Below are 71,051 nucleotides of genomic sequence, written 5' to 3' on the forward strand. Positions count from 1 at the left end.
GTGGAAAGAAAGATGTATAAAGTGGTTGGGAAAATTCTTCAACGGTTCCTAAATGCAATGAAGAGGAGAAAAATAATCTTAAATGAATAACGCGAACAAATTAATATTCGTAATTAGAAAATAAGAAATCAGACAATTATCAAAGTTTTATTGTTTCTCTTTTACTTATTTAATATTTTCTTAAAACTTTCCTCCTAAATCGTTGTTATCCTACTGCAAATTACCTAACATTGGGGTTAATTTTGTTTTTTAATCTTCTTTTCAATGATTTAACCATTTTGAGAAAATTTTAGATTGCAAATAAACTGATTTTTCCAGATCATTAAATCCTTTGTTTTTTTATCAGTTGTTAATTTTGTTTTGAAAATTTTTTATATGTTAATTTAGCTCAAGAATTTCTCTAAAACCTTTTGTTTTCCCTTCAAAAAAAAGGTCATAGAGTGGTTGGTAAATGGTTGTCACATCGTGTCCCTTTTCAACCTCTTGGAAAGCAACTCTTTGAAGTTACGTATACAGAATAAATGTATAATAATCATTAACTTAACTAATCTAATTAACTGATCTAAAATTGTTTATGTAGAACGACATTTCCGTAACAATACAACCACTTCAAGATCTCGAGTGAACTTCACATTTAAAACGATTAAAACTAATCACATTATTAACTTACGATTACCGGTTCAAGGTAATTAATTAACTTAAAATTGTATATTTAAATACCACCATAATAAACCACTCGCAAGGATAACTTTTTTTTTTTTTTTTTAAAGGTCTTTTATTGTACTGGAGGTCAAAGAAAAAAAAAGTGAGTTAGTAGCCTGGATGGTTACACAAATTGGCCACCATAAACAACCAACCTTGTTTTGTCTTTAAAAAATCGTTCAATTTTGCCTAGTTAGTTTTCATGATTATTTTAGCTGGAAATATAATTTTCGGTACTTATGTAATGATGTGGCAACTGTAAATTTTAGAAAAAAATATATTTCTCGATTAACCCAAAAAACGAATTGTTTAAAAAAAAAAAAGAGTCAAGTTTCAATCCCTTTGTCACGACCCGACTAGGGGCCATGACAGGTACCCGGGGCTAACCGCCGAGCACCGCTCATACTATTACCCATCGTACTCATCCTGCTTTCATTCATTATTCTTATACTCAAAATCATAGGAAAACCATTTCTATTTTGAAACATATTTACCTTTATATACACAAGCCTTCCGGCTATCAAAATAATATATACATATATAATGAGAAAATCGTGAGACCGTACTATCCACACATAGATATCTACGAGCCTCTACTAGAGTGCTAGATATAGGGACGGGACAGGACCCCGTCGTGCCCAAAATACATGTATATACACAAAAGAATAAGTCAATGACACATCCGGAACAATAGAGTGCTCTCAAGTCAGCTAATAGCTCCTACGAGTTTGGATCACCTCTCTGCCTACCTGTGGGCATGAACACAACGTCCAAAGAAAAAGGACGTCAGTACGAACATTATACTGAGTATGTAAGACATGAATGAAATGAACACAATAGAGAAATCATAAGACATAAGATGAAGATATAACCTGCGTAACTTTTAAGGGTGGATACATTTCATACATATATCATATGTAATCATAGTACATGTATCATCATAGCGCATACATCATCGTATTATATAAAGCATCGTCGTTAACCCGCGTCCGGGTAACCATCATATGCCGCCCACTAGTGGTGTCATGCCCGGCCCTCTAGGCTCGGTGTAAACATAGTAGCCCGCCTTAGCGGTGACATGCCCGGCTATTTAGGCACGGTGGAATCGTATGCAGCCCGCCTTCGCGGTGACATGCCCGGCCAACTAGGCACAGTGGAATCGTATCATCATATAGTCAACATAAACTTATCATTATTAGACATCTCATAGGCATATCATAAACTTAGCGTCATTATACATTTATCATCAAACATACATTAGAACTAGAAGGCATTTGTGGCTATGTCGAGGTGACATAAGGTCATGAACCCCCGATTATATTATGAAGTAATCATAATCATCATATCTCACCTTGAAGGGACTAACATTTTAATGTGAGTGCACACAAAGAAAAGCATCAATGGAACCATACTTAGGATCATTAGCTTCATGGACATCTTATTTTGCTCTAGGATTCTTTATACTTAAACTCATCATCGTCATTATCATGCTCGTATCGTATCTCTTTTCTTCATCATATGCGTATGTAGCTCTTTATAGTCATGGACTCATAATTTACGATATTTAGGAAGATCATGGGAAAAATAGGAAGATTCATGTCATAGGAGTCATGCCTTAGAAGGAAAGGATTAGCCTTACATACCTCTTTTGTTTAACAATTCTATCGCTTGATTGTTCTTCTTCAACGCTCACATTTCTACCTTCAAGAGAATTCGCATCAACATTAGCCAATCGATTATATGAATGTGCTTACTAAAGCTAGAGAAGATTGGGCAGCATTTCCTTTGTTTGTACAACTTTCCTCATTTTACATATCAACTTCCAAACGTCCATAACAACATTCACAATATTATAAACAACCATCATCATTCATCTACATTATCCACATTTCACAATTTCACTTCAATTCCTTCATAATTGTGGTCATAGTTCACTATTGCGTTTTCTCACATATAATGCTTATCCCTTGTTCTAAATGTCATTCATAACATAATTACAATTACAACATATCAATATACATGATTCACTCCAAACTACTACTCAAAATCTCATTATTCCTATCTTTGTGACCCATTTTCTATATCCTTTTACAATCCAAGTGTTTCAACTTCTCAATACCTTAAACAACATGAAAAGATCATAAAACTTACCTTAGATAGTGTAGGAATAAGCCTTAAGTGAAAATACTTCTCTTGCACCAAACCCTAGTTCACTTCCATTGGAATTCCTTGGCTTGGATGAACTTTAATGTGTCTCATACACTTGATTTTATTGGTTTGATGAAGTTGATTCTTGAAGTGTGTGGAATATTCTAAAGGGTTAGAGAGAAGTGGAGAAGTGAGGGAAATGAAAATAATAACATGGGGTCTTATATTTATATTTGGAAAATCTGACCCGTCGGGAAATTATACGGACACTTATACGGTCCGTATAAGTGACCGTGAAATCACCCCATCAACTTCTCGCTTCTGTGACCATTATACGACACATTATACGGTCCGTATAATTTTATATTGTCCCTATAAGTGACCGTATAATCCCATCAGTGAGGGACCTTCACTGTGACAATTCTGCGGACCATTATACGGACCGTATAACATTATACGGACCGTATAATTGGTCGTATAATCTATCTTTTCTCCGATTTGTTCTCGTCACTTCGTTTGATCTCAAATCCTTATGGAACCTTCTTAGCACTTGTTTAACACTTCATTAACAATCTAAGGGGCATTATAACTCTTCTCCAAAACATCCTTAAGCCATCATTAATTCGATACTTATAAATCTTGCTCGACACACAACATATACCTTGCTTTCCTTAACAACTTTCATCTCCTACCTCAAACGTCTTTGAAATCTCATTTAGAATCATCAAATGTTATTTCTTACTTACCAAAACATCGTATACGTCGTGCCCTTCATTAGTCTATTTACTGTATGTTAACGGAAAATTTTTCCGGGGTGTAACACCCTTCTGAGCTCCTTAGCTAATTAGCTTAGCATAAGCCCTTAGCCATAAACTAATAGCCTGTTTGATCAAACTTATTTTTTTCAAAAGTACTTATTTTTATTAATAAGTACTTTTTTAAAAAAGTGATGTGTTTGTCTAAACTTTTGGGAGAAAATAAGTGTTTTTTGAGAGTAACATAAATAGTTTCTGCCCAAAAACATTTTTTCTTTAAAAAGCATTTTTGAGAAAAATACACTTAAGAGCACTTTTTACAAACTTGGTCAAACATTAATTACTGTTCAAAAGTGTTTTATTAAATTAATTGACCAAACGAAATTGTCAAACAATGATATAATTCTTATTCTGAAGATACCCAAGTCCAGTACTTTCCAAAATCCCTTCCATTTCTACACTAGTTCCATACTAAGATCCACTTTTGCAAACCAGTACTTCTCGTTTTTATGTTGGTCTCTTTTTTTTTAAACTTACGTCTGCTTATTATTAGATCTCTATTGCTATCCGATTATTTCTTTCACTCTGATATTTTATTATCTTGCTGCTATTACTATTTATAATTATTGATGCTTTTTCATCTCTTCTTTCATCTCTCCTTGAGCCGGGAGTCGGTCGGAAACAACTTCTCTATCCGTCAGGTAGGGGTACGGTCTGCGTACACTCTATTCTCCCCAAGCCCTGCCTGGTGAAATTATACTGGATATGTTTTTGTTATCTATTTTTTAAACTTATCCTTCATGTTTAATTTCTGGGTTTGACCTCATTTTATTAGTTCACCTATCCCATGATAAATTGTCCCATTTTTCTTGAATCCAAACCTTGTAGCGAGTAAGTGTAAATATCATAAGACGTGGGCATCATTAAAATTGTACACATCAGTCGGGTCTCTCTCTCTCTCACTCTCTCGGAAATTATTAATGTTTAATTTCTTGATTTGGTCTCACTTTCTTGGTCAACATCTCTAGTATAAGACAGATTGTACTATCAAAACCTTGTGGTGTATAATCGAAAATAGGATGAACTTAAGATGTGTACATAATGGTGTTATATACTGACGCATGGCATAATGTTGCTGCATGTACATAAATTATGATACATTTGGGTCGGATTTAGAATAGGTTCGGTCCTAAATAAGTATAAGAATTAATTTTTTAAAATATTTTTCCGAAAAATTTATAGCCGTCATGTCATTAGATAGGTATCGAAAATTATATTTTCGTGAAAAATAACCAAGGAAGAATCCCTCACTTCATCCATATGTGTAAAAGACACCAGCCGCAGTTGGATTCTCGAGAAGAGAGGAGCCGTGGTGGTCCCCCCCCCCCCCCCCCCGGATCGCCCGGATCCCACGAGTGAATCGAAAGTTGGATCTACATTGGATCTCACCCGAATCACCCCATCTATCCTCCTGAGGAGGAGTTTGGTTTCAAACCCCGCAAGTTGAGTGACAATGATGATCAATTATCATAAGTTGAATGACCATTCTGGTCACTAACTCAAAAAAGAATATAAATAGTGAGAATTGAATTAACACAATTATGCGAGAAACTTTTATCAATTTACACCAAGTTTGTGATAAGATGGATAAGATCCTCCATTTTCATTAGAAATCTCGAGTTTGAATCTTGGGTATGAAAAAAATCCTAATAGGGAGTACTTTTTTCTTTACAGGGACTTATAATGTGCAGTTCAAATTAATCGAGATTTCAATAAAAAAACTGAATATGATATAAGGAACAAAAAAACATTCATGGATTTACTAGCTCGTATGATTTTCAAGTTTAGAATGAGAAGTGACAAAAATGGATCCTCATCCATCAATCATTTGTGACGTGGAAATATTTGAATGTCAAAAATATTCAGATTAAATTGGACATTGGTTCCTTGAAGGAGATCCACAGCTATCTCCGCCGGCATGTAAATACATCACCGACAAAAATAGCTTTTCGAAAATTATTAAATAGTAAATAGAAGATTTAAAAAGGAACTTTAGGGAATAAATATTCTATATTTTCTATTTGTGATTGTAAATAAGGAGAAGAAATTTTTAACCAGAAAACGTGAAAGAAACGAAATTCAAAATTACATAAATGAGCAACCAATCGATTTATAAATATCATGTTTGTTACTCACTTTAAAAATCATCTTATGCCGTCATCTTTTTTGTTCCATCTGGTGTCCTATAATCATATTACGACCGTATTATGTTCGAATTCATGCCGAAATTTTTTACATTATACGATAAACCGCTCCATTACAATGACTATTCCATACCCAAAGACTGAAGAAGTATTTACTATTCATTGGTGGTAAGTAATAGACTATTTATACATACATAACCAATATCTATATTTGAGGAATTAAAAATACCAAGGGGTCATTTGATCGGAAATAAGTTATTCCGGGATTAATTATTCCATCCTCTCACAAAAATAAAATAACATTACACTCTCTGGATAACTAATTCCGACATTAATTATACCGCAATTTTATCTCAACTAAACGTGAGATAAAATTATCTCAAATTTAATCTCAAAATTATTTATCCCTTATTCTCGTACCAAAACAAGCCTAGGTTCCCCGAGATCTAAAACCCTCACTGTGTTTACTTTCTCAAAATTTAACGGTTCGATCTACCGACACCCGAAAAAGTGTCGCTAAACTATCCTATCTAACTTTTTATTCTTGCTTTCATCGTACATGATGACATTTGACTAAATAGGAAATTTGGAATTTATTTAACTTAAATACTTAATAGGAAAAATATCACATCAAAATAGTACAAAAGTTATTCTCTCCTATTCAAAGTAATTGCCAATTTTATATGATAATCCAATCTAAGTATTAATTTTAAAAATGACATCAAGTAATAATATTTAAAATCATATACAATATTTAGAATCATTTCAAATAAAATTGTAGTACTGAAATGAAAATTTAGTCGATTGTTGAGTTAATGTATAAATACTCATTTAAAAGGGGAATGGTAAAATATTTTCCTCTATTATTCGAAATTGAGCAACTTTCTCTTAGACTCTTTTCTTAATATTATCCGTGATAAAAAAAAAAAATTCTCATTTCTTCCCTTAACCAAACAAAGCTCCAATCTAATAATAATCTTAAACTATAATCAAAAGTTAAATATTAAATCTGGATAACTTTTCTACTGACTTGGACACGAGGAGTTCACACATTTTGTGCTCTAGGCAGATGCAAAACAATTTTCTAATTACGTAGGAAATTTTTTAATCAATTATTGAATCATGGGGCCAAAGTTTTGTGATCCATTCATTTGGACAAATTTAAAATAAAGAGTCAATATGGAGGTTGGAGTACCTTGGGTTGTTGAGTAGGTCCCGAATTAATAAATAGAAAAAGGTAAAAGGAAAAATATTGCATAGAAATATCTCCTCAGCCATGCCTTTGAAAAATAATACTTATTGCTACGGTGTTTCAATTCTTATAGATGAAACTTCATGATAATATTTTCTTCTTTTTATTTTTTAGTAAAAATTTAAAATGCTATAATGATAACTATTATTTTGATTTTAATTTACGTGATACTCTTTCATTCTTAGTCGATCTTATCTGTTTTTATATTTAACAATTTTTTTTGACCCATATGATCATCAAAAAGAAAAGCTTGTCTATGCATTTTTCTAGTGGATGCCCAGACTTTTCAATTGGAGCTCGTCTTGTGTCCTCCGATTCTAGGGAATTCACTGGATCGTGAAGTTGCTTCCCAGCTGGCTATAACAAAAATAAACTTGTCCCCAGAAAATGATTTAATTTTAAATTTTTCATATTAACCTTAATGAAATAATATATAGCCTTCGATTTTTTTTCTTTTCTTAATGAAAATAGTACTCTTTCCGTCTAATTTATGCGATATAGTTTGACTAGGAATGAAGTTTAAGAAAGAAAGAATTTTTTTTAAAACTTATGGTCTAAAATAAGACATAGATATTTGTATGGCGGTAAATCATTCCATTGAGGTAAAAGGAGAAATTTTAAGTTAAATTATTTCTAAATGTAAAAATATATCATTCTCTTGAAATATACTAAAAATAAAAGTGTATTACATAAATTGAAGCATAAAGAATACAATCTACTCCCTCCGTTTTATAATAAATAATTTTTTAACTTATACAAACCCCCTAAGAAATAACTTCTCCCTAAAAATTAGAAGCATTTTTATTAACTTACCTCTAATTAAATGTCTAAAAAATAAAAGCTACTTAATAACTTTTAATTATATAAAAATAAAAATAATTTTAAAAATATAAGATTAATTTTTACTTGAAATCTTAAAAAACGATTTCTTGATTATAGTTTTTACATTGTGGGGGTTGTTGGATCTTGGATCAGGATAGCTGCTTCTTCTGGTCTACTTGTTATTGGTATAGTGGTACCCCACCACCCCTCACATACCAACTTTCTCAATCTTTCTATTTATATCCTCCTAACCTCACTTCTTCACTTGCCCTTCTGTACCAAAGCTTCAATCTTTTTCAAGATTCTTACCCAATCTTGAACCCCATTTTCTCAAAAATAAAAATAAAAATGAAGGTAATTGAGAAAATTCAAGAAGCAGCAAAAGATGACAGGGTAGTATTTTCTTTTGAATTCTTTCCACCAAAAACTGAAGATGGTGTTGAGAATCTGTTTGAAAGAATGGAAAGAATGGTTGCACATAACCCATCATTTTGTGATATAACATGGGGTGCTGGTGGTTCTACAGCAGATCTAACACTTGAGATTGCTAAAAGGATGCAAAATATGGTGTGTGTTGAAACTATGATGCATTTGACATGTACTAATATGCCTGTTGAGAAGATTGATCATGCTCTTGATACTGTTAAGACTAATGGTATTCAAAATGTTCTTGCTCTTCGTGGTGATCCACCACATGGTCAAGATAAGTTTGTTCAGGTTGAAGGTGGTTTTGCTTGTGCCCTGGATCTGGTAATTACTCTAGTTGTCTAATATGATATTCTAATTGTTTGAATTGTGTGACCCATCTCATTTGTCGTTTAGTTATGCAGATATTAGTAATCCAAGGATTAGTTATGCAGGATTTAGTTATTCATGTATTAGTTATTCCATCTTCTCACGGATTCCCTCATAACTTAAACATGTATTAGTTATGCGGGATTGTAATTTGGCACTCAAACACGTACTTGGTGTGCTGAATCTTACACATAGCGAAATGCAATCAAACATGGTGCTAGTTATGCTGACCCATCTCTTTTAAACCTTAATTATATTATGTCTCTGACATATCCCAGCTTATCTAAAAGTTTAAGCTGTTAGAGAGGGCATTCTTTTAATTGCTTGTTTATATTATGTGCCTGATTGGATTAGCTGATTGTAAATAACTGATGTGTTGTAAAACACTTTTTAAGTGCTGAAATTGATTTTATAAATAAGTAGTTACGTGTTTTGATAGAAGTGCTCAAACTGTTAAGAAGCAGTTGTTGCGGTTGATAATAAAAATATTGGTAAGATGTTTTTTTTGTTAGAACGACTAAAATACATTTAATGTTTTGCAAAGAATTATAAATTTAAAAGTATCGGCGTAAAGAAGGGGAGCCTTGGAGCAGCAGTAAAGTTGTTCATTAAGATATTGTAATTGTTTGATTTATGTGACCCATCTCATTTAAACCTTAAGGGGTGGTTTGGTTGCTCGTTATAGTTATGCAGGTATTAGTAATGCAAGTGGTAGTTATGCATGATTTAGTTATTCATGTATTAGTTATTTCATCTTCTATTCTACATAAAATATAATACATAGATTCCTTCATAACTTATACATTTATTAGTTATGTGGGATTGTAAACTGGTAACCAAACATCGTTTTCGGTGTGCTGAATTTTATACATAACAACTAAAATGCTACCGAACATGGTACTAGTTTAATACATGAATAATTCACTTCTTAACCTACAGCCAAACGACCCCTAATTATATTATGCCTCGACATGTCCCAACTTTCAAGCTGTTAGAGAAAACACACATTTTAATTACTCAATTATGTTATGTTTAAGCATGTTCTTTCACATTTTGTCCTGATTCTTGACCCAATTTATTGGAATATTTTTGCTTTTTGGGTGGTGATGAGATTCGAACACAGGACCAGTCTGATACCATCTTAACTTGTGTGACCGCTCGAAAAGTTTAAGCTTTTAGAGATTATGTTATGGTTGGTGTAATATTGGTGTTGGTATTAATTGATTTTCTTTCTGATTTTAGGTGAAGCATATGCGTGCCAAGTATGGGGATTACTTTGGAATAACTGTTGCAGGTTATCCAGGTTGGTGGCTACTACTATCTCGGGCTTTGAGTTATTTATTTGGACAAATATGGACCATGATTTACTTATTCCACTACAGTTTTGAAGCAGAAATGAGTTCTTTTTTCTGCTGTTTGTGTGCTGTTACTGAATACTAATTTGATTCTTTCTCAGAGGCACATCCTGATGTTATTCCTGCTAATGGAATAGCTACAAAAGAGATATATGAGAATGACCTTGCTTATCTCAAAAGAAAGGTAGTCTATTCCGAGCATTATGTTTGTTCAAGGGGAATATTTTAGATTGCTTTTGATTCATTTATGAGTTGAAGGTACTTATATTAACTTGTGTTCTACAGGTTGATGCTGGAGCTGATCTTATTGTAACTCAACTCTTTTATGATACTGATATTTTCCTCAAATTTGTCAATGATTGCCGCCAAATTGGAATTAATTGTCCCATCGTTCCGGGTATCATGCCCATTAACAATTATAAGGGCTTCTTGCGCATGACTGGATTTTGCAAGACTAAGGTATTATCCCCATTTTTTGGAGTACAAACTTTAACTCTGTGTTTATTTGTATGTTAGTCACTCAGTTTTTCTTAATTATGTTGTAGATTCCAGAAGAGATAATGGCTGCCTTGGAACCTATTAAGGACAACGAAGAGGCTGTCAAAGCCTATGGAATTCACCTTGGAACTGAAATGTGCAAAAAGATTTTAGCCACTGGCATTAAGACCTTGCATCTTTATACATTGAACATGGAGAAATCAGCATTGGCTATTATGATGGTTTATTCTCTTACTTTTTGAACTTTCTACTTTGAAATTAATGAAATAGTCGTGATTTCTAATTGTGAGATGTCTTGAATATGCAGAATCTTGGATTAATAGAAGAGTCCAAAATTTCTAGGCCATTGCCTTGGAGACGTCCTACAAATATTTTCCGTGTTAAGGAAGATGTTCGTCCTATTTTCTGGTACGTAGAGACATAAATTAATGTCAGAATTACAACTATTATATTGTGATGATAATCTGATCTGTTGTTGTCAATGATGGTAGGGCAAATCGTCCAAAGAGCTACATCTCAAGGACCTTAGGTTGGGATGAATACCCACATGGTAGATGGGGCAATGCTCATAATCCATCATATGGAGCACTTACCGACTATCAGGTAATTGCAACTTGTTTTGTTTGTATGTAATATAGCTTGTTTGGCCAAACTTCTTAGAAGCCAAAAGTGCTTATTTTCTTACAAAAAAACCCATTTTAAGGAGTTAAGGTGTTTGACCAAACTTTTAAGGGAAAAAAATAAGTGCTTTTGAGAAGTAGTATAAGCTAAAAATGGTAGCTTCTCCCAGAAGCTCTTTTGGATCTTTGGCCAAGCACAAATTGTTACTTCTGAGTAGTAGTAAAAGTGTTTTTTCAAATTGATTAGCCAAACACAAACTGCTTTTCTCCAAAAGTACTCTTTCGAAAAGCAATTTTGACAAGAAGTACTTTTTAAAATAAGCAGTTCTTGAAGCTTGGCCAAACACACTACTCTGGGGAATAATTAGATAAATCATTTATGAATAAATTCATTTGAACTTCTAATATTCTTTTTGAAATACTGTGGGAACTGTCTAGGTCTGGACACTTGATTTATATTTTCCAAGCGTGTGAATAAGCTTTCTTGTCCTCCTAAATTATGCTTCCATTTTAATGCTAGGGTAGTTCCTTTCTTCATCATTCGGCTGGTAAATGGCATTATTTAGATATGTCTAGTTATGCCTTGAAAAAAAATACATAAAACATAACGAAGATACCATCAGCCTTTTTTGTCATTTATCTGAGGAGTTGTTTTAGTAATTTGTTATATGCAACAATTTTTTTGGACCTCAACAGTTCATGCGCGCACGCTCAAGAGACAAGAAGCTTCAAGAGGAATGGGCTGTGGCTTTGAATAGCGTGGAAGATATCTACGAGGTATATATGATTTTCAAATACAATTCATTTATTATCAAAACCAAAGGCTGATTCCGAAGGCTTGGTACTTACAAATGTTTCACATCAGAGATTTAAGGACTACTGTCTTGGGAAGCTGAAGAGCTGCCCGTGGTCTGAACTAGATGGTCTTCAGCCAGAGACGAAGATCATAAACGAAAAGTTAGGTCATGTCAATACGAAAGGTTTCCTGACTGTTAACAGCCAACCAGCAGTTAATGCTGAGAAGTCCGACTCTCCTTCTGTTGGTAAGTTTGGTTCCTAAGCCTTCCAGCTGCACACAATCGCAATCATTTGTCTTCTTTTACTTTCAAATGAAGGAACCTAGAAGTGTAATAGCCTGTTTGGCGCTTTTTTTTTTCTTTCCAAAGTTGAGGTGTTTGGCCAAGCTTTTAGGAGAAGAAAAAGTTTTTGAGTAGAAGCAGAAACTGTTTTTGAGGAGCTGAAAAAAGTAGCTACTCCTCAAAAGTAATTTTTTGAAAAGCAACAACATACCCAGTGTAATCCCACAATTGAGAAAATACACTTTTAGAAGCACTTTTAAAAAGCTTGATCGAACACTAATTGCTGCTAAAACATGCTTTTCCAATTGATTAGCCAAACACAAACTGAACACTTTTCAAAATAAGCTGATTTTTGAAGCTTGGCCAAACAGGCTATTATTTGGGGATAATAGATGTCTAAAGTGTGTTAATGTGTTTTTCTTAATTGTTATTTAGAGTATTTCCGAAACCTCCCTCCCTTCTTTATTTTTCCTTTTGTTTCTAAGTTTTAGTGCAAGAAATGTGATGATCTCTGATATCAATCTATGTGATTAAACTTTTCCTATCAATACAAATACAATTGTCCTTCATTACAAGGCTCGAATAGTGCCTTAGCAACAGATGACATACAGAAGAAAATAGAGTTGTAGACAAAAATATGTTTCTCGAAAAAGAGCATCTACTCACTAATACTAACTGAAATATTGTAGGTCCTCCAAAAGTGTGAAAAAAATAAAGAATCAGTCTCTAATACTCTCCTATTACCCCTAATAAAGCACCAGTTAATGTGGATTTCCCTTATTTTTCTCAAAATCTCAGCAGTCAAGAATGAACCGCATGTTGCTAGTTAAATGAATAAACATAAATATATGAATAGAACTTTCCTCGATGCCCTATGCCATATTGAGTAATGGGGAAAAATTCTTATTGTCCGAGTCCTGTAGATATCTCTTGGTACTCAAGTTTCATAAATATCTCCGTGCACTCTGCATATTTTGACAACTACTGCAGTTCCATAAGCATTATGCTTGTACAAACGGACGCATGTAGTTCCATTTCCTGCTTTAAATGTAATGTTTCTGTGGAATTCTCACTGCCACTCTACTCTTTTCCACTTAAATCCTAGGCTTCTGTCTTTTGAAATTTATTTTTGTTGAGAAAATCTCCAATTTAATAAACTAGTCCATAACTGTCCAGAAAAAAAAATAGTTTCTAAATGAGATTCAACTATTGCTAAAAAAAAACAAGTATTGCACATGTATGGCTGACTTTGAAGGGGTTCTGGATGAATAACATATTTTTTTTTCTGTTACCGGTTATAGCAACCTTTTCATTGACCGGCTTATTGACCTTTTTCTGCAGGATGGGGTGGCCCTGGTGGATATGTTTATCAAAAGGCTTACTTGGAGTTCTTCTGCTCTAAGGACAAGTTGAACACCCTTGTTGAAAAATGCAAGTCTTTCCCTTACCTAACCTACATGGCTGTAAACAAGGAAGGAAACTGGATCTCCAACGTCAACCAAACCGACGTGAACGCGGTGACATGGGGAGTTTTCCCAGCTAAGGAAATTATACAACCGACAGTCGTGGACCCCACCAGCTTCATGGTATGGAAGGATGAGGCATTTGAAATCTGGTCAAGAGGATGGGCTCAATTGTACCCAGAGACTGATCCATCAAGAAAATTGCTTGAACAAGTATGTATTTCTTTTCATACACTTAACTTTCTTTTTGTCTTAAGTCTTCGATTTAACAATTTTTTTTTTCCCGTAAGGCGTTTGGCCATGTTTTATTCAAGTATTTGATTTTTTCTTCCCTTTCAAATGCTCGCTTTTTCAAGTTTCAACCATATTCATGGCCAGACGGCTGGACATGACTTCACTTGTAAATATTGAAGTCATCGTTTATAAGTTGATGTTTGGCCATTTGCAAATACTGAACTTTAGTATCTGAAGCGCTCGTAAAATATTGAAAAACTAGCTTGAGGAGTACTTCCAGTGATAACATGGTTCTCACCTCACAACGCTTTTAACTTTTTTTTTTTTCAAGTGAAATTTATATCACATATTCTTTTTTCAACTTTAGCTTAAAATATTATCAAAATGCCTGTGTGTGATGCATTTGCTATTTCTTTACAGGTTCAAAGCAGTTACTTCTTGGTCAGCCTCGTCGATAACGACTACATCAATGGCGATTTGTTTTCCATATTCAAAGATATCTGAATTAAGCAACAAAACTCAGCTTCTCATCCTTTATAGTCCCATTTGATCCCAAGAATTTTTCATGTTATTATTATAATTGTTGTTCTATGGTCTTGTAATCGGAATAATTTAAAGGGAAAACCCCTTCATTTTTTTCCTCTGCAAATCTGATATACGTTGCCTTCTGGCTTCAATATTTGCAAATTTGTAAGCAAATAGTGCTTCCATGCATCTTGTTCTAAGTGCAACTTACTTTCTGTTTTTCACAATTTTTGTTACTTTATTGTCAAATTGCAACCGCCCCTTTTCTTTTATATCGTGATTTATTTATTATTTTGTCTAGTATGTACGTTCGCACGAATGCATGTTTCTTATGTTTCATCCGATTTTGTGATACTACTATTCTTTTTCTTGGTATTAGTGTATACCTATTGTACTCGGAACCAATTCCATTGGTTCGACTAATTTGGATTCTAGACGTGTTGGCAGTGGTAGAACTAATGTATGGTGTAATTGAATCCCCTTCGCCAGAACAGTACGGCATATATAAGTGAAATATTTCTTTTATGTTGTTAAATTCCTTCTATATAAAGAACACTTTTAGTGTAGTGCTTTTTGAATCCGTTGGTTAGGGTTAGTGGTTTCTCCAATGTGCCTAGGACCCAAGAAAACCCTCCTGACCAGGTGGTTTACAAGAATGACCTTGAAATTGGACAGTCTTGAACTTTGGACCTTGTTTGCTCAATGAGCAAAACTTCAAGTGAAGGGTGTAAGGGTCTCATCTATCCAACTATTTTCCTCGGTGATCGTCTTTGTGATACTTAAAATGCCTACAGACTAGATGATAAAATTAATATAATGTAGAAATAACCAGGGGCAATGTATCTATAAATAAATATAATTTTAAAAACTTAAACTCCTTCCCATGACAAATTTAAAAAGGATAAAATTGTATCCAGAAGGAACTCTTGAGACTCTAAATCAATCCATCTTCCATGTGGTAATTGGAAAATGAAAAATCTGAAAAGATATAGGAATTAAGGTATATAGCAAAGTAATTGATTCAATTATGGAATATAACTACCTCCTTAAAATTAAATTAGCAACCGAAGCAAAAAAATTACTAAAGTAAAGTGTTTCCAATATATGTATGTAATAGTTTGAAATAATGGAAAAAGCTCTTTTACATTATGACAATTTTGCGGTCAAAATTATTAAGCACAAGAAAGTTTTGTGCAAAGTAGAAGAATAAGCATTTAAAAGTGACCATTGGAAAGTTAGAATAGTGTGTATAATGCCAATATTCAGACAAAATCATCCATCAAAGTATCAAATGAAATATTGTAATGATATGAAAATTGGAAAGATACAGTGTAAGATTAAATAAATAAAATGCTAAAGAAAAATTAATTCCTCGACCTTGGAAGGAAGATTAAATTCTATTTTCTCTTGATTTTTTTTATATATAACTAAATTATACTTGTGACTTTACTCATACAACAAGTGAAGTTCAGTAATGTAGGAAATCAATTCCTTGATTCATCATAATGTACAGTAATCAATATATACAAAAGCTAAGCCGTAATTACCTAGGCTATCAATGATATAATTACCTTATTCTAGGAGATATTCTAGATTCTAGGAGATATTCTGGCTGTACATAATATTCTAGGAGATAATCTAGCTGTATATAATAATGGCTAATTACAACAGTTATCACACCCCCACAGTCGAAGCGGGAGATTGACGAACGCTTAGACTGTCCTGAAAGTCATCATAAAGTACGCGCGGAAGCCCTTTTGTAAAAATGTCTGCAATCTGATATCGGGACGAAACATGAAGGACACGAACCTCGCCACGGGCAACTTTTTCGCGAACAAAGTGTATGTCCATCTCAATGTGTTTAGTGCGCTGATGTTGTACCGGGTTACCTGATAAGTATATCGCACTGACATTGTCACAATAAACAAGTGTCGCCTGTTGAATCGGGCTATGTAGCTCAAGAAGTAAATTTCTGATCCAGCAGGATTCGGAGACAACATTAGCAACTCCCCTGTATTCGGCCTAGGCACTAGAACGAGAGAGTGTGGGCTGACGTTTTGAAGACCAAGAAATCAAATTGTCACCGAAAAAGACACAATAACTAGAGGTGGAGCGCCTAGTGTCCGGGCAACCACCCCAATCTGCATCTGTATAGGAGACTAAGCTGTTGACAGTAGACTTGTAGAGATGCAGACCAAAGTCAATAGACCCCTGAATGTAGCGTAGAATACGCTTAAGAGCAGCCATATGTTCAATACGAGGGTCGTGCATGTGGAGACACACCTGTTGGACGGCATATGAGATATCTGGTCTGGTGAATGTAAGGTACTGCACGGCCCCAGCAAGCTAACGATACTTAGTCGGATCATCAAATGGTGCATCTTTCGAAGCACTTAGCTTTGGCTTCGTATCAACAGGTGTAGGAGACGGGCTACAATGTGACATACCTGCTCGTTCCAGGATTTCTTCGGCATACTGTTTTTGTGACAAAAATAAGCCAGCTGCATTACGAGTAGCAGCAATACGTAAGAAATAACTCAGTGGACCAAGATCTTTCATAGCAAACTCGGCACTCAAAATTGCCATAATAGACCTACGGAGATTGTCTAAAGAGGCCGTAAGAATGATGTCGTCAACATAAAGCAGTATATATGCAATATCAGAACCCCTGCGATAAATGAATAATGAGTGATCAGACTTGCTGTGTGAGAAGCCAATGGTGGCGACAAAGTCGGCAAACCGTTGGTACCAAGCCCGAGGGGCTTGTTTCAGGCCATAGAGAGACTTCTTCAATAGGCAGACATGATCAGGAAAATTGGGGTCCCGAAAACCCAATGGTTGATGCATATACACAGTGTCAGAGAGATTGCCATGAAGAAAAGCATTCTTGACATCAAGCTGGTGTATGGGCCAAGAATAAGACAATGCAATACTTAGCACAGTGCGAATAGATGCCGGCTTGACCACCGGACTGAAAGTCTCCTCACAGTCAACACCCTTCTGTTGAGACCTGCCATCACCTACAAGACGGGCTTTATGCCTCTCAAAAGAACCATCAGATTTCTTTTTATGACGAAAAATCCACATTGACCGAATCACATTAACATTAGCAGGCCAGGGAACTAACTCCCATGTCTTATTTTCAATTAGAGCATTAAATTCATCCATCATGGCATTCTTCCAATTTAAGTCACGAAGAGCACTTACGGGATTTTTGGGTAATGGAGAGATGGAGGTAGTGGTTTCCGTGTTAAGGTTGGAGGAATATTTCAAATTGGGTTTGAAAATGCCATTACGGGATCGAGTTGTCATGCGGTGGAGCTGTTGGGGGGATTGGGCCAGAGGTGACGGAGCTGGGCCCGAACTCATCGATCCAAGAGTAGTAGGAGGACTGACCCGCTGCGGGCCAGTCTGCTGCTGGGAATGGGGATTGGCCGCGGTTGGAGGTGGTCCTCCTGAAGACGTGGCCTGTCTTGTGTCATTTAGGGAATTTAGAATGTTGGGAGATGTATTGCCAGAATTTCGTAGCATATGATAAGTGATGTATGGATTAACATTATGGTCCAGAAATTCATACATGTGAGAGTTAGGAGTACGAATTTTTGAGAATGGGAATATGTGCTCATCAAATACCACATGACGGGCAACGAAAATTTTCCGGCTTGACATGTCATAACATTTATATCCCCATGATCGGAAGGGTACCCAAGAAAGACACAAGGGGTGGACCGTGCTTGTAACTTATGAATGGTGGTAGATGGAAACAAAGGAAAACATAGACACCCAAAAACCCGAAGATGAGAATAGGTAGAATCTTTTTGGTAGAAGAGTTGAGTAGGGGAAGAGGATCCGAGAACTTTAGTTGGGAGAATGTTAAAAAGATATGTGGCCATAGAAAGTGCATGATGCCAAAATGAAGGGGGCATCGAGGCATGAGTAAGCAGGGTCCGAATTATATTATTTATGGATCAGATGTGACGTTCGACTTTTCTATTTTGAGGAGATGTGTGAGGGCAAGTGAGTCGGAATTGCATCCCATGTTTTTGAGCAAATAAGTGAAGTGGCCCGTTATCAAATTCTTTCCCATTGTCACATTTTAAATTTTTAATCGGCCTTTCAAATTGAGTTTTGACAAGAGCATGGAATGTGGTGAAAAGAGAGTAAACTTGAGACTTTTAGAGATGGGAAAAGTCCACAAAAATTTACTAAATCATCAAGAAATGGCACATAGTAACGATGCCCATTAGAGCTAGCTACGGGCGACGTCCAAATATCACTACGAACTATATCAAACGGAAAAGCAGTGAATGACATCGATTCATAAAAAGGTAATCTAATTTGTTTTCCCAAAGGACAAGATGAACAAAATAACTGTTTGTTCTTATTACATTCAATAAAATGCTTGTTATGAAGAGAGCGTAAAGTATTGGCTCCCGGATGCCCTAAACGACGATGCCAATTATCAGGAGACAAAGCAGTGAAGACGGAATGAGATTTTGAAGGTGAGGCCTGGATGGCGGTGGAGAGTGGATAGAGTTCCCCGCTACTGTTACATCCCATTAGTCTGTTTCCCGTCTGGAAATCCTTCACACAAAAACCAAACGGGTCAAATTCAACAGAAACCCAGTTGTCAATGGTAAATTTTCGGACAAAGATAAGGTTTTTAATGAGCTTGGGTGCATGCAACACATTATTTAATGTGAGAGGGGCGTTTGGAGGTGAGAGAGTAGTGTTCCAGTAACCATGAATTGGAATTACATGCCCATTACCAACAACAATGCGATGATTACTATTGCTCGAATTAAAATAAGATGAGAGTGTACCTTGGTCCGAGGTCATATGTGATGTTGCACCGGTATCCATATACCAATTTCCATCCGGGGGAGCGATAGAAAGTGTATGCATTGCCGCCTCTGTTACGCCCCGTATTTTTATACATTGGAACAACCCGGATGAACTATGATAATTTAAGGCCAAGATTATTCCGGAATTTGAAGTCGGGACTTTTGATCATTTGATTTTATTTTGAGATATAAGTTATATATGAAATTGATGGCATTGAACACTTAGGAAAAATTGGGACCAAAATCTATAATATTGGAATTTAAAATGTTGTACAAGAATGCCATGGTGGCCATGTAAATGGGATTGGACCCACACATTGTGTGGCCAAATTTAATTGGTCCAACACATTAAGTGGGCAAAAGTTAATATAGACATTTTGTGGGACTAAATAGATGACTAAGTAGTCATCTTCTCTCATTTTTCAACACTTACAAAATATCAAATATTGAGAGCTCCACCCCCCCCCCCCCCCCCCCCCACTATTTTCGGCCAAGGCAAGAGCAAATCAACCCCCATTTTTAGCTTCTCTAAAATTGATTCCTTGGTGTAGATCAACTATATTGAAGTCCCTAAGTAGCGTGGAAGAGTTGTTTGAGTCATCCAACCACTAGTTGTGCCCAATTTCAAACCCTAACTATTGAAGGAAGTGAATAACAAAGGTAAGATTTCATCTTGTTTATGTACTGTGAATCTTGTATGCCTATAGTAGTAGGTTAAAAAGGATGAATATCATGAAATATAGTGCGTTGGAAGTGAGTTGGGTGTGTGGTGCTTGAGCCGTGTAAATGGGTGTTTGTTGTGTTGTGTTGAAATTATGAATTAATGCCTAGTTAGTTTATTATGATCATTGTAGGGTGAAGAACAATTGAGAATCATCCATATATGTACGTTTGTAGTGTTGGACGAAACGGGTCACATTATATGACAATGGACGAATTAATATCGCTTAATGTTTTAGTCGTCGTCGTTGTGAATTCTATGTTGGAAATAAACGTTTATTAACTCAAATTGATATTGTGATTGTTGCGGACTGATTTGGGTGCTATTGTACATTTAATGTGAATTATTTATTGATGAGAATAGCTTTGTTAGAATGTGAATTTTTGGGTACAACTCATGGTTTGGAAATGAGGAGCATGATATAGGGGTGTCTCGGGTTGGGGGCTGAATTCGGCTGAATTGGAGAAAAAAATTGGATTGTTGGGAATGTTGTATGAATTGCTTAGAATGTCTTTAAATATTGTTAGTATGTGGGCGTATAAGCGTCGATTTTGGCTTGAAGGTAAGCCGTCGAAACAAATAATTGGAAAGTTGTGGGAAGATGTAAAAGAAAGCTATAAATGTTGTTTTGCCCTTCGAATTGGTTATCGATGTTACTAGGATGGTTATTGTGGTTGTTGTTGTTGATTTTGAGCGAGTTAAATTCTCGGGGTAGCCTATTTACAGGGAAAATGCTGCCCGGATTTCTATAGAATTAAGGGCGAAATTGGAATTTAATGCCCAAAAAGTCTTTAGCTAATGTTTGGCATTTTATGGCTTGTTTGTAGACCTTGGGCAGCCCGAATCATAGGTTGGGCTTAGCTTGAGTTGGATCATATTGGAGAGCGTTTGAGGTATGTAAAGCAACCTTCCTTCTTTTGGCATGCCTTAGTTTCACATAGGCTAGATTAGAGCTTTAAGGGAATTCCAAATTCGAGATCCGAGCATGTTATGATCCATATATATATATTCTTTGGCACTCTTATGTATGTTTTTATGAAATATGAACCATGATGTATTTGAAATAATCGCTTTCCGAAATTCGCATAGAAAATGTTCACTTTAAGGAATTTTGTAATCTCTGAATGCCATATTTTTCGCATAGAGGCTCGGATCGCTCCAATAATTTTATAGGAGTTTGCTTGATGTATAATGGGTATGTTTTTCATAGGCGGGCTCAGTTCGGGTCTATACTCGTCCGTGGGTCCCGCGACGCCCTTTTTGTAAATTCGACAACTTTGAATCAAAAAGTGATAATTATTATTCCGATTTCGAATATGACTATTTTACTTATCCTCCGGATTTATAATAATGATTTTATGCATATGATTCCTCACTACTCCGCTCGTGCCTACTATGATATCGTTCGCCGGTTCTGTTGTCGTGCGCTTTTTGATACATTCCGGTGTTATGCTGTGTTTATGGTTCACCGTGCTCCTCGCTCGAGGGTTGGGTTCCACTTATGTTTGGCGTTATGCTGTGTTTGGCGTTATGCTGTGTTGTGATGTGTGCCGGGGATTCGGAGATTTGAAACTTTCTGGTGTTATGCTGTGTTGTGGCGCCATCGACAGGCGGGCGACCACATTTTCCAGTGCCCTATGCATAATTTATACTTTGAAAATAAACATTTTGATATGTATTATTTTCTATATATCTGATTCGATTATTATTCAGATTTATTTCTGTACCTTCTGCTTTGCATACTCAGTACATATTTCGTACTGACCCCCTTCTCCGGGGGTTGCGTTTCATGCCCGCAGGTACAGACGCACAGCCTGGTGATCCACCTGTTTAGGACACCCTTTCTGCTATTCGGAGTGCTCCTCTCTTTCCGGAGCTTATACTTTTGGTATATATATTTATTAGTGCATTTGTATATATTCGTTCATGGGTACGGCGGGGCCCTGTCCCGTCATACGATTCTGTCGGTCTGTTTAGAGGTCTGTGGACATGTTTGTGGGTTAGGGTCTTTCTGTATGGATGTATGTACATGTCCTTTGGGTGATCCCATACGCCGAGGCGGCCGGTCCGCATATGTTGTTTGGGCGATCCTATACGCCGAGGCGGCCGGTCCGCATATGTTTATATATTGCTTGGTTAGCCCTGTGTGGCTTTTGTTGGTATTTTCTGCTTGCAGGGTATATTGGATAGTCCGTAAAATAAAGGAAACTCTGCCGAAATTTTCTGGAAATTACCTAAATTTGAAATAAAGTCTTGTCGGCTTCCGCCATATACTAGAATGAGTTGATAGAATTTGAGATAATATTTGATAGATGGGTTCGGGTGCCCAGATCGGGCACTAGTCACGGCCTACGGGGTTGGATCGTGACAGCCTCAATATCCGTTGGAGTGTAGCCAATGATCCATGATCCATGTAGGAAATCAATTCCTTGATTCATCATAATGTACAGTAATCAATATATACAAAAGCTAGGCCGTAATTACCTAGGCTATCAATGATATAATTACCTTATTCTAGGAGATATTCTAGATTCTAGGAGATATTCTAGCTGTACATAATATTCTAGGAGATATTCTAGCTGTATATAATAATGGCTAATTACAACAGTTATCAAGTAACTTTAATGATACAAAAAATAGTTTCATGGCTTCACTGGCACAACACAACTAATAAAGTTCAATAATTTTAATGATAAAAATTGTTTAATAAGAAACCAAATAAAAACATAACTATAAAAACTGAAGGAAGGCCAGAGCTTCATGCGTATCACTAAAGTATGTGTTGATTTCTTTAAAAATAGAATTCACGAAAAAGTAAAATTTTCTCCGAAAAATTATAGAGGTGACTTTAATGATACAATGGATGAAGTTCACTATCTTTAATGATACAAAAAATAGTTTCTTGACTTTACTAACCGGCAAAGTTCAAAGACTTTAATGATACAATTTTTTCTTTTTCTTTTGTGATTTCACTAGTACATCGGGTGAACTTAGGTAACTTTCACCTTTGAATAATCTTTTATATTAGTATTTAGAACGAGAAACATAAATAATAGAGAGAACAAAGAAGAGAGAGTGAAAAATGCACCCAAGAATACCGAGACAAAACTCTCTGTATTTCTTATTAATACATGAACGCATTAAGAAAATCATTAATACATTCATTTCAAGACTAACTTTATATTTTCAAAAATAAATAAATACAAACACACACACACAAACAAAAAAAAAAAACTTCTGTTCCACTTGGTGAAAAGCTTGGCCCTTTTTGCCGCAGAGAATTTTTCCCAAAACTTGTCCTCCTCCTGCTTATACTCTCACTCATGCTTTTTCTTTGCTCAAAATGTAAAAAAAATTACACTTCAAAGAATAAATTTTCTTTTTATACAAAAATCACAAGAATGAATTAAAATTTAATTAGCTTTGTATGGAGTAGGTTTAGGCATATCCTTGATGATACCACACATAAGGTCATTATCAGGCATGTTGTACTCATCTTTAAGTGAGTAATTTGGAGAAAGGACACTGAAATATAATTGGTGTCCCAAATAACTTCTCTCCAATGCATTAGACCTCAAATTCCATAATCCAGCATTGTCAAGTGTAGTCATTACGGCTGCCCATGATTTTGGGTAAATTTGGATTGTGTTCCTGCTCACTGCATCAAGCAAGTTGTAGTTCCTCCTCTTTTCTGGTGTCCACTTCCCTGGTTCAATCCTGCATATGCAACCACAAAATGTTATGCACTGACAGTGCAAAAAATATTTATAAAGATCAGATCGCATGTTATTACGATAATTAGATAATTGGTATCACGATAGGGATGGAGCTAGGTTGAAGGGAAGGGGGTTCAATTGGATTCCTTTCGTTGGACATTATACTACTGTCAGGGACGGAGCTAGCATGGAAAGTACGGGTTTGGTAGAGCTCATTTTGGTCCAACTCCTGCATTTTTGTTGAAAAATCCACTATACATGTACATGTAGTAAAGTTCAGAACATATAAACTTTAAATCTTGGATGTATGAAAATAGAGAAAAAAGAATATTTGTGGTTATATAAAAGCTCTTGAATCCCCTTAATGGAAGGGAGACAAGGGAGTTCAAAACGTTTTAGGTCATAGGTTCGAATCCAGTGAGACATTCTCTTTGTACAAATTTCTAGTTCCACCACTGGCTATAAGAAATTAGATTATATAACAATGTAAAAAAATTTCATGCTAAAAGCATGAAGTTGATCAAGATTAGGAGTTTAATAATGTTAATTAGAGATACTTACGCAACAGCAAAGAAGGAGTGTCCAGCCAAATGCCAAGATTGAACACTCTTTCCAGGGTTCTCAAAGATGATCTCCACAAAGTTGCGGTAAGTGGCATTGACCACATTAGGTGCAAGAGTGATTTTGTCTTGTCCTTCTTTCCCAGTACTGGGTTCATATTCATCCTTGATCAAGTCATACTTGAACACCTTGTCCGCAACTTTATAGTACTCAGCCAACTTAATTGGAGTTGTGGGGTCCACGTGGGAGACACCGTTAACGGCGTAACGGAGCTTACCGTCAACTTTGCCAGCTGAAGTGACTAGCTTGATGGTTCGGGTGATGTTGATTTGTCCATAGTGGTAAGATCCCTGAGGGTTAGGTCTAGCTGCACTTGCTGTTAGATTCCAACGGAACGAACGGAACTGGTTAAGGGACCATGCCCACCCTTCAGGTGCCTTAGGCAACTCGGGTGAGGCGGGGCCTTTTCCATTGGCATAACGGAGAGTGGCAGTGGCAACATGTGGTTCCTTAGTGAACCTCGTGGAAGCCACAAGGAAATAGTCCTTGGGCTCCTGATCAGCAGTGACCAAGACAGAGAAGCACTGTCCCAAATGCACGTCTAGGGATTCGTACACATTTTGCACGGTGTGAGAACCCTCAATCTCGACGAGCTTCAAAGTGTGGCCTTGGATCCTAACATTGATGGAATCCTTCATTCCGACGTTGCAAAACCTGAACCTGTAGGTCTTTCCAGGGGTCATAGTGAACATTGGCTCATCCTTACCATCGCCTTTTCCACTTTTACCATTGATAATCACACCTTGTGGCCTTCCTAGAGCGCGTCCGCTATCCAACAAGCTTTTCAATTCAGTGTGGCTCTTGGTGTACCAATCGCCGACAAGGACCATGTGATCAGCCTCAGGGGTGTCAAATGGGACAGGGATCAACGCACGGCTCAGGACACTAATGCCACCGTAACCACCAGCAGCGCGGTGCAAGCTAGTGGTGGGGTAGTAGTAGTAGCTACCGATTTGATCCTTGACCTGGAAACGATAGGTGAAATTGCTACCTGGAGGGATCGGGCAATTGGTACCAAGGGTTCCTTCTTGCCACGAGTTCTTCCTTTGTTGGATGCCGCTCCATGTGAAAAGGAGTGGCTCGTCCAATTGGTTGAACACATTGACAACAACGTTGTTGTTGGATGTGCCATTAATTCTAGGTCCGGGGAATTGGCCATTGATTAAAATGACTTTTTGGGGCACGCCAAGAGGAGAAACGGTGCCATAAGTGACTTTCCACTCGTGAAACAGATAAGGATCCTCTCCATTCACGAAGACGTTGCAGGTAATTGCTAGCAAAATTGCTAGCATGCACCTCGACCTGTTATTCATTTTTTTTTTCTTTTTTCTTCTTCTCTTGTGTTTCTTATGGTTTTTCGATCCTTTAAAACTTTGTTTTGATCGAATCGAAAAAACCAAAAAGAGAACCAGAGAAAAAAAGGAAACAAGCTTATTTGAAGGACATAGAAAGGATATTGATGTTTTGAGAGTAATTTTGGTCTATTTAAATTGTAAGTACAAAGGGTGATAGCCATTCAAATTTTCCTTCGTTGCCCGCAAAAACCGTTCTCCTCTTGTTTGTTTGGTTCTCCTTTAATCTCTCTCTGCTTCAATATTTGTGTAGAAACAGAATTCTGTTATACCGAACAAAGCTCGTAATAAAAAGTACCTTATTTTATGAAAACATAGAATATGTTACATAGCGAAGTTCACGGGAAATAGAAAAATTGAACCAAATCGAAATCAAATGCCAAAAAAATCATCATTTTTTAGTTTGATTTAATTTTGGTTTTAAATTTTGGGAACCGACATAATTTAGTTTGGTTTTGGTTTTAAGCAAAAACTAATTGGAAAAACTGAACCGAATCGACTATATCATATCAATTTCGAAATTTATAACTACACATACGTACGTATGTTTTTGTATAACTTTTTAAATTTTTTACGGTACATATTAATTCTTTACACTCTTGATTCGTAATCTAGTCTTTGACCTTACCTTCTAATTTGATTTGTAGTCTTTATTTGACAAATCGAAGAAATTATGTTAAAAATAATTTGTCTTTTAATTACTCATCATTTTTTAATTCAATTATAATCAAAATATCTAGTAAATTATAGCTCTTCAATTTTTTTACACAAAAAAAGCATTGTAAGAAGTATATTAAGTTCCTTGAAAATAGCTCAATTTTTGGACAATCCATGCAGTTTTCCGGTTGAAGCTACATATATAACTCTTTTACATATGTAGTGTCTTCTTTTCTTAAAAAATAATTAGCTTGATGATATTATGCTAGAGAATAGTCGATAGAATGTGTTGGCAGTGTATATCACATATAAAAGAAAAATCAACAAATCCCAAGCGGAAATCCCGATTTAATTGGTTTAATTTGATTATATTTTAAAAGATCAACCTAATTGATTTGATTTTTTTAAAAGGAAAAATCCGACCCAAATCGAACATGAACACCCTAAGAGGAGTAACGAAAGTTGAATTTTTGATTTCCATTCCTCCCCATTTTCTCCAAATCTATAAGTAAAATAGTTCACAGTTTTTTTCTTCAATACAAGTACGGATTAAATAAATAGGAATACATTATTTTGATAAAGCACAAAGATATACAAATAGCAAAATTTTGGAAAGAATAGTGAAGAGAAGTACAATAAGCCTCTCTGTGACAACCAAAAAAATATTCCGACAAATGATATCGTTATAGAGAGATTTGATTGTAATATAAAAATTAGGTTGAGCAAGCTGACTGAAGTTCAGCTGCATCTTGATCATCAGTAAGGTCGCTAGACATGGCTTGAGGTATTCGATGGCGTTTCAATATACGCGATGTCGCTATTCTTGCCGATTCAAAATCCAAAACGATCACCCTCTCATCATCCAAATCAAATCTCACATTCTTATGGTTACCATCTTCCACAAGCTGACGTAAATGTTTAAGATTCAAAACTTCTACACCATTAACCTTCTTCACCTGTACAAGATGGTCCAAAATTTACCCGAAAACAAAGAGGAAAATGATTACAAGGCGCCATTATGCTGTCTTTTTTAAGAAGAGAATGAAGTAATAGAAGCAACGAGCCTTTTACCTGTAACTCGGCAAGGCGCTCATAACCGGCATTAATATCATCCATCAACACCTAATGAGTTGCAAAAGGGCATATTAGCTTAATGAAAAAAAAAGTTCGCCTCTATGTACAAAGTTAGGTTATTATGTTGTAGAGCAAAAGTTAAAGAAAGCACTCTCTACTCATAAGGTCAGTTTATTATGTTTCAACCTGTATTTAGCATGTGAAATTATGGAGGAACATCAAGATCCATTTGACAGAAGGACAAGAAACTCTAGATACCTGTGAAAGGATGATAAATTGTTCGCCAGGTTTCTTAGGTAGTTCCCGAAGTGCTCGTTCACACAACCGACGGGGTGAGGTATTATACCACTCTTCTCCATACTCGTGAAGGAATGGTTGAGTTAATGGAATAAAGACGAGACCAGCAAAAATGAAATAACTCGGAAGCTTGTCAAATTGATGAACTGGAACAAGTGGTTGCAACTGCATAATATTTAGTAGTTGTTAGATACAGTGGCCTTGAAGACAACAATTAATATTGAAGGTTAAATATAAGTGAACTTACAGGATGAGTTGTGATCTTGAAGTCACGCACTTCACCGTTCCTCAGGACTTTAAGTTCAGCAGTTTCCTTTGGTTTCTTCATAGATACAAGATGGTCAAATGTGATTCGCTCTCTATTTCGGAAAGGAACTGCAAATCATAAGCAATCTCAGAAGTCAGAACTCCAGATGATGGAAACTAAGGTTGCTAATTTAGACATACATGGAACTATGGAAGTCAAAATGCAGAAGAGGAGAACCTTTTTGGCACAAAATAAGCTATCCCAGCCTTAACAATTCTTATATCCTACAAACCACTTAAGCAGTTTCTGGTAATTACCAGCTAACGTGCGAGAGAAAACTCAGAATGAAAAGAGCCTAGACTCTAGACTTTCCATCTTCCAAAGGGAGGTCACTAATAGCATTCACGTTCTCTCGGCTTGCAACTATGAGTACCTACTCGTAGTTGCAAGCTAAGAGAAGAAGAATGCTATTAAGTTGATGCAACCCTGCTTAAAAGAGCCAGTGGCGAGAACCACATAAACCTTTCATCCAAATCCATCATTTTTCCTCAAAAAACATTTAAAGCAAGAAAAAAAGCATGTGCTATAAAATGTGAGAAAAAGAAAGAACTCTCCAGTCTGGTAACTTACAGTAACAGTGAAGAAGAAGAGAGCTCTCCAGTGTGGAGACTAGTTTAACTATTGCACTTAAGAATCACAACAAAGAAAGGAGCATGAGCAATGAGAGAAAGTTTACCTGTTCCATCATTTGCTATGGGTACACCATCAAATGAGAGGATTATATCGTCTTTCTTTAATACTCTAGCAGCATCAGAAAGTGGGTTGATTCGGCTAACGAGTACACCTGTCAATTTGGACTGCATTTGGAAGTACTCTCGAATTTGTGCATTTTCAGTAGGTTGGCATGACAAGCCCAAAGAGCAAAACCCAACGTATTCACCACGTTCTTCTACGCCGCCTATAAAATGCTTTATCACAGGAACAGGAATAATGTAGCTGCAAAATCCAACCAGAAATGGAACTTGTAAGGTCAACCTAGAAGGCTAATTTTTCTTTCTAATTACAAAAGTTTTTCTCCAAAGTAGATTGTTTAATCAAGAGGGATCAGTTTAGATTGACTTGTTGCAGCAATGAAAGCTACTAACCTATAAGCTAAACAAATGCAGACTAAAACTATTAAATGTCATCAGGCAAATCTCATATCAACTGCATGTCTCAATTAAAAGCTTTAAGGCATTCGAACATCTGTCATTCTCTGTAATCCTTTGGGATGAAAAAAGAATAATATCATGAAGCTAAAGTCAAAAGGGCTACAGGTCAAGCTTTGAATTTGTAAATGCATGAACAAAGACTGCAAATTTCAGAAAATTAAGGAATTTTTAAAATGACTTAAATTGCCTATTGAAGAAAGATTTTTTTTCCAATTAAAGAAGTGAATCAGAAGACGAAGAATAGTAGGATGATAGAGAAACTAGGACAGGCGGCTGAGAAAAATGAAAAACGAAGGAGAGAAGATTTGCAGGAGAATACATGTTAAGGAAGAATAACATGCACTCAGATTCAGGCAAAGGAAAGAAAAGTCAGAAACCAGTTGGGTTTACTTCCAGCTTCCTCTTTTTCTCCATAGGAGGGCAGCAGGGAGGGGAGGAGCCAAAGGTTGTTCCCACTTTTTTTTTTTCATTATATGTATAACGTGCCAGCTGATATGAAAAATTGTGATTGCACATCATAAGAAGTTCCAATTACAAAAGGAAAGGTCAAAGCATGATTGCTAATAGGAGGTGAGTGTAATTTTAACCAAAAGAAGAGTTACTTTGATATGTGACTATGCGAGTGGATATTAACGTATATTCCCCATCAATATTTAACTAAATAATATATGGTAGACCGAGCAGCAAATGAGGCAGTGGAACAAGATCTTTATAGTAGTTACAGAGACACAAAGCGACAAAAAATTTCTAATTTACCCAATATTCTCTGCACCCGAAAGGTTTTGGAAAGCAACTCCAGCAACTTTGTCACCCATGATTGCTGGTCCTCCACTATTCCCTGGATTTATAGCTGCATCAATTTGTATTGCCAATAGTTGACTAGCACCATGTACATATTGCGTAGGTTCAACCCTTGAGACGACACCTTTTGTGACAGATATATTGTCTCCCCCTAGCAAAAAGCGAAAATCATAATTATATTTATTAGAGAAAGAATCAGATGCAGGTATTTGCAGCATACAATTATTAAGTAAAGAAAGAAAAAGAGAACATAGTACTGTGAAGGAATCAAAAACATAAATAGACGTCAACTAAAGATTCAGAAGGATATGTACTCTTGAAGAGGAAAATCTAGTATATGCAAGCTACAAATAACTAGCATTGCACCTAGTTGACACCAGAGAGAACAAAAATACATCATACAAGTTCCCTCTCTCTTCTGGATCTACTTGGTTCGCTGGTCGTATGAGCTCTTGAGAAGGATATAGAATCCGGGAAAATGGTGCACTCTTTGAAAATGAGAACTTAGTTGAGAAGAAAATGACTTAGTTGAAAAGAAAATGACTTTTCAGATTGTTACTCAAGATTCCATTATAAGTAGTTATATATATCTATCCCTAGCTACTTCCTCCAAAAGCATTACCTCCCTCATTTGCTCATTTGACAATACGAGATCAAGGGGACCAATCAAGTTTTACTCCATTGCATGTTATACCAGACAAAACACAACAAATATTATAATATACTGCCTATTGTCGCCATAGATGCAACCTTCGTGATGTAAACTCATTTCTTGTGTATATTAAGTAGAATTTTTTTTATTTTGCCACAAGCCCACAACTAAAGAGGCTCCTATTTTTTATAGGATTTGATAAATGGAAGGAAATTGTTAATGAATTGAAACAAAACTAAGGCTCCTATTTTTTATAGGATTTGATAAATGGAAGGAAATTGTTAATGAATTGAAACAAAACTAAGGTAAAGGGAGCCCAATTTCCTCAGTAGAAGGAGAAGTCATGTGCATTTATTTAAACTTCAGAATGAAATGAGCCCTGATCAAGTGTGAGGTCTGAATTTCACGTTGAATCAGTTACAAAAAATAAATTACCTTGAGGATAACCAACAACAGCCACAGCTTCTTGGAGAAATGGGACATCACCAAGCTCTAAAGAGTTCATGCCCTCCCAGAATTCTTCACTTTCTACTACCAGAATAGCCAAGTCACATTCATGACCAACGGCCTGAACTGTTGCTCTATACTTGGTTGGAGAACCATGCTTTCTTACAAGTACAAATGTATGATCAGCCACAACATGAGCATTTGTCAGGATTCTCTTTCCCGGAATAACAAAACCTGTAATATTAAGAATGCAAAATTCAAAAGTAAGCTTTGTATGCTCTTAACTTTATAGTAGATCAGCACACTTGATGTGAGCTTTGTATTCTCTTTTTAAAAAGGAAAAAAAAGAAGTTATCATACATGGGGGTGTGGGATGGGAACCGTCCCCCAATAACAAGGGTGGAAGTTAATGTAGGCAACCAACTGGGCTACCATGATTCCCCATCTCTGTATTCTCTTAGATAGTTAGTACCATCAGTCAACACAGAAGTGGTCACAGACAGAGACAACCTGAGTAATTCGAAGGCCAACAAATAGTCAACCCTCAAGAATATATTTGCTCACTGAGAGCCCAAGATTTGATCTGTTTAGAATAAACTGTTCTCTGAAAGGCCTTCAATTAATCGGGCGAGAAATAATATATGTTCTCTCTTTTTTCATTTGGATAGGTACGTAAACATATGGTGCTTTCGGGACTAAAACTACAGTTGCCGGGTTGGGGGAAAATTGTGCTATAAGCATATCAGTAAAAGCAAAGGCTTTACTAGAGCCACCCCTGAACTCTTTCAGTCCTTTCACAAACACTAACCAGATTCCCATGCACATTTCTCCCATATTTCACTAGACTAATGCCTCTTCTTAGCAAACAAACCTCAGTTCTTGGCATCCTATTTACGTCAACGACTAAGAACTTCATAAAAGATAGCCTTTTTAACAAGGCTTCCTTAGTGGGTGAAGTGTCAATATTGTCACCAAGAATTGAACTTTCCTTCCAGGAATCTGTAAAAATCCCACAATATACAATGGCAACAACAATAATAACAGAGTAATCCACAAGTCGGGTCTAGGAAGGGTAGAATGTACCCTGACCTTACCCCTACCTCGTCGAGGTAGAGAGGAGGTTGTTTCTAATAGACCCTCGCCTCTTCAGAAGAGACAACAAGTAGTAACAGAAAACTAAGGACCCGTTTGGCCATGAGAATTATTCACTTTTTTCCGGAGTATTTTTTCACCTTTTTCACTTTATGGTGTTTGGCCATAAAAATTCCAAATACAACTTCAAGTTGTATTTGGAATTTGGAAAACAACCAAAAACTTGTTTTCACTTTCAATATATTCAAACAACCAAATATTCGTTGCAAAAACTATAACCAAACACAACTCCATCTTCAACTCCAACTCCAAAATACCAAATAAAGTGAAAAATATTTGGTTTTCACGGCCAAACGCCTACTAAGAATAAGATTATGAGAACACTAAAATAATAAAATGACGAAAATAATACTAATCCTACTAATAGCCTTGTACGGTTCTACCCCGGGGCGGATGTACCAAGAGCCCACTGGACAAAAAATTACAGTGTATATCTAAGGTAAATTTTATATGTTTATGTACATATATTAACTTTTAAACACCCTGAACATATATTACAGTGTATATTTAGGTTCAATTATTTTTTCAAACACCCTGAGCGAAAATCCTGAATCCGCCACTGGTTCTACCCTAATCCTCGATCTCCACACCCTCTGATCACATTAAACAATGTCAAGTCTAAAAAAGGAAGCATAACACAGATAGAGAAAGAATACCAGAGCCAGTAGTTTCGCGCTGAGACTTGTTCTGCCAAGGAAGGAAGTAACTAGGACTAGTTGAAACAGTGAATATCTTAACTACAGAATCCAATGCTAACTCTATTGCTAAATACGTGTCCTGCATTCCATCAGATAATCGCCTCGCCAATATATTGGATTCAACACTATCATTTTCCTCAGCTGGAGAAGTAATTGAGCTATTATTGTTGTTGTTGTTGTTGTTGCTCAAAGTGGAAATTAATGAAGCCGAACCACGCGTATTGAATCTCCGGTGATGTAAACGCGCTATGCCGGCGATGGAAGAATCTCCGGCGACGGCGATGAGCTGTCTATTTAAGAGCTTCCGTGCTGTACGGAGAGTTGAACTTATTCGTAACATTGTATTTCCGGTGACAGTTCACCGGAGCGCAAATTAGCTTTAACGGCTTATTTACGCCGGTGTTGTTATAGCGCGCGTAAAGGGGAAAGGGTTTTAGGCTTTAATTTGAGATTCTATATTCTAAAACCCTTCAAGAAGAAGGACATAAGAAATGTTTTTTTTTTTTTTTTTTTTAAAGAAAAAATTAACCACCACTTTGAGTTTTTTGATTTTAAAAATAAACAGATGGAACTTATTGAAAAGTAACCTTCTGCCGTGTAGTCTACCAAACACGATCGAAGTATACATTATTTACATACTTCGGTTGTATAGTTGATATGTATGTATACTATATGTATATTTAGTATAAACTATACACTATCTATAAGCTGTATACATAATTTATAAACTAGATGGTCGGATGATAGTTAACTCTGATTTCCCCTAAAAAGATGATAGTACATTGTATGTACCATTCGGCTATCTAGTTTATAAAATATGGTCGAAGTATACACTGTCTATACACTTCGATTATATAGGTATGTATATTATAGGTATGTATAGTATAAATTATAGATTGCTTGTACATTGCGTGCATATTTTGTAAGCTAGATGAGAATGATATTTAGCTGAAATTTTCCCTAAAAAGATGATAGCACATTGTACCAAAAGTACACATTTTGTCTTCTTTCCCAAGATAATATACACATTTTCTCTTCTTTCCCGAGATGATATTCATTATTAAAATAGCTACTTGTAAATATTATAATCCTTTAATAATTGGGAGAAATTGACAAATAGCTAATTTTGGATCGATAATTAAGTTTAGACAATGTCTCAAAACTATTTAGTGTTAAGTCACTTTTTAATGCAGGAGTAAAATTTTGACAAAAATACCCTTGGTTAAAACAGGAAAAAATTCGAGGAAAACTTTATTGGGGTTTGAACATATATTAGTTTGAACTCCATGATTCGTTCCTCGGGTTTGAACTCTATGAATTATTGAGATTATAAAATGAGTTAGTTTTAAGTTTGGTTGTCAACTTATCTCGATTCTCCTCCTTTACTTGGGCTTGGATCGACAATGTCAATTTAAACAGAATACTAACATGGTCAGTGACGGATCATATAGCTGATCGCAATTTGTTTTGGAGTGAGGTTTAATTGTTGTTCTCCTAACAAACTTTAATTATTAATAAATAATGAAATATTCGGTATGGTCAAATAAGGGTTGCCCAAGTATTGAACTCAACAAGGCCTGCAACAAACAAACTGATGCCAAATGTTCAAAAACATTCTTAACAAGTACTACTATTTCCTCTTCTTATCATTCTCCATTTGGAACATTTCCTTGTACAATCAGCCGGCCAAATAGCAACACTACACCATTTAGTAATTCTAGTACTACTATTTTACTGTTTGGAATTGTCTTTCAAGATCACATCAAGAAACAAGCAACAAAAAATTGAGAGAAGAGTGTGCTGAGAATCAAGAAACATGAATAGAGATGAAGATCTTATTTTGTTTAGGGACATGTATAAGCGCGAAAAGAAAGATATTGCCAGCCTTCTTCTCCCTGTCCCTGATGAATTTGAGGCAAATGGTAGTATGACTTTTTAGTTGTTTATTTGTTGTTTTTGTTTTGCAATTATTCGACGCGTCTTTATGGAGAAGTAAGGATTTCATATAGCAGATCCCAACTTGTTTGGGATTGAGACGTAATATTTTTTTTTTTTTATGGTTTTTCGTGATTGAGAGTTATGGAACTTGCAGGGAATTATGCATTATACAGAATGGCTTCGGGCAAGAAAGGTCAAGTGGGATTGGATTCTATGATGAGTACTGAAACTGGAAAGAATGATTATGACTGGTAAATTCAATTTGCTTTGATCATATTGTTTGATTTGTTGTAGCACTAAGTAATTAACGCGTGTTGAGGCTATTGCCTTTCAGTGTGCAAAAATCTTAAAAGATAGATAATATGGATCGGATATAGTTATTTTCTTCCGTACTCATTCTTGAATTTTTAATTGAAGGTTGAAAACGCCTCCGGCTACGCCTTTATTTCCATCTCTTGACATGGAAGCCAATGCTCCAGAACTAGTCATTCAGAAGGAGATCCCAATTATTCAACCAGTTATTACTGTGTCAAGGGTGTGTGCTTCAACTTTTTCTTATTTTCAATTTTTTCTTTGAACTAGGACTAATTCATTCCTTCTCCTTAATTTTATCTCTTCATAATCAGTACATAATCTACGTATACCGGTTAGGAAAAGTAAACGGCGAATTTTGCCAGCTAGTTGTGTGAAAATTCCAGTTATTATTAAAGTTTGTTACAACAGTTTGCAGACAAGACAGGTGCTGCTAAAACAAGAAGTACTCTTATAAAATTTGCATCACCTAATCAAAAACCAAAAATAGCCACAAGCAACTCAACACAAATTGGAAAACAAAGTGCTTCATCAATAGAGAAGAAGAACACAACATATGCAGCAACAACAACAATGATCAAATCCAACACTAGCAATGATCATAAAGAGAGATCAAACACATTGTCATCAATTACAACAAGAACAACAAAGCAAAAAGATACAAGTCTTAATTTCCTAGCTTCCAATTTATCAAAAACATTGGGCATGGAGTCGTCTTCGAGTACCATCAGGCCTAAAAGCAGGGGAGTATCCCCTGCTGGCAGACCGAAAATCCTGGGAGCTCAGTTCCCAGGATTTTCTGATGAAACTCTGCCTAATCTCAAGACAGACCGGTCCCTCTCAGCCAACAGGGGCCGGCCAATTCATCAAAACCAATCAACTAACCAAAGGCCAGGATCATCATCGTCGTTGTCTTCAAGTACCACCAAGCCTAAAAGCAGGGGAGTGTCCCCTGCTGGGAGGCCGAAAATACTGGGAGCTCAGTTCCCAGGATTTTCTGATGAAACTCCGTCTAATCTCAGGACAGACCGGTCTCTGTCAGCCAACAGGGGCCGGCCTAACCAATCAACCAACCAAAGGCCAGGATCATCATCGTCGTCTTCTTCTTCTTCATCGCCAGTGCCTATTACAAAACCAATAAGACGACAATCATGTTCTCCCAGTGTAACACGTGGTCGAAAGCAGGAGGTTAGTATAAGTAGTACAAAATTTCAACAAGGGAATGGCACAACACAAGTTCTTGGCAGCAGAATGGTGGACAAATTCTTGAGTGCTAGGAAGTTAGCTCATGAAGAGAAAGAAACTAACAAGACAAAGTTGAATGGTTCCCTAAATGAGAACTGTGGTTTTGGGAGGCACATTTCAAGAATTTCAGCAAATATGACTCAAAAGCACATGGTAAGTGTATCTAATTTTACTCATTTCATGGGATATTTAATGTCGCACATAAATTAATTTACTTGCTACATTATACTCCCTCTGTTTCAATTTGTTTGAACCTATTTCCTTTTTAGTCCGTGCCAAAATGAATGACCTCTTTCCTAATTTCGAAACAAATTCACTTTATGAATGATTTACAGCCACACAAATTTTCAAGGCTTATTTTGAACCACAAATTTCAAAAGTCTTCCCTCTTTCTTAAATGTCGTGTCCAGTCAAATGGGTTCATATAAATTGAAACAGAGGGAGTAGTATAAATTAATCAAACTATATACATGTCGAGGCTGAACTGGGATTTAGGGTTTATGGGTCCTGGAATTCTTAAGCTTAAAAACATGGTATGGGCCAAAGCTATTTGGTTATATCAAATTCGTAAGTAGCACCGCCGCTGATTAATGATTATATAGTGATGTCAAATAATCAAAAAAGACAATAGAAACTTCAAATGTGGAACTAACTTGGGCTGGGCTATGGTGTTAAACTCAGGTGCAACTAATATCCATACCCTACCCCATGGCCCATATTAATTCACCAAATTGGCTGGGCTGGTTATTGGTTTTGCCGTGTAATTGGTTTAAATTATAAGTATCTATGGTTTAACTGTTTGTAGCAAGTTATTTATCATTTTTTGCTATAAGTCACGAAAGTTTTTAGAAAATGTACCTCTAATTAGCTTTATAGATTGTAAACCATGAGCCTATTTTAGTTTAGTTTGACTTGTGAGTGTATAGAATTTCACTCCGTGTTTATACTAAACAAAATAATTTTATAACATCAAGAGATACAAATAAAAGTAAGAATATATATATATCACTTAATCATGATTAAACGAAAAAGTTGTTATACACTCTCATGTGTACATTAATTAGTACAAAGCCTTAGCTGGGGGCCGGTATTTTGGCTACTGGACTTTTGGCATCTAGGGTGCAACATTCGCCTAGTTGCACAACACTTGTATTGCTACTACATTTCCATTTTCAATGTTTAGGTGAAATTTTCTCTTATTTTGATTATTCAAATGATAGGAAACTCATCAAGACTCGGGTAATTCTGGCAAAAATGGCACAGCCACAGGGAGAAAATCTTCAAACATCAGAGGCAGCAGAATCTCTAGTGCATAAGGCAACTCATATAATATTTTTGTCTGAATTTAACCAAAAACCACAATAAGATGGTGTTGTTTTTTTTTGTTTTTGCCTTTTGCATCATTTAATGTTGATTGTAAATGCCTTTTCTCATTGATTTTGGGCTCTCTTCTCTCTCTATTTTCTTTATTCTCTTTTGGCAAAAGCCAGGTAACAAACAAAGTACATTTGGGTGATATTTGATAGTAATAGATATAAGGTATGTGCACTGATAGTATAAATATTTTTATATTCAGTGTAATTTAACTTGTTATACCAAAATTTTGCTGAGATTTTTATTCATTGACAAACCATTTTTTGTAGCTAACAGTGTATGTCTTCGAAAGAGATTTAATTTGTAGAGGGAAATATTTGTCACCTTGTATTGTATAAATATGTAACATTTTAGTTTAATACCTACAAATGTCCTGTCCTATTAATTTAAGAACAAAAGATAGACAAATAAACTAAAATGAAAGAAGAGAATAGAATAGAAGGAACATGGCACATAAGCCGCTGTAGATAATTAGCTATGAAATTAGTTGATCTATCGCTAAATAGCTAATTAATATTTTTTAATAGGGTTAATTGTATTTTTGGCCTCTCGGTTATTGGTTAAATTTTAATTTTAATCCTTATGATATCTGACTAAGCACATTTAACCTTCAATTACTTGAAGTTTGATCTTTTATCCTTTGCTTATGAATATTCACAAACTTTCAGAATTATTAATCATCTCATCGTTTAATTACTCATGTGTTACGTTAACTTTGTATTGTTACTCCATACTTGAAGGTAAAATACTTTTAAAAGTAGTGCAAATACAATATATTTTCTGCATAAAGGGATCAAAATCACACATATTAATTAATCGAAGGTTAAGTGTATTAAATCATGTATATATCACAAGCACCATAACAAGAATTTACCAATAGCTGAGAGACCAACAACAGTATTCTCCCTTTTTATTAATCTATCACTAATTCGTCATTAAACAGAGTTAGCAACTATCCTTTATTATTTAACGACAGAAGCTATACAGCTTTTATATTTTCTTTTTCAGTGATATTTCTCTTTTTTCGTAAATCTTTAGACCACAGTAGAAACAACCTTCAAAAAATTATTCGAAGAGGAAACTGCTTTTACATATATACTGTAGAGTTTCAACTAAAGTAGTTCCTGAAAATATTGGAGAAAAAATAAAGTTGCTGAAAAAGGAATAAGTAAAAAAGGAATAGAACCTGAAGAATGAGAAGTGTCAAACAGTTAAAGGGGTTAATAGTGTTGATCAAAAAGTAAGAAAGTCAAAGCAAAAAGTTCCAAAACAACATGGATGTATCGTATTATCGTCAGCAAACACATGTTGTGTACTTGTGTATAGTATTGGACGACACACATTGTAGCTACTAAAAAAGAATTTAATTTCATATATTGACAATGTAAATAATTTCTGTTATTTAATATATAAATATGAGGGGAAATTACAACTCAATGCCTTTGGGTGATCTAATTAACAAAATATGACCAAATATATAGATTTCGAATATTTATGCATATAATATACATATATCATACATATAATATACATAATCAGCGTATAAATTTTATATATTCAGGCCATATTGGTTAATAATATTAGCCGAACTATACATATTGGTAATATTTCTTAATATAATTTACCTGTGGAAGTATTATTAGTGAGGGTTTATATACACAATTGACTCTTTAACTTATTTGAGATTGAGGTACTAATAGTAGTATTGTTATTATCAATGCAATTTAATTTCTTTTACTAAGTTACTTGTTTTATTTTCAAGTAGCCAATTCTACGCACTTGTAATGAACATGTAACCTTGGTAACATAATTAAAGGTGAAAAAATTCTTTTACAATGTCAGATTATAAAACTTAAATTTTTTTAAAAGAGTTTAACGTTTATGCATCGTCGGTGTGACGGTGTAAAATAATTTTTATTCTATTATGTAAATGATAACTACAAGTAGTTATTGATAATAAGTGAACTAATTATCTAAATAAAATACTTAACTTGTTATAACATGTTAGATTATACTGATAATGCAAAAAAAAAAAAAAAAAATACAATTGGGATACTCGGACCAATTTGTACACACCTCGACTAATTTCACGATATCCATGCTACCTCCTATTAAGATTTGAAGAATATGGATTTGCAGTGCTACCTTCCACCAGCGCAAATACTAATAATTTTGTTTACCAAAGCTTGGATGACTCAGAAAAATATTAGTACCTAGTTTTTTACTTCGCCGTAATCTGAATCCAAAACCTTATAATTCTCAACCGACTTTATCAATCACTAAACCAGGCCCACAAATACATTCATAATACTATAAACTGCTTTTAGGCTGAACCCTTCGGGAGCCCCTTGTGGACCGCAAAATTTTTCACTTAGACACCTCAAATACGCCTTGTTTCATTTAGACACCTGAACTTGAGTAAAATGTGTTATTGAACACTTTTTGCTGACGTGGCACTGTCAGGGTCCACTATACGTGTCTAACTGGAACAAAACATATTTGAAATATCTAAGTGAAAGATCTTGCGGACCACAAGTTATCTCGATGGATTCAACATTGCTATTACACTGTCCATATGTACTATAAACTAGGGCTGGACATAAACACTGAAAACCAAAAAATCGAACCGAACCGAAACTTCAACAAACCGAATCAAACCGAACTAGTTTGGTTCGGTGTTTGGTGTCCACCGTAAAAAATCGAAACCGAAATAGCCGAACCGAAGTTTGATAAAATCAAACCGAAAAACCGAACGCGCATCGAAATTTAATACATTACCAAAAAAAAAATTAAAATAGTCCAGGCCCATTAAGTTTAAAGCAAAAAAAACTCAATTGTAATAAGTCCTCTTTTGCATTTGTATCCCTAATTTTCCACTTCAATTGAGAAAATCAAATATCCTTAACAAAGAAAGGTAACTAGGATGTGTCTTTAGGATTAATGTATATCCTTTATGTGTTTTCTTAATTATTCTTACGGTATGTATATAACACCTAGTAATCCTATATCATGATTATAATTTTCTGTTCTTGTGTATCCTGTTTTTTTGATTTTAATTTCAATTTATCAGTTTTATGTTTTATTGCTTTTGAGAATATGAATTAGTGTCAATGGAATCGCTTCTAATATTATATCAAAAAAACCGAATTGAAAAAACCGAAACCGAACCGAACCGAACCGAACCGAACTTTAAAAAACTGAAACCGAAAGAACCGAACCGAACTAGTTTTGTTCGGTGTTTGGTGTCCACCTTCAAAAAATCGAACCTGAAATAGCCAAATTGAAGTTTGATAAAACCGAACCGAAAAATCGAACGCTCACCCCTACTATAAACCCTGTTCGAAAAGGGCAGTGACTTTTGAATTTAGGGTACACATATGCTTGGTGCATGATATTCTTCCAAAGAACGAAATCAGGAAAGAGAAAACAAATACTCCTAAGGGGGCAAAAGGCATGTAGAGTAATTGATAATTTAAGGAAGAGAGAGAGAAGAAAGAAGTAAATATGTGTAAGAGATGTTCCTTGTGAAAAGCCTGATTGATACGTTGTTTTCTCACACAGATACAAAGATAAATGGACACAGAAACAGAGAAACAAATTAAAAGCACCTTTTGGGAGAGTGAGTGAGTGACTGATTGATTTTTTTCTCCGCATACTATATGTTTAGCCTTTAGGAAAGTGCATATATTACACATATATAGAGAGTTTATATTTTATATGATATTAAGTCATTCAAATGATGTTTATATGTAAAAAAAAAATTTAAAATATCAATATGAAATCTTGAAAATAATACATGGACGAATTAACTTTCAGAAATAATAACTTCTACATTTAATTAGATTAGTTTCTTAGTAAAAAAAAATAAAGCCAGAAGCAAGGGTAATAATTGCGTGAAAGTCGTTGCAGCTTAGCGTATATTTGTTTTTTTTTTTGCTCGTTAGCATTCACCTACCCCTAGTATATTATAGTCATAAAGGAAAGAAAAATTGAGAACCTTACTAACACAGAGGAAATGCGGTCAAACTACTGCTCGATCCCTCCGTCCCAAAATAAGTATCATCACACTTATTTTGAGATAATTTTTTTGTTGCTAAAATAACACTTATTTTGGAATGGGGAGAGTATAACTGGTGAAAATGACCACATAGTACTCCCTCCGGATAAAAAAAAATGTTCACTTAGCCTTTTTTTCTTGGGTCAAAAAAGTGTTCACTGATCAAATCCAGAAAGAATTAACATTATTTATTCAGATTTATCTTTATTAAGTGTTATATGATCAAATTTCAATACCTATTTAATTATGAGCAATTTAGTCAAATTATCTATTTTTATCTAAAAGTTAATATTTTCTTAAAAGATGTGCAAATGACTAAGTAGACTCTTTTATTTTTATTTTTATCCGGAGGGAGTATAAACTTTATTTATGTACTACATATTTATATACCAAACTCCAAGAAGGAGAATAGAAGGGAATAATTAAAGCTAAGAGGGGAATGGAATAGTCAATGTATAGAGCGAAGTTGTAGCTATAGCCCTCCTCCTCTGAAAGATTTATTCATTGTTTGTTTCTGCAGAGAATAGGATTAGTCAATTCTGACTATAACAATTGAGAGGAGAGGTAGGTACATGAAGAGTCGTTTGTGTTGGCATTGTCCAATTAATGAAAATTCAGAAGTAGGGATACGATATGTGTGGGGCGTGTGTGTGTGGGGTGGGGTGGGGTGGATGGAAAATGAGTAGTAATTGCTTCAAACTAAATATAGAGAATAGTTATTTGCATGGGTTGATATAGAAAATATTTGTTCAATATAATACCTAGACAAATTTAAAATTTTAAGTATATGACCAGGTTTTAAATCATAATCTTTTTTGTTTATTGAGCTCTTGATAGATTCCAGACCCCACATTGTGAAATTTCACTAGGTATGTTGTTGTTGTTGTTGAGCTCTTCATAGATTATTTATACATACAGTATTAAGTAATTTCTTCATATAAATATAGAGTCTGAGCTAAAGCTATTGACTTCTGCCTAACCCGTAACTTCATCGGTACATCCTCCCATATATATAGAAGAATTGGCCAATTTTATGTTTGTGTAAGCTTGTTGATATTACTCATATCAAGCTCGAAAGTATGAGGATTATAGTAGATTGACAATCAATATAAAACTAATTAAGTTATGATGAATTCTCACTATGTAAATTGAATAATATGGTCAATGAAAATTGACACTGCCGATTGATAACTTATTTGAGATTACGGCCAAGCAAGGTAAAAACTAAATCACACCTAGTGTTTACTCCATATTAATCATTTTATGATTACTAATTAAGTGTTTTATACACACTCACACATATATACACACACATAGTGATCATAATTTTAGTTATATGTATTTCTTACAAATATTTCTTGGGAGAGGATGGTGTGTGTGTTTGGGGGGGAGGGGGGGTGGGCTAGAGTGGCGTGGGGTTGGGGTGGGGGGTAGTATCAGAGTCAGAGGGACACCCCGAAATAAATGCATTTTACCAACCCCTCCCTTCAGGCTTCGTAAGCTGCGCTTCTGTCGAGGTATCCCCCTAATTTTTATTCACTTCTTCACATTTTAAACCTTGCTTTTATGTCTATGTTTGTATGCACAACATACAAATATATATCTACAAATGTCCTTGTAGGACTACGTTCATATGGATTTATTTTCATAGCATATATAGGCTCAGAGGAGAACAATTATTTATACCAAGTTTAATCAAATAGCATGAATGAAAAGTTAGAATGACTGACAACAAAACTGTAACATGAAAATCCGGAGTACTATTTAGTTGGATCTTTTTCTTTGACCACCACATTTTGTACACACTTTTTTCTTTTATATATAGTGGTTGAAGAGCTTAATGTTTAGCCCATTATTGCGGATTTGAGTTTTCCCGCAAGACATTTTTTTTTTACCTTTTTAAATCTCCTTGTCAAAAATCCTGATTTCGTCCCTGGGTACCTACCAACATAAGTTTGGGTAACTATATAAACTAAGATGATTTAGATAGATAAAAAAAAATCACCTACTTGCTTTCGTTGGGATTTAAAACTCAATGCATTTTTAATCAATTTTATTTTGTTAAATATATTTTAATTAATTTACTTCAAACTTTTACCAGGAGTACAAAAAAAAAAAAAGGATAAAGACGAAATTAGCTGTCCCTACTAGTTTTGTTGTTGGGTGGGCTTTAGCAATTGGAAATAATTGTCCGAAAGTATCATTGTCGTCGTGATTCAGTCTGTGCCTCAACAGTTATCAACAGAAACGAAATAAATAACAAAATTAGCAGTATAAGAAAAATGGAAAAAATCAAATGCCATCATAAATTATGGAGTAATTTAATAAGTCAGTCAATATAAACAAAAACTTGTTTTATACTTCATTAATTAGAAGGACTTAAAAACCAAAAGAGAGCTAGTCAAATTCAGTAGGTTTTTAAAGGGCACTCTTTTTCCCTCCCGTAGAACATGCATGCATGACACTTACACGGCTATTTAGGCCACAATATTTACGCCTAAGAAAGTGCATGATAGAACCCTACCCCCCCCCCTCCTAGAACCCTCCCTACCCAAACCTCTTACCCTAGTCAACCCAATTGCACATGGGTTCGATATCGGATTTCGATTAATTTAAATTCGTATCGCATAAGATCAATTAAAAAACACTTTGTCCACTTACAGGATTGACGGTGTCATTTCTCATGTATTACTCTCTCTCTATTTCATTTTATATAATCACCTTATTATTTTATGTATCTTAATTTGATTGGACATGCGGAAGACGGAATGTAAGAAATAAAATTTTGAATGGTGAAAAGAAATTAAATCTTATGATCTTAAATCAAAGTGTGTTTGACATACCAAAAATACGTTTTAAATCCAATGGTTGTAAACACGTCATGGCATTCATACAAGCGAGACATGAATGTAAAATGAGAATATTAAAATTAAACACTTATTAGATACTATATAAATAAACATTAGTTTTAAATACAAAAAAAAAATGAAAGTAAAACACTATAGTAAAATGGGTGGAGTAACATTTGTTGGAATGATAAGTATTTCTCCATTCTTAATTAAAGGTCTCGAATTTGAGCCGTCTGCTTGAATATTGTTAATAAGAAACGCCTTAACCCAAAATACAATGTAATTTTTTTATGCGAATTCAGATTTGTTGAGCACCAAAATGAATATCGAACGTCCAACGGTACTGTATATATTATACTTACATATAAGGGAGAATATGCAAGTTTTGTAGTCCTCACATTTTTTATTGACCATTCATGTTGCACCAAGTGTGTTCCAATTGTTGCATTTTGGTTGGTTATTTCCCAATTCTTAACACCAACTATTTTTTTAAAAATTTATTCCCTCTTTAATTTGTAGAGAAAAGGACCAAAATCATCCATAATGTTTGGGTTTGGATCAAAATCATACATATTCTTTCACATGGTGCACTAATAGTACATTATGTTTGCATAAGTGGTGCACTTTTAGTCACAATCGCAAATAAATTTAACGGAAAAGAACAAAAATGCCCCTGAACTTTTAGAAAAGGTATAAAAATACCCTTTATTCATCTATTTTGCTAAAACTACCCCTCGATTCAACTTTTTGGCTCATTTATTCCCCTTGACTAACGGACAACATTAATTTTTTTTTTTTTAAAAATAAATTGCACATGACATTTTATTACTGAAAAATTGATTTATTTTTTTAAAAAGAAATCTGAAACCTTGGATTTTTTTTAAATTTGGAAAACTTTTTTTAAACGAGTAAAACCTTGACTAACGGACAACACTAATTTTTTTTTCTTTTCAAAATGTGAAAAATTGGATTTTTATAAAAATCTGAAAAAATTAATTTTTTTATGGAAAAACTGTGTTTAAAAAAAAAAACCAGAAAACTATCTTTTTTTAAATCTAGAAGAAAATTATGGAGTATTAGTTTTGCACATTTTACTTAAAAAAACAATCAGTTTTTCAGATTTAAAAATTGAATTTTCTAAAAAAAAAAATGGGGTTTCCACCCGTTAAATTTTTTTTTCCAAACTTAAAAAAATTCCACATGTTTTAATGAAAATCCAATTCTGTTTTTTTTTATATATATATATATATATATATATATATATAAAAGGCTTACTACATTTGTTTTTTTAAAGAAATGGATGTTGAAAAATTATTTTTCCTTATTCTACAAATAACGATTTTTCAGATTTCTTTTTAAAAGAATAAATTAATTTTTCAGTAATAAAATGTCATGTGCAATTTAATTTTTTTTTTTTTAAAAAAAAATTAGTGTTGTCCGTTAGTCAAGGGGAATAAATTCTCAAAAAGTTGAATTGAGGGATAGTTTTAGCAAAATAGATGAATAAAGGGTATTTTTATACCTTTTCTAAAAGTTCAGGGGCATTTTTGTTCTTTTTCGTTAAATTTATTTGGGATTGTGACTAAAAGTGCACCACTTATGCAAACATAATGTACTATTAGTGCACCATGTGAAAGAATATGTATGATTTTAAACAAAACCCAAACATTATGGATGATTTTGGTCCTTTTCTCTTAATTTGTATATTGATATTGTAATAATTTTTTGTGGTTTTTTTTTCTTTCTCTTTACTCCCTCGGTTTTATATTATAGAGCAATATTTTTAACTTTTATACTTAGTTCAAAATAAATATTACTCTTATATATAAGGGACAACTAAGAGGCTTCTATAGTCCTCACAAAAGCTTTCAATAAAATGTCAAAATTTTCAATTAATTATTTCTAGGTCCCAATATTATTTTTTAAAATCAAATTTACTTTTTATTCTTAAGGTCTACTTTTCGAAAACTGTCGAACTTCTACCTGATTTTTCCTGTTTTTTGGTTTTCTATCCGGTGCCCGGTATCCGCATTTGAGCCCGATTAATCTAGATGATTTGCATTGTGTAGCGCTTATTCGGGGAAAGTGCTCCCTCCAAAGATTTTTTTCATACCCAAGCTCGAACCCGTGACCCCTAATTAAGGGATGAGCAGTCCCATCGGCTACACAAATTTTGTATTTGTCTTAAAAGTTCATTAACTATGTATAGATTATTAATGAACAAAATAACTTTAAAAAAATTAGGATCCAGAACTCATGACCGTCAAATCTGGCTCCGTATTTGATTTGAAGTAAATAATTTCATCAAAATGAAAGTTAAAATATTAAATGAGTGAAATAAAAGTTTTGCTTTTATATATTGAAAATATACTTATATAAGATTTGAATATTACTAATATAAATTATATTTCTTTAATTAAAATATCTATTTTTATTTATTAGGTTTGGGCCCGAGCTTAGCACGGGACTCACTGTACTAGTAAGAGTAATAATGGTGAAGGGAAACATGGGAAAGAAGACAAAACGCATGGAGCTGTATAAAGTGTCAGGGAGACGTATTACTGCATTATACATTACTACTATCTCTGCCAGTTTCTAAAGGACAAAAGTTCATCATTACTTTACAAACTACTAGCATATCATCATTGCCCCTACCTATTTCTCTTTACTGTTTGTATTTATTGAGGCATAGAATTTCTTTTTTATATTTTGCATACACCTTAGGCGTATTAGAAAGATGGAAATAATTAATCTAATAATAATGTCAAATCCCATATATCTCTTTGATGGGAGTCTCGACGTAACTGATAAAATTGTTATCATGTGATCAGGAGGTCAAGGGTTCAAACCGTGAAAACTCCCTAGATCTCTTTGATGTAATCTATATGTATTGTTACATAGAAAATATGACATTTAAATCATGAATAGGTTTTACCAATTAAGTACTAAATTAGTAGTTTTATTAATTAAAGGGGTTTTGTGGCATTTTTGGATGCTCTTATCTAGAAAAAAGCAATATATAGATGTATCATTAATTTCATTATTTGTTTCGGTACAAACTAGTATAGTTCATATAAATTCATGTATAAGGTGTAAGAGAATTATGAAAAACAAAGTGAAAAACAAACATTACATCATAAATACAGAATTTTATGTCAAATTCTGTTTTCTCATGTTGAAGACCGATTAATGAGACCATAGCTATCTATTTTTTCAGCAAAGAAATTAGTAAAGACGGAAATCAAGAGGGAAGAGCAGGTGCAATATAAAATTAGAAAAATATTTATTTAGACTTGGTAGACTCAAGTAGATATGCGTCTTCTCCATACGCTTTTCTCACATGACTGTAGTCAATTAATAAAAACTTTTATATTATAATATATGATTTGATCAATGATAAATTGATGTAATTTAGCATACAGATCGGATGCGATAAGAAAAATTCATATGAGTGCAATCCCTAAAGTATATAGGGTTGTGAGTTGTGACCTATCTTTTTCTTTAATTATCGAAGTGTCACTGTTCTATACATGAATCTCACGTCTGACTAAACCAACTATATAAGGCAATGCAACTATAATATACTTTACCTTATAGTAGTAGCAATTGTTTTCTGTACGCTGGCCTAAAATACTACCCTATGCAATTGTTTTCTGTACGTCGGCCTAAAATACTACTCTACCTTTTGACTTACAGCTGTCCTACATAGGATTACTTCTGATTTGGTAAAGATATATACCGTACTTGTTATTTCCTTGAGAAACATAATTATTTGGGTTATCAAAATTCAACGCCTTATCTTGGAAATTTTCAGTTTAACAGAAAGCATATTATTAAGTAAATATGGGAAAATGTTTTGAACACTAATTTGAAATTATATACTATAAGAAGGCCATTGTACATTTTTTCCTTGTGAAATGGTGAAATATTATAACTTATACAAAATACATCTATAATCAATTTGAGTATTTGGGACGTCTCATTTGTCTTTGAGAGTAATATCAGATCGTTAGAAATTATATATAGACATATAATTAATACAAAAAAGTACTAAAAAATACCATCAATCCCGTGAACACACATTTTGAGAGGGTGAGGAAACCTACCTACCAAAAATATAAGACTATATATGGACAATATCCACAAGAAAATGAGATTTAATCATACTAAAAGCAGTTGATCTCAAAAATAGTTTAACAAAAATATGTTTATATGAATATCTTATTCTAATTTGTTGTTTCCTCAAGATTTTTGGGAAACAAAACATCAACGCAGGATCAAGAAGTATAGTGATATAAAATATTAGATTAATAACACTCACAAAATCATTAACATTACAGAGCTGATTAAACTTCATGCAATATTTGGTCTCTCAAAAATAGTTATAGTAGATAATTAACTGTGGTGCATGGGCTAATAAACCAGTATTAGCCATCATAGTCATCATGCTTAATGTAGTATTGTTTTTGCCATATGTAACCTAAATGAACTAAGATGGATCCACGGGCGTTCGCCGGCCATCAGCTCCAGCAGCCTGGCTCAACTGACCTATAAGAAGGCCACTTGCATCAAAGTTATTGCTCCCATGACCTTCGAAAGCTCGAATCATGTGTTGGTGTTGTTGTTGTTGTGGTTGATCTCTAGGGAAGAATTGATGATGGTGGTAAAGGTGGTGGTGATGGTCCCTTCCACCACCACCGCCGCCGCCACCACCTCCTCCAGTCATAAAGTTGAACTGCTGGTGGTGATGGGCGGTCGTGGCAGCTGCAGCTGCTGCAGCTGCCAAGAGGCCATGAGTAGCAGTACTAGCAATACCTATCAAGACATAACATAATGAACTTAATTAGTTCTATAATTTGAAGACGTGCAAAATATTTACATAATCAGGTCACTTATCATTCAATTATACGTAAATTTCTTGATAAGGATCGACTGTTAATATGATAAGTATGATAATTAACCTGATATCACATGTTAAAATATTCACTGTTATAAGTGTTATTTTTTCACACTACCAATATATTAAACTTAGACCTGATATAATTAAGTACTACAATATTAAAAAGTGTAACATATCTACAAACTTTAAGGCCGTTCTGTCAAAGATTTTGATTCCAAAATTTTAAATAATATTTGAAAATTATTTCAAATATATATTTGTTTATTAAATTGACCGATTATTTCAACTTCAAACTTGAAATATAAAATTTGAATTTAAAAAAAAATAGATTTTAGAAGTTTTTTCAAGTCACTCACGACACTTCAACTGCGTTTTTATTGTCCAAACACAACTTCAACTTCAAGTACGCACAACTTTTTTCAAATCTCAACGAAATCATCTCTGGATACCTACTCAACCTTTTAGAGAAAAAGATCATCCAACTACTCAAAAAAGAAAAAAGAAAAAATTCACGTATTTGAACCATAAAAAAATGTGCAAAGATATATAAGGAGGAGTAATTAAAAAGTGCATTGTTTACCTCCTAAGTTTTGGTACTTGGAAAGCTCAGATTTTGCACAGCTAAGGTCCATTTGTAGTTGCCTAAGTTGGTGTTGAAGAAGTGAAATTACACCAACACATCCATAGACAGGGTCACGTAGTCTCATATCAGCTTCATAAGCTAATGAATTTACAGCATCTTCACGTTGGTGAGGCTGTAACTCATTGAGCAATTTGGTCACGTTACTAGCCCCAAACACCTTGTGAACGTTCGCGAATTTCTGCGGTTGGTCAGGCGGGAAATAAGGGGCGAATACACATTCTGGCTGACATTTCCGACGTAGGAATTTACATGCCGCGCACGGTGAATTCGACGATAATGAAGACGAAGATGACATTGACGACGATGACGATGACAACAACGAAGACTTCCTTGTCTTGTTTTTCTCTCCTTGCTTCACTTGAGGCCTAGAAAAAATGGTACTGAAATCAATCAGAGTTTAAGTTATATGCAAGGATATATATATATTTATAGATAAACCCTCTTATAATGTTGAATTTGTAAACTTGAAAATAAGACAAGTTACATGGTATAAACGGGTAAATATTTCTGATACTGTAAAAATTTCTTACACATACGATTTATATAATTTATACTCTTTACACAATCAGATTAGTTAGGTAATTACAGGCAAATCTTTTGATAATTCTTACATAATTGGTAATCTAGTGAAAATGGTAACTGACATGCTATTACAAATTAGAGTTCACTGATCGATAATAAAAAAGAATCTCTAAAGTATCAGTATAGTACATAACTTAAATTTATAACAATAACGATAAGTGGTTAACAGTTCACAATTGGGATGCTATAGTGAGTATATATTTTCTTGGAAAGTTTTACGAAGATGGGGAAAGAAGTTGCGTTATGAAGTGTGAATATCTTAAAAGAGCTTCTTTAATACCCGGACTGAATTTTTTTTTTTTTTTTGACCAAAACAGTATTCTTGAATGCTAGCTCTTAAAATTGCAATCGAAATTCAGATCCAAAAAAATCTTTTAATTTTTGTATGTACTTAGGCCAAAAAGGATATAAAATAAAAAAAGAAAATGTACAAGCTACCAGAAGAAACAGTATTTTTTTTTTTTTTTGGTCTTGAAGAAACAGTAATATAAGTACTACATACCTGTTTTTATTATGAATATTGGCACGATTTTGATGCTGTGTTTAATTAACCAAAGGAAATAGAAACAAACCCCTCTGCTTTAATCTGTTTGCTGCAACTGAAGACCAACAAAAATCTTGGCAGTAATACTATTACACCTGACAAAAGATGAAGATTTATGAAGAAGAATGGTATAACCAACCTAAGTACATATTTTGTACCAAGTGTTAGTAAAAGCTAGAAAAATAAGATAAAATAAAATTGTGTACGTGTAATATGAACAGCTTAAGAATGGAAAGAAATAATATAAGTACAGAAAGATTTTCTTGGGGAGTTTTATTTTGGGATTGGATCCCGTGAAATTAAGTGTGAAAGTAAGAGCTTTCGTATTTGTTTAAACTATAATTATCTCTCTTTACGATGTCATAATTCTAGTCTCCTTAGTTAGATCTTGCTTGGAAACTCATTCACACAATTCATGAACCTCCTCTTCTACAGAATTCAAATCTCATATTAGACATAGTGCTTAAACTATATGCATCTTCCGTGTACACAATAAATTCTTACATTATCAAGTCGGTTAAATTTTCTTAAAAAATGATATTTGTAATCTTAAAAATAAGATAGTTTAATTGTTACATACAATTTAAACTCATCAGAGAAAGTGCTTAAGTTAAAAAAGATCAGAGTAAATAATAACTTTTTATATTATCGGGAATATAAGACTCATTACTTACTATAAAAATGACATAAACATGGTGTAATTTTTTTTTAATTTTTTTTTTACAAAGACAATGTATGACTTAACTCTTAGATTAAAGAAAAATTAAGACTTTGAAGTTCCCTTTCTTGAGATAAGTAAATAAACAAAAACTCGGTGGAATAAAATGAACAAACTAAGAAAGAAATTAAAGAAAAAATAAAAGTAGCACCTAAATTATTATTTTTGAAAGTTTGCGTGCCACTATAATCTCCTAGAACTCTTCGGTCAGACAATTTTTTTTTATTTATTCTATTTTTCAGCACGTAGTGCTTAAAAGTCAAGCTTGGATCTTGTGTAGCAAAAAGCTTTCTTTTTCATACAGAAAACGAAGAGGAAAAAAGTATACTCTACTACTAGTATATAACTACATATGAAATGATTAACCTTTTCCCCTTTGCTAAAAACAGCCTGCTCTTTTTTTTTTTTTTCTGACTGAGGATCTTCAAGAAAATCTGCTATATATATGAAGAAAGGGACAGAGAGAAAGAACTAAGAAGAAACTAGATGTTCAAGTTGAAATGACATAGTAGCAATTTTCTTATACACAAGAATGATATATAAATCATGCAAAATATAAGGAAGTAGTAGAAAAGTCAAAATTTGGGCAATATTTAAGCTTCCATATGAAGAGGACAGAGAGAGGAAAAAAAAAAAAGTTGTCAAAATATAATTACCATAGAAAGATGGTGACAATATATAAGGGGAGACACAAGAAAAAGGAGAGAACTTGAAATATTTTTGGCCTTTATCTTTGTTGAGCAAAGGGAGAAAAAAACGCCCAAGAGAAGAGGCTAAGGAAACGGAGAGAAAGCAAAAGGTTTTTTTGTTTAAAGTTATTATGACTTGTTCTGATTATTATATTTGGTTTTTTGGAGGGATCTTTGTTATTCTTCTGGTATAGGAGTTTGATGTGTTTGAATCATGGTTTTTAGGGTTTTAGTAGGGGAGGAAAGAAAGAAAGAGAAAGGGATTATTATGAAAGGAAAAGGGTATTTTCTAGACTTGTCTTTTGTCATTGATGTGACTTATCCTTTTTCCTGTCCTTGTATTCCATTTGTTGCACCCTTACACACATTTAAGTCGTCTCTACACACACTCACACAGTCTCTCTCTTGTCTTTTTTTTTTTTTTGTTGTTTTGTTTTTGGTTTGGAACGTTGTTCAAAAAAAATTGACGACTTAGCTTGTTCTGTGGTACACTTACGGGAGTACATTTTTATCAAGTTGAAATGTTCATCTTTTTCTACTTTTTAATAATTGGGTTGGGGTGTTAGATCAGATTACGCGCATATAGACTAATTTTATAGAGATCATTCACCGGCACATGCATGTTTTAGATAATTTTAGATATTAAGATTCAGCTAGACAGATGAGAACAAATCAGTTAGAGTCCGTTTGGAAAGCCACTTGGTAACTGGAATTGGTGTAATTAATAGCGTAGTAATTACACAGCCTAGTAATTATACAGTATTGTAATTACAACGACCTGTTTGTTTGTCATAATGTAATTACAGTGTAATTACAAGCGTGTTGTTTGGTTGCACAAGTGTAATTACACAGTTAGTTTAATTTAAAAATAAAATTTAATTATCAAAAATTAAAAATTAATATTTGAGAAAATATGTGCCTTTATAAATGATATTAAATTAGGTATTTAACAACACATTGTTTCTTGAAAATGTATCAATTAATAATCATATATATGTAACTAATATTGTAAAATATAATTGATATATATATATATATATATATATATATATATATATTTTAAATTAATAATATTTTAATTTTAATTAATTATAAAAATTAAAAGTAGATTTTTTTGTGAGAACATCATGGATTGGATGTTTGACAAAAAAAATATTTATAAATACAATGCCATAACATTATTCAAATGTTTGACCAAAAAAATATATCAATTGTAAGTGAAAAATAAACAACATGGAATGTGAAATAGCAAGTCAATAATACTAAAGTAAATAAATTAAAATCGAAAATATAACCTAAATTCAAAATCCAAAAGAAAAAGAAAAAATTTAATATAATACTCTTATGTCAAATTCTAACATAACATAAGTAAGTTCTAATGTAATTTAAGTAAATATAATTCAGAAGGAAGGAAAAATATAAGTCTATAACCTCATTCACAACAAAATTCTACTTTAATAACATCACTCATTACGCCAAGTTTTTTAATGATTCATTCTTTCTAATATTAAGAGGTGTAGTTTACAAAATTAGAATAATAGCACAATTATGCTAAACGAATAAAATAAAAAATACGAGCAATTACATGGAATCACAAGAAGTAAAGGTTGAGAATGAAAAAAAAGGAAATGAAAGATAAATTATATAAAAAGAAAAATATATTTTAAAAATAAAAATCATTAAAAAAAAGAAATTAAATAACAGAAATAAAAACGAATTAAAAAATAAAAGAAATTAAAATAAATAATAACTAAATAAACAAAAAAGGATCCCTGTAATTACAGGCTGTAATTACACCCAATTCTCAGCCCCCCCCCCCCCCCCTCCCCCCCTGGCGCCTTGAGAACTGGAGAGTGTAATTACACCATCTCAATTACACTCAATTCCCACCTAACCAAGTAATTATTTGGTTAAACAAATAGGTCAAACTGTGTAATTACATACAATTCCAATTACCTGGTGGCTTTCCAAACAGGCCCTTAATGTTTTGACTCCACTTTGTTCGTCACTAGACAAGCTGGAGAGATGGAAAATTCAAGAACATGGCTTATAAATAACGCATTGTATATATTTCGCGTAAAAGATATTAAGATCATCCGTCTAAGCAATTGACTATTTGCTATTATTCTCTACTAATTTTAGTATAGACATTGCATAATTTGATTATATAAAATCTTGAGGTCCTGGGTTCGAAACCCCCTGCCTACGACAGCAGGGAATTTGCCTCCTGGGTCGAGCTTGTCATACGGGGCTTGCCTAGTGGAGGTTATTTCTATTGTGTGGTTTGCGAACTATTGCACAGAAGCGGGATCTACCCTGTGCGCCCGAAAGACAAAGGATAGCGATTGCGGGTTTCCTTGTCATAAGAAAAAGAAAAATTGCACTGACAACCGACAAGAGAAGAGAGTTCAATGTCTCCTTAGACATGCCCACAAACATAAGATTTGAAACCGCTAGCTCAGTTGTAGAAAAAGAACTAGAAAAAAATAGTAACAACACATACATGAGAATTGAGATCTCTAACTTTACTTGTAGAGGTGCATCCAATAATCATTACATCATATGTAGGACTTCTTCAGACCTAGGTGCACACATCATATTCAAGTAGTTTTGAAAAATATATTATAACATTGTTAAGCATAGTATAATCGCTTATCCCACCATTCAGACCACCCTAACAATTGTTAGGGTGGGTTGGTAAAGATTCATAGATTTTGAGTTCATATTCATCAAATTGTGGATCCATATTTCTATTATATATAAACGGGAAGGGAATACAAACACAACAGCAAATTGTATTAAAAGCAACATATGTTATCCAATAAACTTGGGCCTATATTTGGCTTCTCCTTTAACCATGTGTGCCTTTCAATTGCCCTATTTTGACTTACACGTGTTTACCTCTTTATTTATCTAGAACATCTGGATTCTAATCACTTTCATTCCCTTGCTTTCTGAATTTGTGCTATTCCTAATCAGTGTTCCTATGCCCATTCTCAGCTCCTACTGAGCCTTTTTGTCTTCTTTGTTTGAGTGTCTCTATTCTTTTCATTCCTATGGAATTTAGCGTTACTCTTGAGAGAGGTCGATTCGTAGCTTCAGTATTAATTTGAAGTTTGTTTCATTATTTTTTGTAACATTGAATCATCTTTATGTACATCATTTTTGCAGGATTTGAGATGCATGTCATTATTGTTGACTTAGAATGCACTTATGGAGTCAGAGGAATAATTATTTGGTAGAAGCCAAAACTATATAAGAAAAAGGTAAGGGTTTTGAGAAACAAATATGACTATTAATGGCAGATTCTTTAAAATAAGGTTTGCCCCAGGCATATGCCTTCAAGCATTTTCGAGAGTTAGATTAAATTATTTTTTTAATAACTAAAAGGAAAAGCATAGCTCTATGCTTGCATATATTGCAGTTTTGGCGCTTTTGAATGTATGTTCTTGAGTGAAGTCCTAAAACAGGACAGGTGAATTGAAAAAATGGACTTTATAGTGGCGATTCTGAATTTCAACGCCTCTTAATGTAATTTGATGTATGTTCTTGACTCAAGTCCTAATAAGACTTGTAACATGAAAATAAATTGGACTCTATATTAGTGTTTGCGAATGGTGATATTGATACCCTCTTAATGTAATTTTAATGTAAGATGATTTAGCTGATGTAGATGAAGGGTGCTTATCCTTTTAATTTTTTGGATAATTCATAGAGGATGATTAACCAATAACTTTCTTATACATAGGAATTTACTATTAGTCTAATTTTGAGCAAATGCAATTCTATAACACTCGATAAATTTAGCTAGAAGTTGAGAACATCTAGAAGAAGAATTCCCTGAAAAAGGAAATCAAAACTTTTTCATCTAAGGCAAAAGCAGAACCACGTTCTTTGCTCTGATTAACCATGGCAAAAGTTTATGAGAGGATATTGACATTGTGACTATGCAATGGCTTTTAATTGTTCATTTGTGTGTAAAATGTGCATCGTAACCCTTCCATTCATAGACATTAGCCAAGACATTGTAAAAGGAAAATGGATAACACCTCTTTAATTGGAGAAACACAGATTACTATGCCACTTAGCTTTTCTTTTCTTGTGTTTTCCCCCCTTCCATTCTTATCAATCAATTCCTTTTCTCACAAAACATCGCCAGAAATCTTCTTCCATTTTTTCCCCCTTATTGCTATGTTTTTTTTGGTTAATTCATATTTGTATATATTACGTCAGGTATATTAACGAGTTCTCTCTGTTAAACAGGCTCAAATGCAGTTATATGTGCAAAAATAGACAATGATGGACAAGGTACGTAAGTCACAATTAAAATCTGCAACCATCTATTACAGTTCCATTTCTTAATTTTAAATTGTCCAATCTAAGACCTCAAATATTCTTATCTTGTTATGCAATTGCAAGTATGCCACCACCGGAACAAATGATGTGCGGCATCATCTGGCCTATACCGGAACAAATGTCTCTTTTCATTATTTTGGAGAATCTATATCAGTATGTTTTGGTGCACTTAAATATTTTGAAGTTGTACCTGCAATTTGTGGGCTATACTTTTCTGTTTGACAATGGAATGCCCATGCAGAGAGTGTGAATAACTTAGCCTTTGCTTATCTAAATAAATCATTCTGTATAGCATCATGTGGAAATTGTAAGTTAATGATGGTAACATCTAATGCACATTCCTTTTGCTAGGATGTACAATATCCTGTCACTATGAATACTTATCGGAAAATGTTATATGTAAAAAGTTGCTTTTGTGAGGGAAATGAAACTCTTTGTATGCTCGATGTGCCCTCATTAGAAAGATAATTTCAGTATTTCTAAGGAAAACAAGAGAGTCATTTGGAGCGTGTGTCGTCTTATTTGTCATTGCTTAGGAGAAAACATAACAATCTTGCTAGACTGTTTTTAGGAAAAAATTTGAAGATCAAATTAGGAAATCACTTGAAGTAGGAAAAGCCAAGAATTGTTTGATTCCACTGGTGCTAATGACTAGATTTTAAAGTAGTTTGATTATGTTAAGGGCTTTTACCAAACTTAAAGCATGGGGGCCAAGAGCGTCGATGTTGCACATCAAAATGTCTTCTCAAGGAAAATCATGTTTGCCAAGTCTAGCCGTAGTTTGAAAGACAAAATATTAGTAGGTCATTTGGTTTCGTGAAATTCTCAACAAATATGTCATAAGAAGACAATACAAGATCCGTGTGTATGGTTATGACAATCTCATCTATAGAGTTGAATACACTGTTTCTGAATCATCCTTGGTTCTTTTTCTTAACTTGGAAAGTTTAGCAGGTGTGTTTCTACTAAACTTCTCGTGATCCCGATTGCCTTCTATATGTGCTAATTGATTCCGTCCTCCATTGAAAAATCAAATAATCATGTTGGCCCCGTGCATCGTACAGGCATACATTACTAGTATATATATATATATATCTGACCAGACGTGCTTATTGGACTTTCTTTCTTTTAATTTATGTTAAGGGTATCGGTTGACGAAGAAATAACGATGTAAAATCTGATGAATTCGTCCAAGCTGAGTAACACTGATAAATAATTTCAGTTTATTTAAATCAGAATCAATGTAACAAGACACGTTAAAGTTTTCAATTGGTACGTAGTTGTGGAATGCCTTTAAATTTTAATATAGTTTTCGAAAAAACTTTGACGTTTGCAGTCGACAAAAACAATTATTCTCCGTGTATCTTTTCCCCCTTCAAACTTTAGAAAATTGATTGTTTTGAATCATTTATGAAATATGCTTTGTTTGTCCCTCATAGAAATATGGGCAATACCAAGTCATACGATATTTATTTTATTGATAATTAGCAGACTTCCTTATCTAATTATACGAGTATCATATTTCACACAAAATATTAGAAAATGAAAATAATTTTATAAGGTAAAAAACGTTTACTGAGGAAAACATTTCTTGGAAGAATATTTTTATAAAAATGAAGATTTTTTTTAGAAAAACTTAAAAAATTATGCAAGGTTTACCTAGTTGGGGGAATGTGTGTGTGTTGTTTGGGGCGGGGGGGGGGGGGGGGGGGGGGGGCGATAGTGAAAGTCAATAGAGTTAGGTGGAATTGTCACTTTTTGAGCTGGGAATCAAAGTTTTCCTATCGTCTCAAATGTAATTTTATAGCACGCTTTAAGGTAAAAATAAAATCTTATAATTCAAAAGTAAGAACAATTTCGGCACGCTATACTGGAATTGCGGTATAATATGATGAAGTTCAAAAGTTTCTGGAGTTAAATGATTCATGAAGTTTAATATGGGTATCATAAATGAAATAATGATAAAGTGTTAAAATAGATATAGTGGGTGAATTAATAATAAATTATATAAAGTATGTATATATATATCATGAGTGAAATGAGAACGTGAAAAGAATTATTTTACCCGTGACTCCTCTTTTAAGCTCTAGGATAATGTCCAGAAAGTTTAAAATTTTATCAAAGCGTTCCAACAACTCTTACAATAAATATTTTTTGATAAGTGAAACTTTAGGGACTCCATTGAAATATAAAAGTGAACTCGGATTTTAGAATATTTTTTTTATAATTTAAACTTCATGTTTTTTTTCTAGAGTTTTTTCTTTTGGCCCATTTCTCCCCCAACGCCAGCTTAATGGGCTACAGAAGCCCAATTTCAATTGGGCTGCAGAAACAGTAGATCTGAATGATAAAAGGTTCGGTCCGATATGTGTTTTTTTTTCTTTTCAAATTTTAAGTCCAAGAACAAGCATTCAAAATCCTAAATTATAATGTTGTAATGAAGGACAATTAACACATAACATGAGTCTCTCGACCGCAGATGGTGTGCTTTTTTGGTAGAAAAGCGGCGGTGCTCGCTAATGAATGAGGAAGAAGGTGGATTCTTGTAATTGGAGAAAATTGGTGACATTGAATTTGGGGAGAGAGGTAAGGTAATTATTACGTCCCTTAAAATGTGAAATTTTGGGATAATTATAGACATCTTATAGAGTGTTCCACTATGATATTTAAAAACGTAGAGATGGATACAAAAGTAAATGTAGCTACTAGGAGGAAGTTAAAACAAATAAATGTTAAAGTGTGTTGTCTGTAGGTCATACAATGTAAAATTCTCATGATAAAACATTTGTGCCGATTTTCTGTTCTCTAGGAAGGAGATATTATGAGTTCCTATAATCAAATATTTTCGGTTCACATCTTGGGTCGGAATGGAGAAAGTTTTGATAGAAAACACCTTCTCATTTAATGGGCTTCAATACAATGTAAATTCGAATTAGACGTGATTACACGAAAATACTGTATAATTACAAAAAAAAAAAAAAAAAGTCTGGATATCAAAATTATAATGCTGTAAATTAAAATTATGACCTCTAAATTTCCAACTTAAACGCAAACTCCAGTGTCTTGCTTCTCTTTTTAACTTATTGTTTCCTTGACAAGACTATGAGCCTGGTTGGATGAGCTTATGCCTATAAGCTTAAAAAAATAAGTTGGATAGTCTAACTTTTTTTTTTTGGCTTATAAGCTGCTTTAGATAAGCTAAGTCAAATTGACCCAATTATTTTTTTGAGCTTATTATAAGCATAAAATGACTTTAAGCTGGCCAGCCAAACACTCAAAAAAACTGAAAACAGCTTATAAGCAACTTATAAACAACTTATGAGCCAATCCAAACGGGCTCTATATATAGCCTAGTACTCTATTGCAATAGACAAACTACATCTTACTTAAAAAAATAACACGTGTTATTTATTTATTTATTAGTTTCACGTGAATGCGAGTAATAAAATTTTCCATCACGTCACGGTGCTGATTAATTAGAAATTTCGGTTGTTATTTAATGTGCACAATTCTAACCCAAATGAAACTTTCCTTAATCACGGCCTGACTAGATACATATTACACACACATGCAGTTAGTTACATGGTATCCATCACATAGTTTCCAACAGGGATTTCTTGACTATTTCAAGCTCATGTTAATTACGAACACACTCTTTTTCTTTTTTGGTTTCACCCGGTATTCAATATTCGTATTGGGGTTATGAGTCATGACTGGTCATAATTCGCGCTATATAAGACCTAGTTAAGGAGGAAGCGCTCTGTAACAAAAAAAAAATACTTACCTAGACTTGAACCCGAGACCTGACTAGATTACACACATGTAGTTATCTAAATTTTTCTTTTTTGAGTTCCCAAACAAACTCAAATATCCCTTCACGGATTGTTTAATACTAATAATGGCTATGAAACCAAATACTCCTACTTAATATGCTGCACAAAACGATGAGAATGTCATTAATGCAAATGAATCCAATTGGTTTTGCAAATCGTTCCTCTTATTTAATGTTTATTGGAATTAGTTTCGTGTTTCAACTTTCGAAGAAAAATTCAAAAGTCCCTAGTAAAGGCCTTAATTTTCGTGTGTATAGAGTACTTTTCTACTATATATGAATCCATTGATCAAAATTAGATGCTAGCAGCTGGTTTTATTTGGGTTCACTATCATATACAGCTTTCAAAGTCCCCTTCTTAGAACCATCACAACTCTATATAATATACAATAAAGTCAAATCATATATCTCTTAATCAAATTCAATATAAAGTCCCTTATTTTTTCTATGATAGTTGTATATACATGTACTGACAATATAAACAGCACTCGAACTTTTCAAAAATTGTTCATATTGTTTTTCGAAATTCTTTTAAAAATACTCTTTTACTAAAATATCTTTATTTAGTCAGACGTTATACACTTTGAGACCATTTGTAACATCGTCGGTATATCGTCTCATATTTTCAGTAATTGAGTCCCAACTTGAAGTAGTAATTTTAAATCATAGTTAGAAGTTGGAGAGTAAATTTGAATTTTTTAACCAGTTTTGGTAACTATCTTAACAAGTAAAATCCACTTCGTCAATGTTGGAGCTTCGGTAGAGCAATAGGCTAGGACGAGACAATTTACTAAAGATAAGAGCATGAATGATCACAAAGTATATCGATATAATTAAAAGATTGCCTAGGTAGAGGGGTAAATTTGGACACTTCCCATAGGACTCTTTTTTAATCTGTTTAGTCAACTTTCTTTTCTTTTTAACCGAAAAAAAAAATCTTAAATGCCTTCGTATAATTTTTTTTTTTTTTGTGTCCTCTATATATATAAACTGTTTGAATTTGCTTTATGTTCAAACTTATGTAAGAGACGAACAGGAGAGGGAAACCAAAGCTAGTATTCATAATCTCTTTCAACCATTTGGCTTTAAGCACAAATTAAGCACAGATACCATTTTCAATTTAGCTGGCAACTTTTTCCATTTATACTCTCTCAATCAAATTAAAATCTGTCTTTCCATTAAATCTTCGTGCAGAAACATAACGTACCTCTGGCTAGGCTCATTTTTTTTTACCACCTCCAAGTTGAGGTCAGTTTTTTTGAAAAACCTTACTTCCTCATGAGATCAATTTTCAGCCTTTTTTTTTTCAGTAGTGAGAGGATTAGATTTGAACCTTTTTTGTTAATATTTAACACTGAAATTCACCTCGTCCATGTTGGTGCTTTGTTAATATAAAGACATGGGCTAGTACAAGAAGGTTTGGGAAAAATGAGAACATGAATGATCCCAAAGTACTATAAAGATGTAATTAAAATATTTCGTATGGTAGAAGGGTAAATTTGGATATTTCTCTCTAGGACTCTTTCCACTCTTTTTTGTTAGTCAACTTTGTTTTCTTTTTAACAAAAATAAAATATCTCCAATACCATGGTTAATTCTTTTTCTTGTCCTCTATATAAACTGTTTGAATAGGCTTTATAACGTGAGAGGGAAACCAAGGCTACTGTTCATAATCTCTTTCAACCAAATGTCTTTAAGCACAAATTAAGCATAGGTACAACTTTCAATTTAGCTGGCAAAATTTTCCATTTATATTCTCTCAAATCAAAATTAAATCTATCTTTCCATTAAATGTCCGTGCAGAAAATATCATTTATTCTCCCTCTGAATAATAACTAACAATGCACTCGGCGAATCATTGGGGAGGTTCACTAGAACTAGCTGCGAACAACGGCGATTCTGACGATAATCGTAGCCGGAATTTGGATTGGGACAGAGCATCAGTAAATCATCAACAACAACAGTACAATTACGATCATCGGAATTTGGATGAAACACAACAGGGTTGGTTATTAGGTAAGTGGTATAGCTGCATAGAATGACGAAGGTGATCAGTTGAACACCCTTCCGTCGAAAAATTATACTGTATATGTAGAAAAAACTTATTTGTGTCTATAATTCAAAAATCATTTTTCATAAATATATGTATGAAATTTTGAACACCCTTCTTTAGAAAATTATATTGTATATACACGAAAACTTCGTTGTGTTGATAAGTCAAAAATCACTTTCTATAAATATATGTATGAAATCTTGAATGCCCTTTATCAGAAAATCATTTTGTATATAAAGAACAAATTTGTTGTGTCAATAGTGAAAAGTCACTTTTTATGCGTATATATGTTAAATCTTAATTACCATCATCGGAAAATGGTACTCTATATATATATAGAAAAACTTATCGTGTCTATAAGTCAAAAATCACTTTTTATACATATATGTATGAAATCTTGAACACCCTTCATCGGAAAATGGTATTGTAGACTCTATATAGAGAGAGAGAAAAAACACTTGTTGTGTTTGTTAGTCAAAAATTGTTTTTTTATACGCATATATATGAATTCTTGAACACCCTTTCTCAGAAATCATACTAAATATATAGAAAAACTTGTTATTTCTATAGGTCAAAAATCACTTTTTATACCTATATGTGAGTATCTTGAACACCCTTAACGAAATTTCTGATTTCGCTAGGTCCGCCGGAGAAGAAGAAGAAGAAATATGTGGATTTAGGATGTGTTGTTTGTAGCAGAAAAGCATTAAAGTATACAATTTATGGAGTCGTTATTGCTTTCATCGTGATCGCACTTCCGACAATCATCGTAAAGTCTTTGCCAAAGCATAAACCACGACCTTCTCCTCCAGATAATTACACTATTACCCTTCACAAGGCTCTACTCTTCTTCAATGCCCAAAAATGTAAGTTTTCTCCTCCTCCGTTTTAATTTGTTTGACTTGTTCTGATTTGATACGAAGTTTAAAATAATAAATAAGACCTTTGAATCGAGTGATTGTTTAACTAAAGATTTATAGAATGTACCAAGATGTTATTTAATTATGTAGTTTTAAACATGTCATATGAAAAGTTTGAATTAAAGACTTACCAAAAAGGAACATTCTTTTTTAAACGGATTGAAAAGGACATTAAGAAAAGGAGGGAGTATGATTTTAATTTCTAGCAAATGAGAAATGAAATTTGTTTTATCTCAACATAAATTCCTTATTTTGACGGAGAAAAGGTAAGAAAATGACCCCTATGAAATATTTTAATTTTACTTTCCGTTATACTTGTAACACACACAACTTAAAAATTGGCAATGTCCACTTAATTGGTAGTCGAAGATGTTTCCGATCGTAAAGTCCAACTGAAATGGCATCCCAACGAGAACGTCCGCTAAAAATTTACGTTTTTTTTAGTAGTGTATTTGTCCTTTTATTTTAGTGAATCTCTAATTTGAATGTATAATGGAGAATAATTTAAACAATAATCACTGATAAAAATGAAAATTGAGATCTTTATCTTGAAGTATTTTGTCACATAGAATTCACAAAATCCACATTAGAATCCCATTAAAGTTAAAAGGCATATAAAATGATTTGCTAACGACAAAAATTTGAATCGATACAAACATAACAACTTTAGTAGTTTGGCACATAGAATTCACAAAATCCACATTAGAATCCCCTTAAAGGATATAAAACAATTTGCTAACTGCAAAAATATTAATGGATCCTAAACATAACAAATGAATATTTAAGATATTTCGTATTAAATTTATCACTTTCCTTGTTTTGATGAATCAAATTAAGTTAGGCGTGCTAACCTCAATTGATTATGCTTTTAAACATAGTTATTTAAGAGAAAACGTCTCACCGTGTATTTCAGGCTTGTTTGGTTTGAATTATCAATATTAGCATTATTTATAGCCTGTTTGGCCAAGCTTCTAAAAACTGTTTATTTTAAAAAGTATTTTTCAAAAAAATACTTTTGGCTAAAAGCAGTTTGTGTTTGGCCAATTAATTTAAAAAGTACTTTTGAGCAGCAATTAGTGTTTGGCCAAGCTTTTAAAAAGTGCTTCTATGTGTATTTTTTTCAAAAGTATTTTTCAAAAAAGTGTTTTTGGACAAAAGCTATTTTTTTTAGCTTCTGAAAAACTGCTTCTGCTACTCCCCAAAAGTACTTATTTTCTCTCAAAAGCTTGGCCAAACACCTCACTTTTTTTTTAAAATAAGCACTTATTGAAAAAATAAGTACTTTTGGGGGAAAAATAAGCTTGGCCAAACAAGCTATTAGTCTCGATCTAAAATCTACTTGGCAGCCGCTAGTCAAAATTATCTAACGAAATTGGAGTTGGTTAGAGGTCGACTATATGAATTCTCCCTATGTCACTCTATTGCAGTTTATTGAATCTCAACCCAATCCAACATATATAAAATAAATTAAAAATAGAATAAAGGTAATTAAATGGATTCAAAATCACGAGCTCTCTGGTTGAAAGTTTATTTGTTCAAGTTTTAATGGATAGAATTATCTGATATACCTGTACTAATGGAAAATACAGTAGTAGATATGTAGTGAACTGACCCGAAAATCACGTTTAATTAAAAAAATGAAATGAATAGACTTTAATTCAATATTCTACTCAGTCCTTTTCCTTAGGTGATGTGTGAAAGGGATATATAGTAAAAAGAGTAGCATAAAACGAGGAAAAAATAAAGTTAGTCCATTGGGAAACTAATAATTATAGGCTAGAATTGCTCTTTGCAAACATGCTGTTTATTATTGGAATTTCATAGAATTATAGCAAAGTTCATGACTTTTGGTACACGCATGAATATGGACTTGGTAAAACTTACGTTAGAAATACATTGTTTTCTACTTGCCCATACTCGCTATAATTATTTCTTGGTGATGTTTGTTAACGTTATTAGTCATTGTTGAAAGAGACACGTTACGAGTTTTCAAATTAGACTACGTGCAAAGTGTTTTAAATATTTTTCGTGACATGCTAGCTCTTGTTTAGACTTAATTAGTAAATGATCATAATGTATCCAATGTATTATGACATTATTTTTTGTTAGGCGACAATCATGAGAGATAACACACATCCACATTCTTTTTTGCTTCTTTTTTTTTTTTTTTTGGTCAAGAATAAGGGATTCTACTAATTTTCCTTGTTTTTCATTTTTCTTGTTTGTCATTATTTTTTCTTGTTTTGGCGTAAACACCTGGTGCAGGTAAGTGTTTACCTAAATTGAGTGTGTACATAATTTAGATCCAAAACTTAAATTATATATAAATTGGTAATAAAAGATTTAGCTTAAATATTATCTGAAGTAATTTAATAATGACAAATCCTCCTTGCAAAAATAGGGGCAGATACAGAGTCTCCCCTGTGTTTACATCAACCTCGTAATTTTTGCACAAACTCTGTTTATATTTTAAAAAGTCCATCAAATATGTAAAATATTTAATCGTGAACCTAAAAATAGTATAGAAATCTGTAATCTTTAAATTCTGTATTTGTGTTTGCTTAACGAGCCTGGAGTATATTATTATTTAGCTTAGAAGTGTAGATATCACGTGTGGAGAGAACTTTCTAAGAAAGAACTTAGAAAACGTACAACCATCTGAGCAGAAGAACTAGACACGGTTTTTTATTGTAATTTGGAACATCCTTGGCACTTGGCCAACAAACTAAAAATGGGTCCAGAAAAATCTTTCTCGTAGTTTGGTGGGGAGATTTTTATTATTATTTTCCTTGGCTAGCAAAATATTGTAATTAATTATTTAAATAATAGTAAACCAAAGTCTTCTTCCCGTGTAACACGGCCGTAATATGTCGTCACTGATGACCCTCAATGTCCGATAGAATTAATGTTATTTTTCCCTCTATTTCTTTCAATAGTAAAGACTAAAGAGTACTGCACTAACATTTTGATTCCACTCAAGAGTGTGGTCTAGTGATCAATGAAGTGGATCCAGAATCATGAAGTCTCAGGTTTAAACTCTGTGAATACAAAAATACATTATATGATTTCTTTTTGGTTACTTGGTATTGTACTAATGGATGGACACACGTACCTCTAACTTGATTGCCACGATTATATTACAAAGAAGAACATTTTGATTTCATACCTAAAATTTTGATGCATTCTTCAATACCAGAAATTAAAGAGATCCAATTGATTTTCAGTTCCTAACTTCCTACCTAATGAATTAGCCTGCTGATCTAGGAAATGATATTCAAATTGTCAGTTAGTGGAAGCCATAACATTGATACTTTGATTTCGTCAATGATAGTCTATTTTATTGGTTACACCTGAAAAATATATGTTTTGACTTTGCGAATTAGACGAACTATTTCCCCACAAAGTAAACGCCTGTTTTTTTTTTTTTTACTCTATCGACATGAATTGGCACGTATAGTCATAATCATTAATGAATATATAATACTAGTAATATGACCTACATGCACACAAAAAATAAGTACTATATCGTTACCAAGGTGCTAGTTTAACACACTTAATTCCTTCTTACGCTTTCGCTTCACTCAATGTTTTCCATCAATGTTGATTGGAGCAACTTTTATTTAGATTTAAGTTATCTATACCGATAATATAAAAAATTATCACACAATCAGTGTATACATATTCTAGCTATTCATATTTTATCTCCAGATTATTAAGTTCACGTGAACCCTCAACTCATATGCTAGGTCCGCCCCTGTCTGTATATAAATTTTATCAGTTAATGCTTATGATTTTTTTTACCTTAATTTACCATATAAATAAATCTGATTGTGTAAATATCTTTTCACAACATCTATGCGTAGAGCTTAAGCTCATTATGTATTCATCTGAATTTGTTGGTGTTTACATGCAGCTGGTACATTGCCAAAGAACAATGGGATCCCATGGAGAGGAAACTCAGGTTTAAAAGATGGATCAAAACTGACAGATGTTAAAGGGGGATTGGTTGGAGGATACTATGATGCTGGAGACAACACAAAATTCCACTTTCCCATGTCATTTGCAATGACCATGTTGAGTTGGAGTGTGATTGAATATGAACACAAGTACAGAGCCATTGGTGAATATGAACATATCAAAGACCTCATCAAATGGGGCACTGATTACTTGCTCCGTACCTTCAACTCCACTGCAACTAAAATTGACCATATTTACAGCCAGGTAATATTGTCTTTTAACATCAAATTAAAAAAACAAAATGATAGGATGTCTTTGGTGAGTGGTGCTTGATGAAATTTTTAGTATTAAAGATTTATATATTGTCTATGTGTTCTTTAAAGCAGTAATATGAGATAATGGTAAAGGAAAATGACTTTCGCTAAAAAGTGAGAGATGTCACTTCCCCCTTATGCTGAGAAAATAGGGAAAGTATGTTCTTGCTACCAGATACCAAGTAAAAAGGTCACATTATATTCAGTGTAATAACAAATGGAAACTCCAGTGCGGAGTCTGATGCAGCATCGCGCCATTTGGTTCATCTGAACTCAATACTTTCGACGCGAATCATAAATTTAACTATAAAATCCACCTAAATTGCAACAAATTGTAAGTTTGAACCTTTAAAATTACAATAGGTTAAACGCTATGAACCATAAAAGTTTAATCCATAGAGTTCAAATTTTAGATTCGCCTTTAAAGTCTAAAGTCTACACTCAACAGAAATGAAGCTTTAAGCCTAATGTTTGACTGTGCATCACTCTTTGTATTAAGTCCATACTAAGTTATATATGGTTCCAATTTTCATTGATATCAGGTTGGTGGTGCTTTAAATAATTCAAAAACACCAGATGATCACTACTGCTGGCAAAGGCCAGAAGACATGAATTATGAACGCCCTGTTCAAACAGCTACTTCAGGGCCTGATCTAGCCGGTGAAATGGCAGCAGCATTGGCTGCAGCCTCCATAGTATTCCGGGATAACACGCAATATTCAAAAAAGCTTGTTAAAGGAGCAGAGACCCTCTTTGACTTCGCCCGGGACTTTGGCAAACGGACTTCATATTGCCGTGGAAATCCATACATTGAACCTTTCTACAACTCTACAAACTACTTCGACGAGTTCATGTGGGGATCAGCTTGGTTATATTATGCTACTGGTAATAAAACTTATATATCTTTGGCCACTAATCCCGGATTGCCTAAGAATTCCAAGGCCTTCTTCATGATCCCGGATTTAAGCGTGTTGAGCTGGGATAACAAGCTGCCTGCAGCTATGCTGCTGTTAACTAGGATGAGGATATTCTTGAATCCAGGTTACCCTTATGAGGAAATGTTGAGTAGCTATCACAATGTCACTAGCCTTACCATGTGTTCCTACCTAGAGAAGTTCAATGTCTTCAACTTCACCAAAGGTACTGTCCCTTAATAATTATCATCCTCTTGCTAGAACTTGTCATATACAATCCTAATCGAGGACTAATTGCTAGATTAGGCAGAAGTTTCAACGAAAATTATAAGTTCTTCATTCAATTGTTCTACGAAGTGGTCATGACACTCAAGAGGCGAATCTAAAATTTAAACGTAATTTCCTGTCTGATAATTCTTATATTTAGGTGGACTAATCCAGTTGAATCACGGGCAAGGACAGCCGTTGCAGTATGTGGCAAATGCAGCCTTTTTGGCATCACTCTTTGTTGATTACTTGAATGCCACTGGTGTTCCAGGATGGAACTGTGGCCCTTACTTTTTCTCCTTGGATAATCTTCGCAGTTTCGCCACTTCCCAGGTTTGCACATCATGAATCCCTCTCAATATTTAATCAGATTCAATAGACAGCAAACTCTTAGAAAGCCACAACCAAAACATTCTTGCATACCCCCACCAAGTGTGGTGGGATAGGTTGGATCTCTCGTGGTTGAGAATGGAAAAACTCCTCGTAGGACGCTTTCTCTTTTAGTAGGCTAGGGGAGGATGCACCTAGGACTAAGCAGAGTCACGTGACATTGCTTCGTCGAATTTTTTTATTAAACATATATAATTATTATGGGAACTTGGATAGTTGAAATAAAAATGACACACTTGACCAAGAAAGAAAGCCCCTTGGTTCGCTTGTTAAGCGCCCCCACGTAGCTTGTGGGAATTGGAGGTTAGAATCTCATCTTTAACACTTTTTTATAAAAAATTTATAAAAAAGTTTAAATAAGAGGTTGAGTGGAATTGGATCCTTGACCTCTTCAAGCATAAAATTAAACTAAACCAATGGGACAAGGCAGTATGTGTTAGTTACATAGATAAAAATAAATATGATATTCATTTAAGTAATTTGTTTATTTCTTCCAAATGTTGTGAAAAATTCTGCGTACGCCACTGTGCGGCGCGAATCCAGATTAGTCGGGCCAGTGAACCTCGGATACCGGATAGTTCAACCCAAAAAAAAAACATTATTACATGATCCCTGATAACTTTTAATATTTTAACTATCTCCAATAAATCTACCAACATGACTTTAACATTTTGTCATTTTTGCATTGAAAAACAGATGAACTATATTTTAGGTGAAAATCCCATGAAGATGAGCTACATAGTGGGGCATGGAGACAAATTCCCAAGGCATGTTCATCATAGGGGTGCATCAATACCTACTGGTAAAACAAAGTACTCATGCACTGGAGGTTGGAAATTTAGAGATACCAAAAATCCCAATCCTCACAACATAACAGGAGCCATGGTAGGAGGACCTGATAAGTTTGACAGGTTTAAAGATTCGCGCACGAATTTCAGCTATACAGAACCAACACTTGCAGGAAATGCAGGACTTGTTGCTGCATTGGTTTCTTTAACTGGTAGTGGTGGCTTTGGTGTTGACAAGAACATTATTTTCTCAGCTGTACCACCTTTATATCCAATGACCCCACCCCCACCTCCACCATGGAAACCATAATGTGCAGAGATCTTGAAAACTTCAGCTTAAATTTTGCCTGTTATTGGGCTATCCTTGTACAAAAATTCGAGATTAAAGAGTTGTTTTAACTCTATTTATCTTTCTGAGGTATCGGTAATAAACTTCTTCCATTGATTTAGTTTGTGGATTGTTTAAA

The 71,051-nt window shown here is 34.0% G+C and overlaps 6 protein-coding genes and 1 long non-coding RNA gene across 10 annotated transcripts; 4 read left to right on the top strand and 3 right to left on the bottom strand.

Moving 5' to 3' along the window:
- Positions 1-8,133: 8,133 nt before the first annotated feature.
- On the top strand, positions 8,134-14,641 carry LOC132613592 (probable methylenetetrahydrofolate reductase (NADH)). Its single transcript, XM_060327681.1, has 11 exons — positions 8,134-8,633; positions 9,921-9,981; positions 10,135-10,217; positions 10,319-10,492; positions 10,579-10,752; positions 10,839-10,939; positions 11,023-11,134; positions 11,848-11,928; positions 12,017-12,194; positions 13,572-13,906; positions 14,348-14,641. The coding sequence occupies exons 1-11, from the start codon at positions 8,232-8,234 to the stop codon at positions 14,429-14,431; spliced, it is 1,785 nt and encodes a 594-aa protein (XP_060183664.1). The 5' UTR covers positions 8,134-8,231; the 3' UTR covers positions 14,432-14,641.
- A 5,160-nt stretch (positions 14,642-19,801) lies between these two features.
- LOC132612594 (uncharacterized) lies at positions 19,802-22,181 on the top strand. Its single transcript, XR_009571899.1, has 3 exons — positions 19,802-19,956; positions 20,845-20,910; positions 21,817-22,181. It is a non-coding gene; the product is annotated as an uncharacterized LOC132612594 (long non-coding RNA).
- A 976-nt stretch (positions 22,182-23,157) lies between these two features.
- Positions 23,158-25,814, bottom strand: LOC132616000 (L-ascorbate oxidase homolog). Its single transcript, XM_060330611.1, has 2 exons — positions 24,295-25,814; positions 23,158-23,734 (listed from the first exon to the last, which is right to left on the bottom strand). Exons 1-2 carry the CDS (start codon positions 25,665-25,667, stop codon positions 23,431-23,433), a joined length of 1,677 nt encoding a protein of 558 aa, XP_060186594.1. The 5' UTR covers positions 25,668-25,814; the 3' UTR covers positions 23,158-23,430.
- Positions 25,815-26,814: 1,000 nt separating this feature from the next.
- On the bottom strand, positions 26,815-33,443 carry LOC132615107 (protease Do-like 10, mitochondrial). The gene is made up of 8 exons (XM_060329662.1): positions 32,901-33,443; positions 31,081-31,326; positions 29,949-30,144; positions 28,718-28,977; positions 27,982-28,109; positions 27,696-27,899; positions 27,435-27,485; positions 26,815-27,319 (listed from the first exon to the last, which is right to left on the bottom strand). Exons 1-8 carry the CDS (start codon positions 33,280-33,282, stop codon positions 27,077-27,079), a joined length of 1,710 nt encoding a protein of 569 aa, XP_060185645.1. The 5' UTR covers positions 33,283-33,443; the 3' UTR covers positions 26,815-27,076.
- A 1,108-nt stretch (positions 33,444-34,551) lies between these two features.
- LOC132615040 (uncharacterized protein PB18E9.04c-like) lies at positions 34,552-37,977 on the top strand. Its single transcript, XM_060329597.1, has 5 exons — positions 34,552-34,864; positions 35,035-35,131; positions 35,298-35,415; positions 35,604-36,590; positions 37,658-37,977. Exons 1-5 carry the CDS (start codon positions 34,759-34,761, stop codon positions 37,751-37,753), a joined length of 1,404 nt encoding a protein of 467 aa, XP_060185580.1. The 5' UTR covers positions 34,552-34,758; the 3' UTR covers positions 37,754-37,977.
- Positions 37,978-48,994: 11,017 nt separating this feature from the next.
- Positions 48,995-53,324, bottom strand: LOC132615677 (protein ASYMMETRIC LEAVES 2). 3 transcript variants are annotated; one of them, XM_060330291.1, is made up of 4 exons: positions 52,761-53,324; positions 51,345-51,481; positions 50,198-50,640; positions 48,995-49,532 (listed from the first exon to the last, which is right to left on the bottom strand). In XM_060330291.1, the coding sequence occupies exons 3-4, from the start codon at positions 50,553-50,555 to the stop codon at positions 49,207-49,209; spliced, it is 684 nt and encodes a 227-aa protein (XP_060186274.1). In that variant the 5' UTR covers positions 50,556-50,640; positions 51,345-51,481; positions 52,761-53,324; the 3' UTR covers positions 48,995-49,206. The 3 variants fall into 3 exon arrangements, with proteins under 3 accessions (XP_060186274.1, XP_060186272.1, XP_060186273.1); XM_060330289.1 differs by having other exon boundaries at positions 50,198-50,625; positions 52,761-53,315; XM_060330290.1 differs by lacking the exon at positions 52,761-53,324 and adding an exon at positions 52,471-52,733 and having other exon boundaries at positions 50,198-50,625.
- Positions 53,325-62,598: 9,274 nt separating this feature from the next.
- On the top strand, positions 62,599-71,033 carry LOC132613871 (endoglucanase 12). Of its 2 annotated transcripts, XM_060328156.1 has the most exons (7): positions 62,599-62,695; positions 62,785-62,997; positions 63,676-63,900; positions 67,868-68,175; positions 68,768-69,365; positions 69,567-69,739; positions 70,493-71,033. In XM_060328156.1, exons 2-7 carry the CDS (start codon positions 62,823-62,825, stop codon positions 70,892-70,894), a joined length of 1,881 nt encoding a protein of 626 aa, XP_060184139.1. In that variant the 5' UTR covers positions 62,599-62,695; positions 62,785-62,822; the 3' UTR covers positions 70,895-71,033. The 2 variants fall into 2 exon arrangements, with proteins under 2 accessions (XP_060184139.1, XP_060184138.1); XM_060328155.1 differs by having other exon boundaries at positions 62,626-62,997.
- Positions 71,034-71,051: the final 18 nt, after the last annotated feature.

Source organism: Lycium barbarum, chromosome 10 (assembly GCF_019175385.1).
Source record: "Lycium barbarum isolate Lr01 chromosome 10, ASM1917538v2, whole genome shotgun sequence".
Lineage (NCBI taxonomy): Eukaryota > Viridiplantae > Streptophyta > Magnoliopsida > Solanales > Solanaceae > Lycium > Lycium barbarum.

Excerpts from the sequence above, each read along its gene's own strand:
- LOC132615040 (XM_060329597.1), top strand. The coding sequence starts at position 34,759 with ATGAATAGAGATGAAGATCTTATTTTGTTTAGGGACATGTATAAGCGC. Across the intron at positions 34,865-35,034 it reads TGATGAATTTGAGGCAAATG|GGAATTATGCATTATACAGA; the intron begins GTAGTATGACTT and ends TGGAACTTGCAG. Across the intron at positions 36,591-37,657 it reads ATATGACTCAAAAGCACATG|GAAACTCATCAAGACTCGGG; the intron begins GTAAGTGTATCT and ends TTCAAATGATAG.
- LOC132613592 (XM_060327681.1), top strand. The coding sequence starts at position 8,232 with ATGAAGGTAATTGAGAAAATTCAAGAAGCAGCAAAAGATGACAGGGTA. Across the intron at positions 9,982-10,134 it reads AACTGTTGCAGGTTATCCAG|AGGCACATCCTGATGTTATT; the intron begins GTTGGTGGCTAC and ends ATTCTTTCTCAG. Across the intron at positions 10,493-10,578 it reads CTGGATTTTGCAAGACTAAG|ATTCCAGAAGAGATAATGGC; the intron begins GTATTATCCCCA and ends ATTATGTTGTAG.
- LOC132615107 (XM_060329662.1), bottom strand. The coding sequence starts at position 33,282 with ATGTTACGAATAAGTTCAACTCTCCGTACAGCACGGAAGCTCTTAAAT. Across the intron at positions 28,978-29,948 it reads TCGGGTGCAGAGAATATTGG|CTACATTATTCCTGTTCCTG; the intron begins GTAAATTAGAAA and ends TGGATTTTGCAG. Across the intron at positions 27,486-27,695 it reads AATTTATCATCCTTTCACAG|GTGTTGATGGATGATATTAA; the intron begins GTATCTAGAGTT and ends GCAACTCATTAG.
- LOC132615677 (XM_060330291.1), bottom strand. The coding sequence starts at position 50,555 with ATGTCATCTTCGTCTTCATTATCGTCGAATTCACCGTGCGCGGCATGT. Across the intron at positions 49,533-50,197 it reads CAAGTACCAAAACTTAGGAG|GTATTGCTAGTACTGCTACT; the intron begins GTAAACAATGCA and ends ATGTCTTGATAG.
- LOC132613871 (XM_060328156.1), top strand. The coding sequence starts at position 62,823 with ATGCACTCGGCGAATCATTGGGGAGGTTCACTAGAACTAGCTGCGAAC. Across the intron at positions 62,998-63,675 it reads ACAACAGGGTTGGTTATTAG|GTCCGCCGGAGAAGAAGAAG; the intron begins GTAAGTGGTATA and ends TGATTTCGCTAG. Across the intron at positions 69,740-70,492 it reads GCAGTTTCGCCACTTCCCAG|ATGAACTATATTTTAGGTGA; the intron begins GTTTGCACATCA and ends ATTGAAAAACAG.
- LOC132616000 (XM_060330611.1), bottom strand. The coding sequence starts at position 25,667 with ATGAATAACAGGTCGAGGTGCATGCTAGCAATTTTGCTAGCAATTACC. Across the intron at positions 23,735-24,294 it reads CACTCCTTCTTTGCTGTTGC|GATTGAACCAGGGAAGTGGA; the intron begins GTAAGTATCTCT and ends TTGCATATGCAG.